Raw genomic sequence first — 72,089 nt, 5'->3', positions numbered from 1 at the left:
GTGTTACATTAACATGAGTGTCTCTTGTTCTTTGTAACAAGTGTTACATTAACATGAGTGTCTCTTGTTCTTTGTAACAAGTGTTACATTAACATGAGTGTCTCTTGTTCTTTGTAACAAGTGTTACATTAACATGAGTGTCTCTTGTTCTTTGTAACAAGTGTTATATTAACATGAGTGTCTCTCTTGTTCTTTGTAACAAGTGTTACATTAACATGAGTGTCTCTTGTTCTTTGTAACAAGTGTTACATTAACATGAGTGTCTCTTGTTCTTTGTAACAAGTGTTACATTAACATGAGTGTCTCTTTGTTCTTTGTAACAAGTGTTACATTAACATGAGTGTCTCTTGTTCTTTGTAACAAGTGTTACATTAACATGAGTGTCTCTTGTTCTTTGTAACAAGTGTTACATTAACATGAGTGTCTCTTGTTCTTTGTAACAAGTGTTACATTAACATGAGTGTCTCTTGTTCTTTGTAACAAGTGTTACATTAACATGAGTGTCTCTTGTTCTTTGTAACAAGTGTTACATTAACATGAGTGTCTCTTGTTCTTTGTAACAAGTGTTACATTAACATGATTGTCTCTTGTTCTTTGTAACAAGTGTTACATTAACATGAGTGTCTCTTGTTCTTTGTAACAAGTGTTACATTAACATGAGTGTCTCTTGTTCTTTGTAACAAGTGTTACATTAACATGAGTGTCTCTTGTTCTTTGTAACAAGTGTTACATTAACATGAGTGTCTCTTGTTCTTTGTAACAAGTGTTACATTAACATGAGTGTCTCTTGTTCTTTGTAACAAGTGTTACATTAACATGAGTGTCTCTTGTTCTTTGTAACAAGTGTTACATTAACATGAGTGTTTCTTGTTCTTTGTAACAAGTGTTACATTAACATGAGTGTCTCTTGTTCTTTGTAACAAGTGTTACATTAACATGAGTGTCTCTTGTTCTTTGTAACAAGTGTTACATTAACATGAGTGTTTCTTGTTCTTTGTAACAAGTGTTACATTAACATGAGTGTCTCTTGTTCTTTGTAACAAGTGTTACATTAACATGAGTGTCTCTTGTTCTTTGTAACAAGTGTTACATTAACATGAGTGTCTCTTTGTTCTTTGTAACAAGTGTTACATTAACATGAGTGTCTCTTGTTCTTTGTAACAAGTGTTACATTAACATGAGTGTCTCTTGTTCTTTGTAACAAGTGTTACATTAACATGAGTGTCTTCTTGTTCTTTGTAACAAGTGTTACATTAACATGAGTGTCTTCTTGTTCTTTGTAACAAGTGTTACATTAACATGAGTGTCTCTTGTTCTTTGTAACAAGTGTTACATTAACATGAGTGTCTCTTGTTCTTTGTAACAAGTGTTACATTAACATGAGTGTCTCTTGTTCTTTGTAACAAGTGTTACATTAACATGAGTGTCTCTTGTTCTTTGTAACAAGTGTTACATTAACATGAGTGTCTCTTGTTCTTTGTAACAAGTGTTACATTAACATGAGTGTCTCTTGTTCTTTGTAACAAGTGTTACATTAACATGAGTGTCTCTTGTTCTTTGTAACAAGTGTTACATTAACATGAGTGTCTCTTGTTCTTTGTAACAAGTGTTACATTAACATGAGTGTCTCTTGTTCTTTGTAACAAGTGTTACATTAACATGAGTGTCTCTTGTTCTTTGTAACAAGTGTTACATTAACATGAGTGTCTCTTGTTCTTTGTAACAAGTGTTACATTAACATGAGTGTCTCTTGTTCTTTGTAACAAGTGTTACATTAACATGAGTGTCTCTTGTTCTTTGTAACAAGTGTTACATTAACATGATTGTTTCTTGTTCTTTGTAACAAGTGTTACATTAACATGAGTGTCTCTTGTTCTTTGTAACAAGTGTTACATTAACATGAGTGTCTCTTGTTCTTTGTAACAAGTGTTACATTAACATGAGTGTCTCTTGTTCTTTGTAACAAGTGTTACATTAACATGAGTGTCTCTTGTTCTTTGTAACAAGTGTTACATTAACATGAGTGTCTCTTGTTCTTTGTAACAAGTGTTACATTAACATGAGTAACAAGTGTTACATTAACATGAGTGTCTCTTGTTCTTTGTAACAAGTGTTACATTAACATGAGTGTCTCTTGTTCTTTGTAACAAGTGTTACATTAACATGAGTGTCTCTTGTTCTTTGTAAGAAGTGTTACATTAACATGAGTGTCTCTTGTTCTTTGTAACAAGTGTTACATTAACATGAGTGTCTAGTTTCTTTGTAACAAGTGTTACATTAACATGATTGTTTCTTGTTCTTTTTGTAACAAGTGTTACATTAACATGATTGTTTCTTGTTCTTTGTAACAAGTGTTACATTAACATGAGTGTCTCTTGTTCTTTGTAACAAGTGTTACATTAACATGAACATGTTCTTTGTTCTTTGTTGTTACATTAACATGAGTGTAACAAGTGTTACATTAACATGAGTTGTCTCTTGTTCTTTGTAACAAGTGTTACATTAACATGATTGTTTCTTGTTCTTTGTAACAAGTGTTACATTAACATGAGTGTCTCTTGTTCTTTGTAAAAAGTGTTACATTAACATGAGTGTCTCTAGTTCTTTGTAATAAGTGTTACATTAACATGAGTGTCTTTTGTTCTTTGTAACAAGTGTTACATTAACATGAGTGTCTCTTGTTCTTTGTAACAAGTGTTACATTAACATGAGTTCTTTGTAACAAGTGTTACTTAACATGAGTGTCTTTTCTTTGTAACAAGTGTTACATTAACATGAGTGTCTCTTGTTCTTTGTAACAAGTGTTACATTAACATGAGTGTCTCTTGTTCTTTGTAACAAGTGTTAACAAGTGTTATTAACATGAGTGTCTCTTGTTCTTTGTAACAAGTGTTACATTAACATGAGTGTCTCTTGTTCTTTGTAACAAGTGTTACATTAACATGAGTGTCTCTTGTTCTTTGTAACAAGTGTTATATTAACATGAGTGTCTCTTGTTCTTTGTAACAAGTGTTACATTAACATGAGTGTCTCTTGTTCTTTGTAACAAGTGTTACATTAACATGAGTGTCTCTTGTTCTTTGTAACAAGTGTTACATTAACATGAGTGTCTCTTGTTCTTTGTAACAAGTGTTACATTAACATGAGTGTCTCTTGTTCTTTGTAACAAGTGTTACATTAACATGAGTGTCTCTTGTTCTTTGTAACAAGTGTTACATTAACATGAGTGTCTCTTGTTCTTTGTAACAAGTGTTACATTAACATGATTGTTTCTTGTTCTTTGTAACAAGTGTTACATTAACATGAGTGTCTCTTGTTCTTTGTAACAAGTGTTACATTAACATGAGTGTTCTTGTTCTTTGTAACAAGTGTTACATGAGTGTCTCTTGTTCTTTGTAACAAGTGTTACATTAACATTGTTCTTTGTAACAAGTGTTACATTAACATGAGTGTTTCTTGTTCTTTGTAACAAGTGTTACATTAACATGAGTGTCTCTTGTTCTTTGTAACAAGTGTTACATTAACATGAGTGTCTCTTGTTCTTTGTAACAAGTGTTACATTAACATGAGTGTCTCTTGTTCTTTGTAACAAGTGTTACATTAACATGAGTGTCTCTTGTTCTTTGTAACAAGTGTTACATTAACATGAGTGTCTCTTGTTCTTTGTAACAAGTGTTACATTAACATGAGTGTTACATTAACATGAGTGTCTCTTGTTCTTTGTAACAAGTGTTACATTAACATGAGTGTCTTCTTGTTCTTTGTAACAAGTGTTACATTAACATGAGTGTCTCTTGTTCTTTGTAACAAGTGTTACATTAACATGAGTGTCTCTTGTTCTTTGTAACAAGTGTTACATTAACATGAGTGTCTCTTGTTCTTTGTAACAAGTGTTACATTAACATGAGTGTCTTTTGTTCTTTGTAACAAGTGTTACATTAACATGAGTGTCTCTTGTTCTTTGTAACAAGTGTTACATTAACATGAGTGTCTCTTGTTCTTTGTAACAAGTGTTACATTAACATGAGTGTCTCTTGTTCTTTGTGTTAATTAACATGTGTTAACAAGTGTTATTTAACATGATTGTCTCTTGTTCTTTGTAACAAGTGTTACATTAACATGAGTGTCTCTTGTTCTTTGTAACAAGTGTTACATTAACATGAGTGTCTCTTGTTCTTTGTAACAAGTGTTACATTAACATGAGTGTCTTGTTCTTTGTTCTTTGTAACAAGTGTTACATTAACATGAGTGTCTCTTGTTCTTTGTAACAAGTGTTACATTAACATGAGTGTCTCTTGTTCTTTGTAACAAGTGTTACATTAACATGAGTGTCTCTTGTTCTTTGTAACAAGTGTTACATTAACATGAACAAGTGTTACTCTGAGTGTTCTTTCTTTGTAACAAGTGTTACATTAACATGAGTGTCTCTTGTTCTTTGTAACAAGTGTTACATTAACATGAGTGTCTCTTGTTCTTTGTAACAAGTGTTACATTAACATGAGTGTCTCTTGTTCTTTGTAACAAGTGTTACATTAACATGAGTGTCTCTTGTTCTTTGTAACAAGTGTTACATTAACATGAGTGTCTCTTGTTCTTTGTAACAAGTGTTACATTAACATGAGTGTCTCTTGTTCTTTGTAACAAGTGTTACATTAACATGAGTGTCTCTTGTTCTTTGTAACAAGTGTTACATTAACATGAGTGTCTCTTGTTCTTTGTAACAAGTGTTACATTAACATGAGTGTCTCTTGTTCTTTGTAACAAGTGTTACATTAACATGAGTGTCTCTTGTTCTTTGTAACAAGTGTTACATTAACATGATTGTTTCTTGTTCTTTGTAACAAGTGTTACATTAACATGAGTGTCTCTTGTTCTTTGTAACAAGTGTTACATTAACATGAGTGTCTCTTGTTCTTTGTAACAAGTGTTACATTAACATGAGTGTCTCTTGTTCTTTGTAACAAGTGTTACATTAACATGATTGTTTCTTGTTCTTTGTAACAAGTGTTACATTAACATGAGTGTCTCTTGTTCTTTGTAACAAGTGTTACATTAACATGAGTGTTACATTAACATGTTCTTTTTGTAACAAGTGTTATATTAACATGAGTGTCTCTTGTTCTTTGTAACAAGTGTTACATTAACATGAGTGTCTTGTTCTTTGTAACAAGTGTTACATTAACATGAGTGTCTCTTGTTCTTTGTAACAAGTGTTACATTAACATGAGTGTCTCTTGTTCTTTGTAACAAGTGTTACATTAACATGAGTGTCTCTTGTTCTTTGTAACAAGTGTTACATTAACATGAGTGTCTCTTGTTCTTTGTAACAAGTGTTACATTAACATGAACAAGTGTTACATTAACATGAGTGTTCTTGTTCTTTGTAACAAGTGTTACATTAACATGAGTGTCTCTTGTTCTTTGTAACAAGTGTTACATTAACATGAGTGTCTCTTGTTCTTTGTAACAAGTGTTACATTAACATGAGTGTCTCTTGTTCTTTGTAACAAGTGTTACATTAACATGACATGAGTGTCTCTTGTTCTTTGTAACAAGTGTTACATTAACATGAGTGTCTCTTCTTCTTTGTAACAAGTGTTACATTAACATGAGTGTCTTTTGTTCTTTGTAACAAGTGTTACATTAACATGAGTGTCTCTTGTTCTTTGTAACAAGTGTTACATTAACATGAGTGTCTCTTGTTCTTTGTAACAAGTGTTACATTAACATGAGTGTCTCTTGTTCTTTGTAACAAGTGTTACATTAACATGAGTGTCTCTTGTTCTTTGTAACAAGTGTTACATTAACACGAGTTCTCTTGTTCTTTGTAACAAGTGTTACATTAACATGAGTGTCTCTTGTTCTTTGTAACAAGTGTTACATTAACATGAGTGTCTCTTGTTCTTTGTAACAAGTGTTACATTGACATGATTGTTTCTTGTTCTTTGTAACAAGTGTTACATTAACATGAGTGTCTCTTGTTCTTTGTAACAAGTGTTACATTAACATGAGTGTCTCTTGTTCTTTGTAACAAGTGTTACATTAACATGAGTGTCTCTTGTTCTTTGTAACAAGTGTTACATTAACATGAGTGTCTCTTGTTCTTTGTAACAAGTGTTACATTAACATGAGTGTCTCTTGTTCTTTGTAACAAGTGTTACATTAACATGAGTGTCTCTTGTTCTTTGTAACAAGTGTTACATTGACATGATTGTTTCTTGTTCTTTGTAACAAGTGTTACATTAACATGATTGTCTCTTGTTCTTTGTAACAAGTGTTACATTAACATGAGTGTCTCTTGTTCTTTGTAACAAGTGTTACATTAACATGAGTGTTAACAAGTGTTATTTAACATGAGTGTCTCTTGTTCTTTGTAACAAGTGTTACATTAACATGAGTGTCTCTTGTTCTTTGTAACAAGTGTTACATTAACATGAGTGTCTCTTGTTCTTTGTAACAAGTGTTACATTAACATGAGTGTCTCTTGTTCTTTGTAACAAGTGTTACATTAACATGAGTGTCTCTTGTTCTTTGTAACAAGTGTTATATTAACATGAGTGTCTCTTGTTCTTTGTAACAAGTGTTACATTAACATGAGTGTCTCTTGTTCTTTGTAACAAGTGTTACATTAACATGAGTGTCTCTTGTTCTTTGTAACAAGTGTTACATTAACATGAGTGTCTCTTGTTCTTTGTAACAAGTGTTACATTAACATGAGTGTCTCTTGTTCTTTGTAACAAGTGTTACATTAACATGAGTGTCTCTTGTTCTTTGTAACAAGTGTTACATTAACATGAGTTGTCTCTTGTTCTTTGTAACAAGTGTTACATTAACATGAGTGTCTCTTGTTCTTTGTAACAAGTGTTACATTAACATGTTAACAAGTGTTATTTAACATGAGTGTCTCTTGTTCTTTGTAACAAGTGTTACATTAACATGAGTGTCTCTTGTTCTTTGCAACAAGTGTAACAAGTGTTACATTAACATGAGTGTCTCTTGTTCTTTGTAACAAGTGTTACATTAACATGAGTGTCTCTTGTTCTTTGTAACAAGTGTTACATTAACATGAGTGTCTTTTTGTTCTTTGTAACAAGTGTTACATTAACATGAGTGTTAACAAGTGTTACATTAACATGAGTGTCTCTTGTTCTTTGTAACAAGTGTTACATTAACATGAGTGTCTCTTGTTCTTTGTAACAAGTGTTACATTAACATGAGTGTCTCTTGTTCTTTGTAACAAGTGTTACATTAACATGAGTGTCTCTTGTTCTTTGTAACAAGTGTTACATTAACATGAGTGTCTCTTGTTCTTTGTAACAAGTGTTACATTAACATGAGTGTCTCTTTGTTCTTTGTAACAAGTGTTACATTAACATGATTGTTTCTTGTTCTTTGTAACAAGTGTTACATTAACATGAGTGTCTCTTGTTCTTTGTAACAAGTGTTACATTAACATGAGTGTCTCTTGTTCTTTGTAACAAGTGTTACATTAACATGAGTAACAAGTGTTATCATTGTTCTTTTTAACAAGTGTTACATTAACATGAGTGTCTCTTGTTCTTTGTAACAAGTGTTACATTAACATGAGTGTCTCTTGTTCTTTGTAACAAGTGTTACATTAACATGAGTGTCTCTTGTTCTTTGTAACAAGTGTTACATTAACATGAGTGTCTCTTGTTCTTTGTAACAAGTGTTACATTAACATGAGTGTCTCTTGTTCTTTGTAACAAGTGTTACATTAACATGAGTGTCTCTTGTTCTTTGTAACAAGTGTTACATTAACATGAGTGTCTCTTGTTCTTTGTAACAAGTGTTACATTAACATGAGTGTCTCTTGTTCTTTGTAACAAGTGTTACATTAACATGAGTGTCTCTTGTTCTTTGTAACAAGTGTTACATTAACATGAGTGTCTCTTGTTCTTTGTAACAAGTGTTACATTAACATGAGTGTCTCTTGTTCTTTGTAACAAGTGTTACATTAACATGAGTGTCTCTTGTTCTTTGTAACAAGTGTTACATTAACATGAGTGTCTCTTGTTCTTTGTAACAAGTGTTACATTAACATGAGTTGTCTTGTTCTTTGTAACAAGTGTTACATTAACATGAACAAGTGTCTTAACTTGTTGTTCTTTGTAACAAGTGTTACATTAACATGAGTGTCTCTTGTTCTTTGTAACAAGTGTTACATTAACATGAGTGTCTCTTGTTCTTTGTAACAAGTGTTACATTAACATGAGTGTCTCTTGTTCTTTGTAACAAGTGTTACATTAACATGAGTGTCTCTTGTTCTTTGTAACAAGTGTTACATTAACATGATTGTTTCTTGTTCTTTGTAACAAGTGTTACATTAACATGAGTGTCTCTTGTTCTTTGTAACAAGTGTTACATTAACATGAGTGTCTCTTGTTCTTTGTAACAAGTGTTACATTAACATGAGTGTCTCTTGTTCTTTGTAACAAGTGTTACATTAACATGAGTGTCTCTTGTTCTTTTCTTTGTAACAAGTGTTACATTAACATGAGTGTCTCTTGTTCTTTGTAACAAGTGTTACATTAACATGAGTGTCTCTTGTTCTTTGTAACAAGTGTTACATTAACATGAGTGTCTCTTGTTCTTTGTAACAAGTGTTACATTAACATGAGTGTCTCTTGTTCTTTGTAACAAGTGTTACATTAACATGAGTGTCTCTTGTTCTTTGTAACAAGTGTTACATTAACATGAGTGTCTCTTGTTCTTTGTAACAAGTGTTACATTAACATGAGTGTCTCTTGTTCTTTGTAACAAGTGTTACATTAACATGAGTGTCTCTTGTTCTTTGTAACAAGTGTTACATTAACATGAGTGTCTCTTTGTTCTTTGTAACAAGTGTTACATTAACATGAGTGTCTCTTGTTCTTTGTAACAAGTGTTACATTAACATGAGTGTCTCTTGTTCTTTGTAACAAGTGTTACATTAACATGAGTGTCTCTTGTTCTTTGTAACAAGTGTTACATTAACATGAGTGTCTCTTGTTCTTTGTAACAAGTGTTACATTAACATGAGTGTCTCTTGTTCTTTGTAACAAGTGTTACATTAACATGAGTGTTGTCTTGTTCTTTGTAACAAGTGTTACATTAACATGAGTGTCTCTTTGTTCTTTGTAACAAGTGTTACATTAACATGAGTGTCTCTTGTTCTTTGTAACAAGTGTTACATTAACATGAGTGTCTCTTGTTCTTTGTAACAAGTGTTACATTAACATGAGTGTCTCTTGTTCTTTGTAACAAGTGTTATATTAACATGAGTGTCTCTTGTTCTTTGTAACAAGTGTTACATTAACATGAGTGTCTCTTGTTCTTTGTAACAAGTGTTACATTAACATGAGTGTCTCTTGTTCTTTGTAACAAGTGTTACATTAACATGAGTGTCTCTTGTTCTTTGTAACAAGTGTTACATTAACATGAGTGTCTCTTGTTCTTTGTAACAAGTGTTACATTAACATGAGTGTCTCTTGTTCTTTGTAACAAGTGTTACATTAACATGAGTGTCTCTTGTTCTTTGTAACAAGTGTTACATTAACATGAGTGTCTCTTGTTCTTTGTAACAAGTGTTACATTAACATGAGTGTCTCTTGTTCTTTGTAACAAGTGTTACATTAACATGAGTGTCTCTTGTTCTTTGTAACAAGTGTTACATTAACATGAGTGTCTCTTGTTCTTTGTAACAAGTGTTACATTAACATGAGTGTCTCTTGTTCTTTGTAACAAGTGTTACATTAACATGAGTGTCTCTTGTTCTTTGTAACAAGTGTTACATTAACATGAGTGTCTCTTGTTCTTTGTAACAAGTGTTACATTAACATGAGTGTCTCTTGTTCTTTGTAACAAGTGTTACATTAACATGAGTGTCTCTTGTTCTTTGTAACAAGTGTTACATTAACATGAGTGTCTTGTTCTTGTTCTTTGTAACAAGTGTTACATTAACATGATTGTTTCTTGTTCTTTGTAACAAGTGTTACATTAACATGAGTGTCTCTTGTTCTTTGTAACAAGTGTTACATTAACATGAGTGTCTCTTGTTCTTTGTAACAAGTGTTACATTAACATGAGTGTCTCTTGTTCTTTGTAACAAGTGTTACATTAACATGACATGTGTTCTTGTTCTTTGTAACAAGTGTTACATTAACATGAGTTGTCTCTTGTTCTTTGTAACAAGTGTTACATTAACATGAGTTCTTGTTCTTTGTAACAAGTGTTACATTAACATGAGTGTCTCTTGTTCTTTGTAACAAGTGTTACATTAACATGAGTGTCTCTTGTTCTTTGTAACAAGTGTTACATTAACATGAGTGTCTCTTGTTCTTTGTAACAAGTGTTACATTAACATGAGTGTCTCTTGTTCTTTGTAACAAGTGTTACATTAACATGAGTGTCTCTTGTTCTTTGTAACAAGTGTTACATTAACATGAGTGTCTCTTGTTCTTTGTAACAAGTGTTACATTAACATGAGTGTCTCTTGTTCTTTGTAACAAGTGTTACATTAACATGAGTGTCTCTTGTTCTTTGTAACAAGTGTTACATTAACATGAGTGTCTTTGTTCTTTGTAACAAGTGTTACATTAACATGAGTGTCTCTTGTTCTTTGTAACAACAAGTGTTACATTAACATGAGTGTCTCTTGTTCTTTGTAACAAGTGTTACATTAACATGAGTGTCTCTTGTTCTTTGTAACAAGTGTTACATTAACATGAGTGTCTCTTGTTCTTTGTAACAAGTGTTACATTAACATGAGTGTCTCTTGTTCTTTGTAACAAGTGTTACATTAACATGATTGTTTCTTGTTCTTTGTAACAAGTGTTACATTAACATGAGTGTCTCTTGTTCTTTGTAACAAGTGTTACATTAACATGAGTGTCTCTTGTTCTTTGTAACAAGTGTTACATTAACATGAGTGTCTCTTGTTCTTTGTAACAAGTGTTACATTAACATGAGTGTCTCTTGTTCTTTGTAACAAGTGTTACATTAACATGAGTGTCTCTTGTTCTTTGTAACAAGTGTTACATTAACATGAGTGTCTCTTGTTCTTTGTAACAAGTGTTACATTAACATGAGTGTCTCTTGTTCTTTGTAACAAGTGTTACATTAACATGAGTGTCTCTTGTTCTTTGTAACAAGTGTTACATTAACATGAGTGTCTCTTGTTCTTTGTAACAAGTGTTACATTAACATGAGTGTTACATTAACTTGTTCTTTGTAACAAGTGTTACATTAACATGAGTTGTCTCTTGTTCTTTGTAACAAGTGTTACATTAACATGAGTGTCTCTTGTTCTTTGTAACAAGTGTTACATTAACATGAGTGTCTCTTGTTCTTTGTAACAAGTGTTACATTAACATGAGTGTCTCTTGTTCTTTGTAACAAGTGTTACATTAACATGAGTGTCTCTTGTTCTTTGTAACAAGTGTTACATTAACATGAGTGTCTCTTGTTCTTTGTAACAAGTGTTACATTAACATGAGTGTCTCTTGTTCTTTGTAACAAGTGTTACATTAACATGAGTGTCTCTTGTTCTTTGTAACAAGTGTTACATTAACATGAGTGTCTTCTTGTTCTTTGTAACAAGTGTTACATTAACATGAGTGTCTCTTGTTCTTTGTAACAAGTGTTACATTAACATGAGTGTCTCTTGTTCTTTGTAACAAGTGTTACATTAACATGAGTGTCTCTTGTTCTTTGTAACAAGTGTTACATTAACATGAGTGTCTTTGTTCTTTGTAACAAGTGTTACATTAACATGAGTGTCTCTTGTTCTTTGTAACAAGTGTTACATTAACATGAGTGTCTCTTGTTCTTTGTAACAAGTGTTACATTAACATGAGTGTCTCTTGTTCTTTGTAACAAGTGTTAACATTAACATGTTCTTTGTAACAAGTGTTACATTAACATGAGTTCTTTGTTCTTTGTAACAAGTGTTACATTAACATGAGTGTCTCTTGTTCTTTGTAACAAGTGTTACATTAACATGAGTGTCTCTTGTTCTTTGTAACAAGTGTTACATTAACATGATGTCTCTTGTTCTTTGTAACAAGTGTTACATTAACATGATTGTTTCTTGTTCTTTGTAACAAGTGTTACATTAACATGAGTGTCTCTTGTTCTTTGTAACAAGTGTTACATTAACATGAGTGTCTCTTGTTCTTTGTAACAAGTGTTACATTAACATGAGTGTCTCTTGTTCTTTGTAACAAGTGTTACATTAACATGAGTGTTCTTTGTTCTTTGTAACAAGTGTTACATTAACATGAGTGTCTCTTGTTCTTTGTAACAAGTGTTACATTAACATGAGTGTCTCTTGTTCTTTGTAACAAGTGTTACATTAACATGAGTGTCTCTTGTTCTTTGTAACAAGTGTTACATTAACATGAGTGTCTCTTGTTCTTTGTAACAAGTGTTACATTAACATGAGTGTCTCTTGTTCTTTGTAACAAGTGTTACATTAACATGAGTGTCTCTTGTTCTTTGTAACAAGTGTTACATTAACATGAGTGTCTCTTGTTCTTTGTAACAAGTGTTACATTAACATGAGTGTCTCTTGTTCTTTGTAACAAGTGTTACATTAACATGAGTGTTCTCTTGTTCTTTGTAACAAGTGTTACATTAACATGAGTGTCTCTTGTTCTTTGTAACAAGTGTTACATTAACATGAGTGTCTCTTGTTCTTTGTAACAAGTGTTACATTAACATGAGTGTCTCTTGTTCTTTGTAACAAGTGTTACATTAACATGAGTGTCTCTTGTTCTTTGTAACAAGTGTTACATTAACATGAGTGTCTCTTGTTCTTTGTAACAAGTGTTACATTAACATGAGTGTCTCTTGTTCTTTGTAACAAGTGTTACATTAACATGAGTGTCTCTTGTTCTTTGTAACAAGTGTTACATTAACATGAGTGTCTCTTGTTCTTTGTAACAAGTGTTACATTAACATGAGTGTCTCTTGTTCTTTGTAACAAGTGTTACATTAACATGAGTGTCTCTTGTTCTTTGTAACAAGTGTTACATTAACATGATTGTCTCTTGTTCTTTGTAACAAGTGTTACATTAACATGAGTGTCTCTTGTTCTTTAACAAGTGTTACATTAACATGAGTGTTAACAAGTGTTATTTAACATGAGTGTCTCTTGTTCTTTGTAACAAGTGTTACATTAACATGATTGTTTCTTGTTCTTTGTAACAAGTGTTACATTAACATGAGTGTCTCTTGTTCTTTGTAACAAGTGTTACTTAACATGAGTTGTTCTTTGTAACAAGTGTTACATTAACATGAGTGTCTCTTGTTCTTTGTAACAAGTGTTACATTAACATGAGTGTCTCTTGTTCTTTGTAACAAGTGTTACATTAACATGAGTGTCTCTTGTTCTTTGTAACAAGTGTTACATTAACATGAGTGTCTCTTGTTCTTTGTAACAAGTGTTACATTAACATGAGTGTCTCTTGTTCTTTGTAACAAGTGTTACATTAACATGAGTGTCTCTTGTTCTTTGTAACAAGTGTTACATTAACATGAGTGTCTCTTGTTCTTTGTAACAAGTGTTACATTAACATGAGTGTCTTGATTGTTCTTTCTTTGTAACAAGTGTTACATTAACATGAGTGTCTCTTGTTCTTTGTAACAAGTGTTACATTAACATGAGTGTCTCTTGTTCTTTGTAACAAGTGTTACATTAACATGAGTGTCTCTTGTTCTTTGTAACAAGTGTTACATTAACATGAGTGTCTCTTGTTCTTTGTAACAAGTGTTACATTAACATGAGTGTCTCTTGTTCTTTGTAACAAGTGTTACATTAACATGAGTGTCTCTTGTTCTTTGTAACAAGTGTTACATTAACATGAGTGTCTCTTGTTCTTTGTAACAAGTGTTACATTAACATGAGTGTCTCTTGTTCTTTGTAACAAGTGTTACATTAACATGAGTGTCTTTTGTTCTTTGTAACAAGTGTTACATTAACATGAGTGTCTCTTGTTCTTTGTAACAAGTGTTACATTAACATGAGTGTCTCTTGTTCTTTGTAACAAGTGTTACATTAACATGAGTGTCTCTTGTTCTTTGTAACAAGTGTTACATTAACATGAGTGTCTCTTTGTTCTTTGTAACAAGTGTTACATTAACATGAGTGTCTCTTGTTCTTTGTAACAAGTGTTACATTAACATGAGTGTCTCTTGTTCTTTGTAACAAGTGTTACATTAACATGAGTGTCTCTTGTTCTTTGTAACAAGTGTTACATTAACATGAGTGTCTCTTGTTCTTTGTAACAAGTGTTACATTAACATGAGTGTCTCTTGTTCTTTGTAACAAGTGTTACATTAACATGAGTGTCTCTTGTTCTTTGTAACAAGTGTTACATTAACATGAGTGTCTCTTGTTCTTTGTAACAAGTGTTACATTAACATGAGTGTCTCTTGTTCTTTGTAACAAGTGTTACATTAACATGAGTGTCTCTTGTTCTTTGTAACAAGTGTTACATTAACATGAGTGTCTCTTGTTCTTTGTAACAAGTGTTACATTAACATGAGTGTCTTCTTGTTCTTTGTAACAAGTGTTACATTAACATGAGTTACATTAACTTGTTCTTCTTTGTAACAAGTGTTACATTAACATGAGTGTCTCTTGTTCTTTGTAACAAGTGTTACATTAACATGAGTGTCTCTTTGTTCTTTGTAACAAGTGTTACATTAACATGAGTGTCTCTTGTTCTTTGTAACAAGTGTTACATTAACATGAGTGTCTCTTGTTCTTTGTAACAAGTGTTACATTAACATGAGTGTCTCTTGTTCTTTGTAACAAGTGTTACATTAACATGAGTGTCTCTTGTTCTTTGTAACAAGTGTTACATTAACATGAGTGTCTCTTGTTCTTTGTAACAAGTGTTACATTAACATGAGTGTCTCTTGTTCTTTGTAACAAGTGTTACATTAACATGAGTGTCTCTTGTTCTTTGTAACAAGTGTTACATTAACATGAGTGTCTCTTGTTCTTTGTAACAAGTGTTACATTAACATGAGTGTCTCTTGTTCTTTGTAACAAGTGTTACATTAACATGAGTGTCTCTTGTTCTTTGTAACAAGTGTTACATTAACATGAGTGTCTCTTGTTCTTTGTAACAAGTGTTACATTAACATGAGTGTCTCTTGTTCTTTGTAACAAGTGTTACATTAACATGAGTGTCTCTTGTTCTTTGTAACAAGTGTTACATTAACATGAGTGTCTCTTGTTCTTTGTAACAAGTGTTACATTAACATGAGTGTCTCTTGTTCTTTGTAACAAGTGTTACATTAACATGAGTGTCTCTTGTTCTTTGTAACAAGTGTTACATTAACATGAGTGTTTCTTTGTAACTGTTACATTAACATTGTTCTTTGTAACAAGTGTTACATTAACATGAGTGTCTCTTGTTCTTTGTAACAAGTGTTACATTAACATGAGTGTCTCTTGTTCTTTGTAACAAGTGTTACATTAACATGAGTGTCTCTTGTTCTTTGTAACAAGTGTTACATTAACATGAGTGTCTCTTGTTCTTTGTAACAAGTGTTACATTAACATGAGTGTCTCTTGTTCTTTGTAACAAGTGTTACATTAACATGAGTGTCTCTTGTTCTTTGTAACAAGTGTTACATTAACATGAGTGTCTCTTGTTCTTTGTAACAAGTGTTACATTAACATGAGTGTCTCTTGTTCTTTGTAACAAGTGTTACATTAACATGAGTGTTCTCTTGTTCTTTGTAACAAGTGTTACATTAACATGAGTGTCTCTTGTTCTTTGTAACAAGTGTTACATTAACATGAGTGTCTCTTGTTCTTTGTAACAAGTGTTACATTAACATGAGTGTCTCTTGTTCTTTGTAACAAGTGTTACATTAACATGAGTGTCTCTTGTTCTTTGTAACAAGTGTTACATTAACATGAGTGTCTCTTGTTCTTTGTAACAAGTGTTACATTAACATGAGTGTCTCTTGTTCTTTGTAACAAGTGTTACATTAACATGAGTGTCTCTTGTTCTTTGTAACAAGTGTTACATTAACATGAGTGTCTCTTGTTCTTTGTAACAAGTGTTACATTAACATGAGTGTCTCTTGTTCTTTGTAACAAGTGTTACATTAACATGAGTGTCTCTTGTTCTTTGTAACAAGTGTTACATTAACATGAGTGTCTCTTGTTCTTTGTAACAAGTGTTACATTAACATGAGTGTCTCTTGTTCTTTGTAACAAGTGTTACATTAACATGAGTGTCTCTTGTTCTTTGTAACAAGTGTTACATTAACATGAGTGTCTCTTGTTCTTTGTAACAAGTGTTACATTAACATGAGTGTCTCTTGTTCTTTGTAACAAGTGTTACATTAACATGAGTGTCTCTTGTTCTTTGTAACAAGTGTTACATTAACATGATTGTCTCTTGTTCTTTGTAACAAGTGTTACATTAACATGAGTGTCTCTTGTTCTTTGTAACAAGTGTTACATTAACATGAGTGTCTCTTGTTCTTTGTAACAAGTGTTACATTAACATGAGTGTCTCTTGTTCTTTGTAACAAGTGTTACATTAACATGAGTGTCTCTTGTTCTTTGTAACAAGTGTTACATTAACATGAGTGTCTCTTGTTCTTTGTAACAAGTGTTACATTAACATGAGTGTCTCTTGTTCTTTGTAACAAGTGTTACATTAACATGAGTGTCTCTTGTTCTTTGTAACAAGTGTTACATTAACATGAGTGTCTCTTGTTCTTTGTAACAAGTGTTACATTAACATGAGTGTCTCTTGTTCTTTGTAACAAGTGTTACATTAACATGAGTGTCTCTTGTTCTTTGTAACAAGTGTTACATTAACATGAGTGTCTCTTGTTCTTTGTAACAAGTGTTACATTAACATGAGTGTCTTGTTGTTCTTTGTAACAAGTGTTACATTAACATGAGTGTCTCTTGTTCTTTGTAACAAGTGTTACATTAACATGAGTGTCTTCTTGTTCTTTGTAACAAGTGTTACATTAACATGAGTGTCTCTTGTTCTTTGTAACAAGTGTTACATTAACATGAGTGTCTCTTGTTCTTTGTAACAAGTGTTACATTAACATGAGTGTCTCTTGTTCTTTGTAACAAGTGTTACATTAACATGAGTGTCTCTTGTTCTTTGTAACAAGTGTTACATTAACATGAGTGTCTCTTGTTCTTTTAACAAGTTTACAACAAGTGTTAACATTAACATGAGTGTCTTCTTGTTCTTTGTAACAAGTGTTACATTAACATGAGTGTCTCTTGTTCTTTGTAACAAGTGTTATATTAACATGAGTGTCTCTTGTTCTTTGTAACAAGTGTTACATTAACATGAGTGTCTCTTGTTCTTTGTAACAAGTGTTACATTAACATGAGTGTCTCTTGTTCTTTGTAACAAGTGTTACATTAACATGAGTGTCTCTTGTTCTTTGTAACAAGTGTTACATTAACATGAGTGTCTCTTGTTCTTTGTAACAAGTGTTACATTAACATGAGTGTCTCTTGTTCTTTGTAACAAGTGTTACTTAACATGAGTGTCTTGTTTTGTAACAAGTGTTACATTAACATGAGTGTCTCTTGTTCTTTGTAACAAGTGTTACATTAACATGAGTGTCTCTTGTTCTTTGTAACAAGTGTTACATTAACATGAGTGTCTCTTGTTCTTTGTAACAAGTGTTACATTAACATGAGTGTCTCTTGTTCTTTGTAACAAGTGTTACATTAACATGAGTGTCTCTTGTTCTTTGTAACAAGTGTTACATTAACATGAGTGTCTCTTGTTCTTTGTAACAAGTGTTACATTAACATGAGTGTCTCTTGTTCTTTGTAACAAGTGTTACATTAACATGATTGTCTCTTGTTCTTTGTAACAAGTGTTACATTAACATGAGTGTCTCTTGTTCTTTGTAACAAGTGTTACATTAACATGAGTGTCTCTTGTTCTTTGTAACAAGTGTTACATTAACATGAGTGTCTCTTGTTCTTTGTAACAAGTGTTACATTAACATGATTGTTTCTTGTTCTTTGTAACAAGTGTTACATTAACATGAGTGTCTCTTGTTCTTTGTAACAAGTGTTACATTAACATGAGTGTCTCTTGTTCTTTGTAACAAGTGTTACATTAACATGAGTGTCTTCTTGTTCTTTTCTTTGTAACAAGTGTTACATTAACATGAGTGTCTTTGTTCTTTGTAACAAGTGTTACATTAACATGAGTGTCTCTTGTTCTTTGTAACAAGTGTTACATTAACATGAGTGTCTCTTGTTCTTTGTAACAAGTGTTACATTAACATGAGTGTCTCTTGTTCTTTGTAACAAGTGTTAACAAGTGTTATTAACATGAGTGTCTCTTGTTCTTTGTAACAAGTGTTACATTAACATGAGTGTCTCTTGTTCTTTGTAACAAGTGTTACATTAACATGATGTCTCTTGTTCTTCTTGTAACAAGTGTTACATTAACATGAGTGTCTCTTGTTCTTTGTAACAAGTGTTACATTAACATGAGTGTCTCTTGTTCTTTGTAACAAGTGTTACATTAACATGAGTGTCTCTTGTTCTTTGTAACAAGTGTTACATTAACATGAGTGTCTCTTGTTCTTTGTAACAAGTGTTACATTAACATGAGTGTCTCTTGTTCTTTGTAACAAGTGTTACATTAACATGAGTGTCTTTGTTCTTTGTAACAAGTGTTACATTAACATGAGTGTCTCTTGTTCTTTGTAACAAGTGTTACATTAACATGAGTGTCTCTTGTTCTTTGTAACAAGTGTTACATTAACATGAGTGTCTCTTGTTCTTTGTAACAAGTGTTACATTAACATGATTGTTCTCTTGTTCTTTGTAACAAGTGTTACATTAACATGAGTGTCTCTTGTTCTTTGTAACAAGTGTTACATTAACATGAGTGTCTCTTGTTCTTTGTAACAAGTGTTACATTAACATGAGTGTCTCTTGTTCTTTGTAACAAGTGTTACATTAACATGAGTGTCTCTTGTTCTTTGTAACAAGTGTTACATTAACATGAGTGTCTCTTGTTCTTTGTAACAAGTGTTACATTAACATGAGTGTCTCTTGTTCTTTGTAACAAGTGTTACATTAACATGAGTGTCTCTTGTTCTTTGTAACAAGTGTTACATTAACATGAGTGTCTCTTGTTCTTTGTAACAAGTGTTACATTAACATGAGTGTCTCTTGTTCTTTGTAACAAGTGTTACATTAACATGAGTGTCTTCTTGTTCTTTGTAACAAGTGTTACATTAACATGAGTGTCTCTTGTTCTTTGTAACAAGTGTTACATTAACATGAGTGTCTCTTGTTCTTTGTAACAAGTGTTACATTAACATGAGTGTCTCTTGTTCTTTGTAACAAGTGTTACATTAACATGAGTGTCTCTTGTTCTTTGTAACAAGTGTTACATTAACATGAGTGTCTCTTGTTCTTTGTAACAAGTGTTACATTAACATGAGTGTCTCTTGTTCTTTGTAACAAGTGTTACATTAACATGAGTGTCTCTTGTTCTTTGTAACAAGTGTTACATTAACATGAGTGTTCTCTTGTTCTTTGTAACAAGTGTTACATTAACATGAGTGTCTCTTGTTCTTTGTAACAAGTGTTACATTAACATGAGTGTCTCTTGTTCTTTGTAACAAGTGTTACATTAACATGAGTGTCTCTTGTTCTTTGTAACAAGTGTTACATTAACATGAGTGTCTCTTGTTCTTTGTAACAAGTGTTACATTAACATGAGTGTCTCTTGTTCTTTGTAACAAGTGTTACATTAACATGAGTGTCTCTTGTTCTTTGTAACAAGTGTTACATTAACATGAGTGTCTCTTGTTCTTTGTAACAAGTGTTACATTAACATGAGTGTCTCTTGTTCTTTGTAACAAGTGTTACATTAACATGAGTGTCTCTTGTTCTTTGTAACAAGTGTTACATTAACATGAGTGTCTCTTGTTCTTTGTAACAAGTGTTACATTAACATGAGTGTCTCTTGTTGTTACTTAACATGAGTGTAACAAGTGTTACATTAACATGAGTGTCTCTTGTTCTTTGTAACAAGTGTTACATTAACATGAGTGTCTCTTGTTCTTTGTAACAAGTGTTACATTAACATGAGTGTTTTTGTTCTTTGTAACAAGTGTTACATTAACATGAGTGTCTCTTGTTCTTTGTAACAAGTGTTACATTAACATGAGTGTCTCTTGTTCTTTGTAACAAGTGTTACATTAACATGAGTGTCTTCTTGTTCTTTGTAACAAGTGTTACATTAACATGAGTGTCTCTTGTTCTTTGTAACAAGTGTTACATTAACATGAGTGTCTCTTGTTCTTTGTAACAAGTGTTACATTAACATGAGTGTCTCTTGTTCTTTGTAACAAGTGTTACATTAACATGAGTGTCTCTTGTTCTTTGTAACAAGTGTTACATTAACATGATTGTTTCTTGTTCTTTGTAACAAGTGTTACATTAACATGAGTGTCTCTTGTTCTTTGTAACAAGTGTTACATTAACATGAGTGTCTCTTGTTCTTTGTAACAAGTGTTACATTAACATGAGTGTCTCTTGTTCTTTGTAACAAGTGTTACATTAACATGAGTGTCTTGTTCTTTGTAACAAGTGTTACATTAACATGAGTTTGTAACAAGTGTTACATTAACATGAGTGTCTCTTGTTCTTTGTAACAAGTGTTACATTAACATGAGTGTCTCTTGTTCTTTGTAACAAGTGTTACATTAACATGAGTGTCTCTTGTTCTTTGTAACAAGTGTTACATTAACATGAGTGTCTCTTGTTCTTTGTAACAAGTGTTACATTAACATGAGTGTCTCTTTGTTCTTTGTAACAAGTGTTACATTAACATGAGTTGTCTCTTGTTCTTTGTAACAAGTGTTACATTAACATGAGTGTCTCTTGTTCTTTGTAACAAGTGTTACATTAACATGAGTGTCTCTTGTTCTTTGTAACAAGTGTTACATTAACATGAGTGTCTTTTGTTCTTTGTAACAAGTGTTACATTAACATGAGTGTCTCTTGTTCTTTGTAACAAGTGTTACATTAACATGAGTGTCTCTTGTTCTTTGTAACAAGTGTTACATTAACATGAGTGTCTCTTGTTCTTTGTAACAAGTGTTACATTAACATGAGTGTCTCTTGTTCTTTGTAACAAGTGTTACATTAACATGAGTGTCTCTTGTTCTTTGTAACAAGTGTTACATTAACATGAGTGTCTCTTGTTCTTTGTAACAAGTGTTACATTAACATGAGTGTCTCTTGTTCTTTGTAACAAGTGTTACATTAACATGAGTGTCTCTTGTTCTTTGTAACAAGTGTTACATTAACATGAGTGTCTCTTGTTCTTTGTAACAAGTGTTACATTAACATGAGTGTTACATTAACATGAGTGTCTTTGTTCTTTGTAACAAGTGTTACATTAACATGAGTGTCTCTTGTTCTTTGTAACAAGTGTTACATTAACATGAGTGTCTCTTGTTGTTCTTTGTAACAAGTGTTACATTAACATGAGTGTCTCTTGTTCTTTGTAACAAGTGTTACATTAACATGAGTGTCTCTTGTTCTTTGTAACAAGTGTTACATTAACATGAGTGTCTCTTGTTCTTTGTAACAAGTGTTACATTAACATGAGTGTCTCTTGTTCTTTGTAACAAGTGTTACATTAACATGAGTGTCTCTTGTTCTTTGTAACAAGTGTTACATTAACATGAGTGTCTCTTGTTCTTTGTAACAAGTGTTACATTAACATGAGTGTCTCTTGTTCTTTGTAACAAGTGTTACATTAACATGAGTGTCTCTTGTTCTTTGTAACAAGTGTTACATTAACATGAGTGTCTCTTGTTCTTTGTAACAAGTGTTACATTAACATGAGTGTCTCTTGTTCTTTGTAACAAGTGTTACATTAACATGATTGTCTCTTGTTCTTTGTAACAAGTGTTACATTAACATGAGTGTCTTTTTTCTTTGTAACAAGTGTTACATTAACATGAGTGTCTCTTGTTCTTTGTAACAAGTGTTACATTAACATGAGTTTCTTGTAACAAGTGTTACATTAACATGAGTTCTTTTCTTTGTAACAAGTGTTACATTAACATGAGTGTCTCTTGTTCTTTGTAACAAGTGTTACATTAACATGAGTGTCTCTTGTTCTTTGTAACAAGTGTTACATTAACATGAGTGTCTCTTGTTCTTTGTAACAAGTGTTACATTAACATGAGTGTCTCTTGTTCTTTGTAACAAGTGTTACATTAACATGAGTGTCTCTTGTTCTTTGTAACAAGTGTTACATTAACATGAGTGTCTCTTGTTCTTTGTAACAAGTGTTACATTAACATGAGTGTCTCTTGTTCTTTGTAACAAGTGTTACATTAACATGATTGTCTCTTGTTCTTTGTAACAAGTGTTACATTAACATGAGTGTCTCTTGTTCTTTGTAACAAGTGTTACATTAACATGAGTGTCTCTTGTTCTTTGTAACAAGTGTTACATTAACATGAGTGTCTCTTGTTCTTTGTAACAAGTGTTACATTAACATGAGTGTCTCTTGTTCTTTGTAACAAGTGTTACATTAACATGAGTGTCTCTTGTTCTTTGTAACAAGTGTTATATTAACATGAGTGTCTTGTTCTTTGTAACAAGTGTTACATTAACATGAGTGTCTCTTGTTCTTTGTAACAAGTGTTACATTAACATGAGTGTCTCTTGTTCTTTGTAACAAGTGTTACATTAACATGAGTGTCTCTTGTTCTTTGTAACAAGTGTTACATTAACATGAGTGTCTCTTGTTCTTTGTAACAAGTGTTACATTAACATGAGTGTCTCTTGTTCTTTGTAACAAGTGTTACATTAACATGAGTGTCTCTTGTTCTTTGTAACAAGTGTTACATTAACATGAGTGTCTCTTGTTCTTTGTAACAAGTGTTACATTAACATGATTGTTTTTGTTCTTTGTAACAAGTGTTACATTAACATGAGTGTCTCTTGTTCTTTGTAACAAGTGTTACATTAACATGAGTGTCTCTTGTTCTTTGTAACAAGTGTTACATTAACATGAGTGTCTCTTGTTCTTTGTAACAAGTGTTACATTAACATGAGTGTCTCTTGTTCTTTGTAACAAGTGTTACATTAACATGAGTGTCTCTTGTTCTTTGTAACAAGTGTTACATTAACATGAGTGTCTCTTGTTCTTTGTAACAAGTGTTACATTAACATGAGTGTCTCTTGTTCTTTGTAACAAGTGTTACATTAACATGAGTGTCTTTGTTCTTTGTAACAAGTGTTACATTAACATGAGTGTCTCTTGTTCTTTGTAACAAGTGTTACATTAACATGAGTGTCTCTTGTTCTTTGTAACAAGTGTTACATTAACATGAGTGTCTCTTTGTTCTTTGTAACAAGTGTTACATTAACATGAGTGTCTCTTGTTCTTTGTAACAAGTGTTACATTAACATGAGTGTCTCTTGTTCTTTGTAACAAGTGTTACATTAACATGAGTGTCTCTTGTTCTTTGTAACAAGTGTTACATTAACATGAGTGTCTCTTGTTCTTTGTAACAAGTGTTACATTAACATGAGTGTCTCTTGTTCTTTGTAACAAGTGTTACATTAACATGAGTGTCTCTTGTTCTTTGTAACAAGTGTTATGATTTCTTTGTAACATGAGTTACATTAACATGATTGTTTGTTCTTTGTAACAAGTGTTACATTAACATGAGTGTCTCTTGTTCTTTGTAACAAGTGTTACATTAACATGAGTGTCTCTTGTTCTTTGTAACAAGTGTTACATTAACATGAGTGTCTCTTGTTCTTTGTAACAAGTGTTACATTAACATGAGTGTCTCTTGTTCTTTGTAACAAGTGTTACATTAACATGAGTGTCTCTTGTTCTTTGTAACAAGTGTTACATTAACATGAGTGTGTTCTTTGTAACTGTTACATTAACATGAGTGTCTTTGTTCTTTGTAACAAGTGTTACATTAACATGAGTGTCTTTTGTTCTTTGTAACAAGTGTTACATTAACATGAGTGTCTCTTGTTCTTTGTAACAAGTGTTACATTAACATGAGTGTCTCTTGTTCTTTACATAACAAGTGTTACATTAACATGAGTGTCTTTTTCTTTTGTAACAAGTGTTACATTAACATGAGTGTCTCTTGTTCTTTGTAACAAGTGTTACATTAACATGAGTGTCTCTTGTTCTTTGTAACAAGTGTTACATTAACATGAGTGTCTCTTGTTCTTTGTAACAAGTGTTACATTAACATGAGTGTCTCTTGTTCTTTGTAACAAGTGTTACATTAACATGAGTGTCTCTTTGTTCTTTGTAACAAGTGTTACATTAACATGAGTGTCTCTTGTTCTTTGTAACAAGTGTTACATTAACATGAGTGTCTCTTGTTCTTTGTAACAAGTGTTACATTAACATGAGTGTCTCTTGTTCTTTGTAACAAGTGTTACATTAACATGAGTGTCTCTTGTTCTTTGTAACAAGTGTTACATTAACATGAGTGTCTCTTGTTCTTTGTAACAAGTGTTACATTAACATGAGTTGTGTCTCTTGTTCTTTGTAACAAGTGTTACATTAACATGAGTGTCTCTTGTTCTTTGTAACAAGTGTTACATTAACATGAGTGTCTCTTGTTCTTTGTAACAAGTGTTACATTAACATGAGTGTCTCTTGTTCTTTGTAACAAGTGTTACATTAACATGAGTGTCTCTTGTTCTTTGTAACAAGTGTTACATTAACATGAGTGTCTCTTGTTCTTTGTAACAAGTGTTACATTAACATGAGTGTCTCTTGTTCTTTGTAACAAGTGTTACATTAACATGAGTGTTACATTAACATTGTTCTTTTCTTTGTAACAAGTGTTACATTAACATGAGTGTCTCTTGTTCTTTGTAACAAGTGTTACATTAACATGAGTTTCTTTAACAACAAGTGTTACATTAACATGAGTGTCTTTGTTCTTTGTAACAAGTGTTACATTAACATGAGTGTCTCTTGTTCTTTGTAACAAGTGTTACATTAACATGAGTGTCTCTTGTTCTTTGTAACAAGTGTTACATTAACATGAGTGTCTCTTGTTCTTTGTAACAAGTGTTACATTAACATGAGTGTCTCTTGTTCTTTGTAACAAGTGTTACATTAACATGAGTGTCTCTTGTTCTTTGTAACAAGTGTTACATTAACATGAGTGTCTCTTGTTCTTTGTAACAAGTGTTACATTAACATGAGTGTCTCTTGTTCTTTGTAACAAGTGTTACATTAACATGAGTGTCTCTTGTTCTTTGTAACAAGTGTTACATTAACATGAGTGTCTCTTGTTCTTTGTAACAAGTGTTACATTAACATGAGTGTCTCTTGTTCTTTGTAACAAGTGTTACATTAACATGAGTGTCTCTTGTTCTTTGTAACAAGTGTTACATTAACATGAGTGTTCTTGTTCTTTGTAACAAGTGTTACATTAACATGAGTGTCTCTTGTTCTTTGTAACAAGTGTTACATTAACATGAGTGTCTCTTGTTCTTTGTAACAAGTGTTACATTAACATGAGTGTCTCTTGTTCTTTGTAACAAGTGTTACATTAACATGAGTGTCTCTTGTTCTTTGTAACAAGTGTTACATTAACATGAGTGTCTCTTTGTTCTTTGTAACAAGTGTTATATTAACATGAGTGTCTCTTGTTCTTTTTGTAACAAGTGTTACATTAACATGAGTGTCTCTTGTTCTTTGTAACAAGTGTTACATTAACATGAGTGTCTCTTGTTCTTTGTAACAAGTGTTACATTAACATGAGTGTCTCTTGTTCTTTGTAACAAGTGTTACATTAACATGAGTGTCTCTTGTTCTTTGTAACAAGTGTTACATTAACATGAGTGTCTCTTGTTCTTTGTAACAAGTGTTACATTAACATGAGTGTCTCTTGTTCTTTGTAACAAGTGTTACATTAACATGAGTGTCTCTTGTTCTTTGTAACAAGTGTTACATTAACATGAGTGTCTCTTGTTCTTTGTAACAAGTGTTACATTAACATGAGTGTCTTTGTTCTTTGTAACAAGTGTTATATTAACATGAGTGTCTCTTGTTCTTTGTAACAAGTGTTACATTAACATGAGTGTCTCTTGTTCTTTGTAACAAGTGTTACATTAACATGAGTGTCTCTTGTTCTTTGTAACAAGTGTTACATTAACATGAGTGTCTCTTGTTCTTTGTAACAAGTGTTACATTAACATGAGTGTCTCTTGTTCTTTGTAACAAGTGTTACATTAACATGAGTGTCTCTTGTTCTTTGTAACAAGTGTTACATTAACATGAGTGTCTCTTGTTCTTTGTAACAAGTGTTACATTAACATGAGTGTCTCTTGTTCTTTGTAACAAGTGTTACATTAACATGAGTGTCTCTTGTTCTTTGTAACAAGTGTTACATTAACATGAGTGTCTCTTGTTCTTTGTAACAAGTGTTACATTAACATGAGTGTCTCTTGTTCTTTGTAACAAGTGTTACATTAACATGAGTGTCTCTTGTTCTTTGTAACAAGTGTTACATTAACATGAGTGTCTCTTGTTCTTTGTAACAAGTGTTACATTAACATGAGTGTCTTTTGTTCTTTGTAACAAGTGTTACATTAACATGAGTGTCTCTTGTTCTTTGTAACAAGTGTTACATTAACATGAGTGTCTCTTGTTCTTTGTAACAAGTGTTACATTAACATGAGTGTCTCTTGTTCTTTGTAACAAGTGTTACATTAACATGAGTGTCTCTTGTTCTTTGTAACAAGTGTTACATTAACATGAGTGAACAAGTGTTACATTAACATGAGTGTCTCTTGTTCTTTCTTTGTAACAAGTGTTACATTAACATGAGTGTCTCTTGTTCTTTGTAACAAGTGTTACATTAACATGAGTGTCTCTTGTTCTTTGTAACAAGTGTTACATTAACATGAGTGTCTCTTGTTCTTTGTAACAAGTGTTACATTAACATGAGTGTCTCTTGTTCTTTAACAAGTGTTACATTAACATGAGTGTCTTTTGTTCTTTGTAACAAGTGTTACATTAACATGAGTGTCTCTTGTTCTTTGTAACAAGTGTTACATTAACATGAGTGTCTCTTGTTCTTTGTAACAAGTGTTACATTAACATGAGTGTCTCTTGTTCTTTGTAACAAGTGTTACATTAACATGAGTGTCTCTTGTTCTTTGTAACAAGTGTTACATTAACATGAGTGTCTCTTGTTCTTTGTAACAAGTGTTACATTAACATGAGTGTCTCTTGTTCTTTGTAACAAGTGTTACATTAACATGAGTGTCTCTTGTTCTTTGTAACAAGTGTTACATTAACATGAGTGTCTCTTGTTCTTTGTAACAAGTGTTACATTAACATGAGTGTCTCTTGTTCTTTGTAACAAGTGTTACATTAACATGAGTGTCTCTTGTTCTTTGTAACAAGTGTTACATTAACATGAGTGTCTCTTGTTCTTTGTAACAAGTGTTACATTAACATGAGTGTTACTTAACATTGTTCTTGTTTTTGTAACAAGTGTTACATTAACATGAGTGTCTCTTGTTCTTTGTAACAAGTGTTACATTAACATGAGTGTCTTCTTGTTCTTTGTAACAAGTGTTACATTAACATGAGTGTCTCTTGTTCTTTGTAACAAGTGTTACATTAACATCAGTGTCTCTTGTTCTTTGTAATAAGTGTTACATTAACATGAGTGTCTCTTGTTCTTTGTAACAAGTTACATTAACATCAGTGTCTCTTGTTCTTTGTAACAAGTGTTACATTAACATGAGTGTCTCTTGTTCTTTGTAACAAGTGTTACATTAACATGAGTGTCTTTTGTTCTTTGTAACAAGTGTTACATTAACATGAGTGTCTCTTGTTCTTTGTAACAAGTGTTACATTAACATGAGTTGTCTTTGTTCTTTGTAACAAGTGTTACATTAACATGAACATGAGTGTCTTGTTCTTTTGTAACAAGTGTTACATTAACATGAGTGTCTCTTGTTCTTTGTAACAAGTGTTACATTAACATGAGTGTCTCTTGTTCTTTGTAACAAGTGTTACATTAACATGAGTGTCTCTAGTTCTTTGTAACAAGTGCTATATTAACATGAGTAATTTTGTTCTTTGTAACAAGTGTTACATTAACATGATTGTCTCTTGTTCTTTGTAAAAAGTGTTACATTAACATGAGTGTCTCTTGTTCTTTGTAACAAGTGTTACATTAACATGAGTGTCTCTTGTTCTTTGTAACAAGTGTTATATTAACATGAGTGTTTCTTGTTCTTTGTAACAAGTGTTACATTAACATGAGTGTCTCTTGTTCTTTGTAACAAGTGTTACATTAACATGAGTGTCTCTTGTTCTTTGTAACAAGTGTTATATTAACACGACTTCTCGTTCTTTGTAATAAGTGTTACATTAACATGAGTGTCTTTTGTTCTTTGTAACAAGTGTTACATTAACATGAGTGTCTCTTGTTCTTTGTAACAAGTGTTATATTAACATGAGTTGTCTCTTGTTCTTTGTAACAAGTGTTACATTAACATGAGTGTCTCTTGTTCTTTGTAACAAGTGTTACATTAACATGAGTGTCTCTTGTTCTTTGTAACAAGTGTTACATTGACATGATTGTTTCTTGTTCTTTGTAACAAGTGTTACATTAACATGAGTGTCTCTTGTTCTTTGTAACAAGTGTTACATTAACATGAGTTGTCTCTTGTTCTTTGTAACAAGTGTTATATTAACATGATTGTTTCTTAAACAAGTGTTACATTAACATGATTGTCTCTTGTTCTTTGTAACAAGTGTTATATTAACATGAGTGTCTCTTGTTCTTTGTAACAAGTGTTACATTAACATGAGTGTCTCTTGTTCTTTGTAACAAGTGTTACATTAACATGAGTGTCTCTTGTTCTTTTTGTAACAAGTGTTACATTAACATGAGTGTCTCTTGTTCTTTGTAACAAGTGTTAGAGTGTCTCTTGTTCTTTGTAACAAGTGTTACATTAACATGAGTGTCTCTTGTTCTTTGTAACAAGTGTTACATTAACATGAGTGTCTCTTGTTCTTTGTAACAAGTGTTACATTAACATGAGTGTCTCTTGTTCTTTGTAACAAGTGTTACATTAACATGAGTGTCTCTTGTTCTTTGTAACAAGTGTTACATTAACATGATTGTCTCTTGTTCTTTGTAACAAGTGTTACATTAACATGAGTGTCTCTTTGTTCTTTGTAACAAGTGTTACATTAACATGAGTGTCTCTTGTTCTTTGTAACAAGTGTTACATTAACATGAGTGTCTCTTGTTCTTTGTAACAAGTGTTACATTAACATGAGTGTCTCTTGTTCTTTGTAACAAGTGTTACATTAACATGAGTGTCTCTTGTTCTTTGTAACAAGTGTTACATTAACATGAGTGTCTTAACTTGTTCTTTGTAACAAGTGTTACATTAACATGAGTGTCTCTTGTTCTTTGTAACAAGTGTTACATTAACATGAGTGTTCTTTGTCTTGTTCTTTGTAACAAGTGTTACATTAACATGAGTGTCTCTTGTTCTTTGTAACAAGTGTTACATTAACATGAGTGTCTCTTGTTCTTTGTAACAAGTGTTACATTAACATGAGTGTCTCTTGTTCTTTGTAACAAGTGTTACATTAACATGAGTGTCTCTTGTTCTTTGTAACAAGTGTTACATTAACATGAGTGTCTCTTGTTCTTTGTAACAAGTGTTACATTAACATGAGTGTCTCTTGTTCTTTGTAACAAGTGTTACATTAACATGAGTGTCTCTTGTTCTTTGTAACAAGTGTTATATTAACATGTTACATTAACATGAGTGTCTCTTGTTCTTTGTAACAAGTGTTACATTAACATGAGTGTCTCTTGTTCTTTGTAACAAGTGTTACATTAACATGAGTGTCTTTTGTTCTTTGTAACAAGTGTTACATTAACATGAGTGTTTTTGTTCTTTGTAACAAGTGTTACATTAACATGAGTGTCTCTTGTTCTTTGTAACAAGTGTTACATTAACATGAGTGTCTCTTGTTCTTTGTAACAAGTGTTACATTAACATGAGTGTCTTTGTTCTTTGTAACAAGTGTTACATTGACATGATTGTTTCTTGTTCTTTGTAACAAGTGTTACATTAACATGAGTGTCTCTTGTTCTTTGTAACAAGTGTTACATTAACATGAGTGTCTCTTGTTCTTTGTAACAAGTGTTATATTAACATGAGTGTCTCTTGTTCTTTGTAACAAGTGTTACATTAACATGAGTGTCTTTGTAACAAGTGTTCTTTGTAACAAGTGTTACATTAACATGAGTGTCTCTTGTTCTTTAACAAGTAACAAGTGTTACATTAACACGAGTGTCTCTTGTTCTTTGTAACAAGTGTTATATTAACATGAGTGTCTTTTTCTTTCTAACAAATTTTACATTAACATGAGTGTCTCTAGTTCTTTGTAACAAGTGTTACATTAACATGAGTGTCTCTTGTTCTTTGTAACAAGTGTTTGTTTTTGTTCTTTGTAACAAGTGTTACATTAACATGAGTGTCTCTTGTTCTTTGTAACAAGTGTTACATTAACATGAGTGATTTTAGTTCTTTGTAACAAGTGCTATATTAACGTGAGTGTTTGTTGTAACGTGTTATATTACATGATTGTCTCTTTTTCTTTGTAACAAGTGTTATATTAACATGACTGTTTCTTGTTCTTCGTAAGAAGTGTTACATTAACATGAATGTTCCTTGTTTTTTGTAACAAGTGTTATATTAACACGATTTCTCTCGTTCTTTGTAATAAGTGTTACATTAACATGAGTGTCTTTTGTTCTTTGTAACAAGTGTTACATTAACACGAGTGTCTCTTGTTCTTTGTAACAAGTGTTATATTAACACGAGTTCTCTTGTTCTTTGTAACAAGTGTTACATTGACATGATTGTTTCTTGTTCTTTGTAACAAGTGTTACAAGCATACTTCAGTTATCAATACACATTAAAAGCAACTGTAACTGCAACATGTACAGAAGTGTAAAAATAAAACTTTATTAGTTTCTCTTAAAACCAACTTATAGTTTGATGTAGTTGAAACTACAAGTTCTTTTCTTTTTTAAAACTATTTCAGTTTGTTATCCACATGCAGAGATGGGAAAAATGATGCACTGTTTATGATTATGGGATGTTTTCAAAACAATGATACTAATATTTCTGTACATTAATTTCATCCATGTATATTACATATATATAAACCTGAATGAAAGAGATAAAGCTAACTCTATAAGTATTGAATGGCAAATTTAGTCCAACCTTTATTGTTACAAGAACAAGCCATTTTTGAAATGGGCTATTTACTTCACAAAACCTTGTAGCCATCATGGTAAATAACTTGCAACCATAAAAGTATGCATAGTATGCATACACTGACAGTAATTAATGTATGTTCATAAAGTTTGCCAAGATCTCAGTAAACACTAAAAGACCGAAAAATATGAATTTTTACTAAATAATTAACCATAAATACAAGGAGTCAGTGCTGACTGCCTTTAGTGTAAGGTGGAGTGGTTTTCAAGTTACATTAAAAAAAACTTTTCAACATCCAATATTTTCAATGTCATTTGCATAATCTCAAAAACCTGCCAAATTAATATCAAAAGTATTTTACTGAGAAAGAGTTTTATATTTTATCTTATTTTTTCTACAATAACTAAATATAAGGTTGATTGGCTTGACATACCTCATAACTGCCATAAAAAATCAGGAATAAATCCAAATTACTGAGCAATATATTACCACAACAGCATCATTTGCTCATTCAAATATATTATTAAAACAGGATGAGCCACGATATTCTAATCCATTCCAGGATTTGCCTGGGATAATCCGGTAACCTCCTCATTTCAGAAAATATTTGTACAAGTTTATTCAAGCAAATCGTTTCTTTTTGTATTTTGTATTACTTGCCCAAATGTATTTATATGTTATGCATTACAATCAGTGTTCACTAAAGCATTAGAAATGCTGTTTTTGCTGATCTTGATTTGATTTATTCTTAATAACATAACCAGTACTCTAGTTACTAATATATATTGTCAAGTGGTAAAAGAGTAACTATTTTTTGCTTGTAACCTGTGAAACATGTTGAAATCCACACTGACTGGGATGAAATTAAAAAGAGCTTTTATGGAAATGAAACTATCATCTTAGAACACAGTTTAGAACGTGAAAATTATAATACAACCCCTTATTATGATCTTGGGTACAATATAAAGTAGACATTACTAAACAATGTATCCCAATCTCCACGTACTTTACAATTTTATGGTGCTTCTTCACTGAATGTTAATATCAACCTTAATAGTAGCATTCTGCACATTTACAAAATCTTTTCTGATGATGAATTTGAGGATATAACAGAAACAAGGTACTACACAGCTCAGAAATATAACAGATCATAAAAGAATTTTTGTTTCAATAACATATGACTATCAGCTATCTAAAACTGAAATAAATGACTGCCATTTTTCTAACTCAATTTCCAAAAATCTTGACACTAGAGGAGTTAATTTGTTTATCTGGACAAAATGAAAAAAGCTCAAACTCTTCCAAATTAATATTAAGTTGATAGGTTCACCTAACTAATCAAAGTTTTCAAACAAATAAAACTGAAAAATCTATTATCCAAATAGTTGTACTGTTCATTAACTACTTCAGAAACAAGTAGTCAAGTCTTATTTATAAGTGACAATGTAAGTAAAATAATTTGTGTAGCAAAATGATTCTTCAACTGCATTTCATACAGAGCAGAACTGTCAACTTTCTGGTTAAACCTACTTGTTAAATTGGCATAAAACCTGACAAACTCAATCTTTGTTTTCAAAAGAGTTTTATTTAAAGATTATTATACTGAAGGAAGCTGGTGTTAAATTTTAAACATGTTAACTCAATGATTAAGAGATATGCCCTTTTGGGCTCAATAGAACCACAAAAGTAAACATGAGATTAGCCACACTACAGCTTTTGACATCTGACAGACTATTAAATACACATTTCGAGGGCTTTTGTTCACAAAAAAATTCAAATTTTCAATTAAAGATTTGTTAGTGAATTTACTTAAGACTTTTTGCTCTCAGAATACAGACTATCCAAACAAAACAGTTGATTTTGTTTTTAAGATTAAAAACACTTTTTCCATCTTACAGTTTTCAAATATAATTTGCATCACCTTTTGAACCTCTGGAATGAATAATAAAAGAGTTGTTTCTATATGTAAATATTTATATTTTATTTTTCATTTTCTCTATCACAGTACTAATTGCAGCAATTAGAGCCAACGTTTAGTGAAGTGTTTAAAATTAAGAAACAGGAAAATGTATATACCTTTCAATTTTTCACTGAATAATCTTATACCATCTTTTATTAATTATATTTTTAATTGTACATCTTTACGTTTTAAAAAACAGTTTATTTTTAATGTTTCATTTCTCTTTTCTCTACCTTAGAATTTATTATTCAACCACACTTCAATGAGCACCCATGGGCAATATTATGGTGTCAAAGTGTTCTTGCATTCACATATAACCAGAAGGATCTCAAACCAAAGCAAAATTTGGTTTATACTTTTAAAAAGGTATTAAACCTTTCCCATATGAATTTCAAAACGTAAGTAACACATAAGTAATTAACTCATACAAACATAAATACAATTTAACTTTCTATCTGATTAATAAGTATCCATTTAATAAACAACCGTAAGTGCTACCAATAACAAAACATTTAAAAAAATGCTCTCAGTAATCAGATGCACTCAAAAATGAATATTGTACATCCATTTAACAATAACCATCAGGAAGTTCTTGCTTAAAATGAGCTATTTCTTTTTGTATAAAAATGGACATCAGCTATGTGCATTTATCTTGTAAATCTCAAGTACAGAAGAGAGGCATGGCTTCTGTTAGGTGTTCCCAAAATTAATTTATTATTTCTGGGAATTTTTAAGAAGTATGTATAAATAATACAATTACCTTAGTTTCTAACTAGACATACACATATGTTGTACATCAGTGGTTCCCAACCAGGGGTGCGAGATAGCGTTCCAGGGGGTGTGAGATAACATTAATTTGGCCATCTTCACCTTTATTCTTAAAAAAATAATTACTGTGAGGGGTGCAAGAACATATCAAAATTTTTTAGGGGTGCAGGGCATAAAAAAGGTTGGGAACCACTGTTGCACATGAATGATTACTTAAGTTATAGAGACCAAAAGTTAAGATTTGTGAATTCGCATTCATAAAAGGACAACAAAACTAAAGTTGTTTTTTGTTTTAAAAGTTTATTTTGAAATAAAAAAATTATAATTCAGATAATACATAACACACATCATAATGGTGATTATAATACTAAATTTATTTAATACATAGAGAGAAAAGTTGCTTAATTAAATTTTGAATGCAACTCAGTAAAACCTTAAAACATATACAGAAAAACAAAAGTATCCATGAGCTTAGAATTAACTTAAACTGTATTCTTTTCCAAATAAACATTAAAAAAGCTTATTCTCAGAAACAATATTCATAGATTGTTTAAAATTATGCAAATATTCTCAGAACAGCTGTACTATGTAAAATGATAAAAGCCACACATAAAAAATACTCACCTCATCCCCTGGCTTTACCATTCGTAGAGCAATTTCTGCAGCAAAGTGTGCAGCACATATAACATCAGCCCTTTTTCTTGTCACCTTATTTTCCTGTATAAATTGGTGGAAAAAACATGTACTAGGTATAATAAAAGGATTTTCTTTGATTATATATTAGAATATAAAATTAATCTGTATTACTTCAATCAATGATAGATGAAAAGAACTTTTAACAAATTACTTCTCTCTTGATAAATAACATGGTGCATGTTGTATATCAATTACAAAACACTTACAGCTTTTTTTAATTTGTTAGCAAAACAGTGGACACAAAGCTACCTTTAAACCAGTGGTTCTTAACCTTTTTCAGTGTTTGCACCCCTTTCAAATCAGTAATCATTTCTCGCACCCCCTGGAGAAATGTAAAGCATACTCTTATGTAAAAATATAGATTTGCTTTAATTATTCATGGGCATCCTCGCACCCCTTGGGAATCATCTTCGCACCCCTTAGGGGTGCGGGCACCCCTGGTTAAGAACCCCCTGCTTTAAACTTAAAATAACCAGTACTCTTTTATCCTTAAAATATTATTAAAAAGAAGTTTATTTGAATATTCTCTTTATACTTTGAGGTAATTAACTGCATTTTTAAACATATCTTTGTGATCAAATTCTCCTGTACCATTTGTATGTATGTTTATAATAATTCAAGTTTATGTGCATCACACAAAATTGCTGACATACATCCAACCAACAATGATTCAAGTCGTTGTAAAAAACAAGTTTTATTTCATGGAATAAAGTCACAACTAAGAAGTATTAACAAACAAAAATATTACTTGGTCTTGGAGGGTGCATTTTAGACAAATTAAATAGCTACATAGCAAATGGCAAAACAGAGTGCTACTACATTGTGGAAGTTTGTACACTTGGGTAGAAGTGTATGAATCTAGCAGTAAGTACTCAATATTCTCCACATGTAGTATGAGAAATGTCTTGATTCTGGTTCTAGGACATTTTATCCATTAGAATTTATGTGGTTATAAATGTTACAGAAGGAATGCTCTTTACACAAGAAAACAATATGTATCATAAAAAGTATTTTGATGCCTCAAAAACATTTCCTGAAGAACTATATTCACAACAACCCTTTATTAATTACGACTGTTTGTTTCTTTGTTTTTTTGAAATTCGTGCAAAGATTCAAACCTGCGACCCTCAGATTACGAGTTGAATGCCTTAACCCGCCTGGCCATGCCGAGCCTATTAATCATGACTACTTCTTTACAGCCATGAATGTGGGATCATGAATGTCTTGTATTCCTCTACTCTATTATAATACTTTTACACATTATTTAACAAGCACATATTTACACTATTTGACACAGTGGTGGGAAAATGTTGAAATAGATACAGTATGAATATATGTAGGATAAGATCGATGGAATATAAACATCATACAACAGTTTTGCTAATTTTAACTCACATAGAAAAGAGCATAACAGCATTTTTTCATGTTAAATTACATCATTTTGAAGCTACTTCTCAGACACCAAATTAAAAAATAATGTTACAAGTGGAAGAAAAAGAAATGTAGAAACTATAATGTTGAAAGGGTAAATTGTACCTTTGTACAAGAGTTGTTTGTGGAATAGTAACTCACAAAGAGATATGGATACACAATTTGTCAGGTTTGACCTTTACGTGCAAGTCTTAAATAAAAAACAACCTTTTGGTTGTATCATAAGTATTTTAAAAATATATCACACAAACTGATGCCAGTTTTGTAAACACAACTTTAAATCTGTTATGCAATAAGAAAAAGAAAAAATTGTTTAATTGAATATCTTAAATTCAGTTTGTTTTTTCATTAATGTCTGATTTGTATGAACTCAAAGTTATTACTTCTGCACCTGAGAAATGAAAAAAAAACATAGGAAAATAATAATACAACTTCACATCATTTACAGCTTTTAAGGAAACAATAAACAACTGTAAGCTCAAATATCAGAAAGCATTTTTACAATGACATGCAAAACATGATACATCACACTATAATGGAACTCTTGTTTATATGGTAAGGGAAAAACTTTATGTGATGTGGAACCACTAACTTTGTGAAATTTGTATTCTGTGTGCATGTAGATATGCAATGGGACTCACAATTTTCCCATTTCACTTCCATTTCCAATCACGGAGAATTTTATTTTTTTCTTCCATACTCAGGGTGCAAATATGATGTCATGAATATGTCACATGTGGATTTAATGCATTGATGCCATCTATGTAAATATAACAGTATTGTCTGTTGTATGTCCATACAAATACTTTGCAGGGTGTTGGTGGATCTTTGCCAAAATTAGTATGAAGGTTCATTAGTTCCATGGGGAAATGCACACAAATTTTCAATTTTGCAGTTTTTATAAGTTTTTTTGTGTGTATTTTTCTTACCACTACTTCATCCCCGTTGGTGAATCTTACAATTTGGCATGAGAGTTTGTTCGGTCCATGAGGAGGTACATGCAAATTTACAGTTTCACTGTTTGTATGACCATTTTGGGTCTTATAAAAACTATAGATAAAGGAAACAACTTTTCATGTCTGAAGATAACCTTTCATTAATCCTTAGATGGTGGCCATCATCAATCGATTGATGCTTCTACCTATAACATTCTCACTGTTTAAGGGTTAATCATGAATTTACATAACTTCTGTCCAGGGCATGGGTACCACAGCTAGTATTCTTAAACATAAGCAGAAGATGAAAACACAAAACAAAATAATGGTTATAATTTTTTCTTTTCCACACAAATAATGAAAAATTATTTGACTTGTTCATGATCTTGTACTTTCAGAAAGAGATCTGAATGTGTATATATTTAAAATGTAAGTCATACAAAAAATGTTGCATTGTGAGAATGATGTTTTGTAATTGCTTAATTCAGAAATTTACCAGCAAGTAACAACACTATTTTAATGCAATGGTGTTTAGGATCCATATCAAGCCTCAACAAATACTGGACACTGAGTTGCCATGGTGACTAAACATTTCATGTGGCACCTATTATTTTCTCCCATTTTATTCGTATATAGAGTTGTGCTAAATAGAACTCAAATCTAGAACAGTTCTGGATTCTTGGAAGTCCAGAACTATTTTCATGTTCTTTGAGTTCTAAAATGAGCTTTGTTTCGAGGAATTTGTTTGTTTTAGAATTAAACACAACACTACATAATGGGCTGTCTGTGCTCTGCCCACCACAGGTATCAAAACCCGGGTTTTTAGCAGTGTGGGTCTGCAGACATACCGCTGTGCAATGGGGGGACTTATAGGAAGTTAACAGTGGAATCAGCACTTAATGGTTTTTCAGGAATGAAATGCTGCAGTTACACAACACATTAGTAATTTTGCTCCACTGTTATTGTTGCTTTTTATTATTATTATTAGCTCAACCAATCAGTAGATATGTTTAGATTCTAATGATACCAAAGGTAGGTAGTTCAGGCAATACTATTAAATGATTGTTGATATCATGAGATCATGAACGTTCACTTGTTGTCCTGAAAACAAGTAAATACACATTGCTGACTTAATTATCCCACTAGTCCATGGAAGACAAAAACAAAACATAGGATAATTGAAGCACTTTTATATTTCAGTAGTTAGCCCATTGTTTAATCTAAGTACAATTTTTCAATATTTTGTATTCTTATCTCAACAGCTAAAAATAAAAGAAGCAAAGCTATGTTTGAACCAGCTAATTTATGATTTGAACAAATGCCAGATTCAACATAAATAAACCCTAGATATTGTCCAACACCTAAAACTTTTGCAACAACAATTTCTGAGTGACGATTCTCCAAAATATGTAATTTATTGTCTAGAATTGTAATAGCACAATTATTTAAAAAAATATGGGAAAATAAACAATAACAGATAATCGAAGATTGTAGATAACAGAGGTGCTGGTAACTGATGCACTAATGTAGCCCCCATTTCCATGTACAAATAATAGTGAAGTAATGTTAAGCATATCAGATTCCTCTATTTTTGGGCTGGTTCCTGCATCCGAAAATATTTACCACGTCTGATCTAAATGAACTTTTTTCACATTTCTTTCCTTACAGCTACCAACTACTAAGGTGTGGGCCACAACAGCAATAAAACTATCAATATGAGCTCCAAGGTCTCCGAAATGTACAAAAAACACACAACGTATGTAGTTGAAAAACATAAAGTTAATCTTTTTGTTCATGAATAAATTAACTAAAAAATCAAATACAATAAATATAACCTTACATGTTTTGTACAAATGGAGATTTATATGAATGAAGTGACATCCACCACAGATAGAAGTCACAGAGCTATGTTTAGTTTCTTTATTTAATTCATGGTAAATTCCCAACCACTCAATATCACTAGGATAGGTTTATGTCTACAAGAACATACCACAGCTCTTTCAAAAAATAGACTTACACATGGTGAGATTGTCAACCATATAGATTCAAATAACATTTTAAAGAAAGAAGGCTTCATTGTTTTCCAATGGATGTGAAAAAACTCACAACAGTAAGTATTTAAGACTGCAATGTAATCCAAAAATTACATTACAATCTACAAAAATACCCTAATCTTCAAAATCAAGGCCATAATTACAAAGAACGACCCCACACCTGAAATGTCACTACAACAAAAAATGGACCTACTTCTTGGTGCAATTAACGAAAATACAAACAAGTACTAAAACTGACAAAGGTTTTTAAGCCAAAAGCTTCCAGTTACATCTCAAAACCAGAGACTGTTTCCCATAAGAAATATGACCACAGAAACTGAAACCACAATAGTCTCATTCAAACGTAACTGTAAAGTTTCTAACATATCCCAATGGACTTCTGAGCCTCTGGTCTGCTTAAGTGCAGACCAGGAAGTTGCATCTATGCACAACAGAGTCATCACTAAGACTGTAATAATGTGCAGTTTACAATTAATCTTTCTTTCTTCTACAAACTTTTCATAAAAGAAATTTCAGAAAATAATGGATAATCATAGCAAACAGAATAAGTGTGATAAATAATAGATTATTTTACAAAATACATAGTGTGAAAATTATTTTGAATTAAACTACAAAAAACTAAATATGGGTCTTATAACTAAAAGAAAAATAACTTTTGAAATTGTGTATTTTTTATTCAAAAAAATCAGCAAACCCACTGAACATGGATAACGTTGAAAATTCAGTCCTAAATTAATTTTACTTGATTGCAAAAAGTTGTCTTTGTATACAAAACTTATTTTTTGGAGTTTTATTATACAATACTGCTGAGGTACAGTTCTCATACACTCAAACTTTAAGTATAAACAATTTGTTTTTGTTTCTACAAGTTAAAAGGCTATCACACTAAGTTAAGATCTTACTAACTTTAATTTTTACATGTAAATAAACCTTAAGTAAAGTATAAGATTAGTGACCAAGGCAAAGTGTAATAGGGGGTTTATTTTGTATAAGCTGCAATGGTAGCCACAAAAACGTGTTTGGATCTAACATAGAAAACACACTGACAAACTAGGATATGAAAAGGCACTGAAAGGTTTAGAAAAAACCATTAAATATATCCACAGTAGATATCCACTGCTGCAAAACCAATGTGGAAAAGACAGATTCAAATGCTTTACAGACTAGAAAATGACTTCAAAACTGAAAAGTAAATAGCGTTGCTATTTGGAACATTACCAGACTTAACAACAAACAAATTACAAATAAATATCATTTCCAAGTCCCAAATGGAAAATGCTTTCCATTTCAAAATCATTGATAAAATAATTAGACTTACCATCAAACTAAATTAGTGAAGTACAGATGGGCTTCATCTGATACACAAGCTGCAGTGATACAATTTGCATGCTTTGAGAAATAAAAACACTAAAACAACCAGAACTGAACAACAGATTTTATCAACAAAGCAAAGGCATTCAAAAGAGTTAAAATAAACTAAGTGTGAGATATTCTCTTTAAATCAAGTTGTTTTCACTCACTTGATCTACATAGTGAGATCTTTTACATAGGTTAACAAAGAAGAAAATACGAGCCCCAACCCTAAGTTGATTGGGTACAAAGAGTTGTAATCATCAGGATGACAGACAAAGGCAAACCATCCAAGAGAGAGAGTAGTGAGAGAAGACAAAGAAGAAAGAAATGTAAAACATAAAAAACAAGGTGCAGTCAAGGAATGTGTAAGAATATGCAGGAATAGACACGACGGGTGAGCTAAGAAGTGAAAATAAATTGATAAACACTTTCTGCTTGAGTCACCAAGGTGAGAGCAATGCCTTAGATACCTCATGGCAAATGAGAGAGAAGAAAGATGCAAGTCACGTACGAAGGATTGAAGGAGATGAACAAGAAGAAAAAGGGTGTCATATCTGAATAGATGCCAACTACACAGAAACTGTATGAAGAGAGAGAAAGCCAAAGATGAGATCCTGATCTGAGTAGGGACAAGGAATAACCACAGACATCCCAGGAAAACTATCCAGAACCTGGTGAAGGGGTCAAATAGGAAATAAGAAGAAAACAATTGTGAAGAGATGAGAGTGAAGAGAAGGTAAAGACAAGAGAATAAAGCTCCAGTAATGAATATGAGATATAAAAACAATCAAAGAATGCAAAAGGAAAATGACCAATGTGTTTAATATTTAATGTATGATAAGAAAATTTGAATTATATTCTACAGCTTGATACCAACAGCTTAAGGATATATGTTCATAAAATAGTAGTTGAATAAAATTTTGAATGTAAGTCAACAAATGCAATAACAGGTTCTTTAACCCATGACCTAAGGTTAATTAGCTTTAAACTTGTAACAGTATACATCTTTTTATATTTGATGTTTGCTGTTTTATTACCCTTTAAAATGACTTGTTTGGCATAATGTTTGGAAATCACTATAAAACGTACAGTTTGTGTTACTCTATAGAATTACATAACACAAAAGCTACTCAGAAGCATACCTCATGAAAATATCTTATTTTTCTTTATTTTACCTAATCTTGACTAACCTAAAAATTTGTAATTTTTGCATTTTAGTTACTTTTATTATAATAACCAAAAAATACACAGGAAGGACAAAAACATCAAGTACTTAACTCAGTCTTTTCTGTTGTTGTTGTTTTTGACTGTAGATGATACTTTACTGCGGTGTTTTTATATTACTGGAATTACTGCCCTAAATAATGTTTCGTTTAATTAAATAATCACATACAAAATGCTGACAATGTCCCATAATTACCCCAACTTTTCCAGTTTCATCACTATGTGACAAGAGCTTGTTGATTTGTTTCCTGGGGAAATAAAGTTTTCACTCAAAAGGAAATATATAAATTTCTCTACAGAAAAAAAAAGTAAAATACTGTCATCTGATAGATTAAAACCTTGGCTTTCTGTTGAGGATAAATAATATAATTTTAGCACTAGCCCCATGCATATTTTTCTGTACATGTCACAACATTCTTTAATAAACATTAAAAAATCTAGTTAGATAAAAGCAATAGTGTTATACATACAGTTTTACAACATCTCCATCTTTCAATATGACATCAGGATCACTTCTCAGAGGTGAGAAATGGCAGATGCAGTTGTTCACAGAAACACATGTTGGAAAAGCAATACCTGGAAGAAAGGATACTGCTATACAATTTATGGAATTAAACTAAGATAGTACAAGCTACCCAAGAAAACTTAAAATTCAGTTTATAGTTGGAATGTATTAAGCTTGGGCTATTAGACATGTATAACTTAAATACGTTATTTTTTATACTTTGTGACATTTAAACAGCTTTATTATCAACGTATGTTAATAAACTTGGCATCAAAACAGTTTATAATTTAAAGTTTATGTTCTTAATTTCAGGAGGATATACTGAAATTGATTCTCAATATTCACTTTTGTGTCACATGACAAATTTCCTCTTTGAAGTTTCATTTTTAAATTTTCTCTTACATTACAACTTACAAGAATATCCAACCAATTAAAAACACAAAGTACAGATACTTACAAACCAGAATATTGAAGTTAATATTTCCTTTGACTAAAAATGTATTTCCATTAACACTTACCACCATTGACAACATAATTATTCTCAGACATTGGCTTTTCTTATGTTAGAATTGGTCTCGTATGGCTCCAACCATTTATCCCCACTTAAAAGCTCTGAACAATATCCAATTTACAGATTACCCCTTCCTTGATCAATGTATCCTCCATTTTGGTACTGCATTTTAGTACCTCACTTAGATAATATAATCACTTTTTTTTCAAGACTTGCACCAGCTCTTAGTGGGGAGGTAGGGCAGGAGATTGTGCAGCTAGAATCCCACACCAAGAAAGTGGAGGGGCTTTTGAGAGCATAATCCATACAGAAAATAAAATAAAAGTAGCACACGAGCAGGGAAACCACACTTCATCCAGAACAGGTATGCTATGCCCTTCACCTGCAGCCTAGTTCCTGTATCAAGGGTGGAATACTACATGAGTAATCATCATTATAGGCCAACCCTTACCAGATAACAAAAGTTCTACAACTTGGGGATGGAATTAAGTGGTCTTGATTCCTGTACCCAATGTTGGTGATTAGGGCAATTGAACTTTTGATTGGATCGTACCTGTACCCCTATAGTGATGTGTTTCATGCCACCAGAATCAAATGAGAAAGTATGCAACACTGAAGTAAGCAAACTTTCTCCTCTACCTGAAAAAAGTCCAAAAAAGCAACATTCCAGGCTTAGAACAATGAGATCACACATGCTGTACTCAACCAAAACAACAGAACTTATCCAGTCTGGAATTATGAACATTCATCCTCACTCCTCATCCAAGTGAGCAAGATGTATTCCATTTACCCCTGGAACTAAGGAGAGGACATGGAACTTGTGCTCAACTAAAGACTTGGGATAAGACCATTTCATTTTCAGAATTACAAGAAGATAATGGACTTTCTTCCACGAATAACATACAAAAGCACCAATGATTAAAGAGAAGGGCCATGCAGATCTCAATTTGTTTGCCTGGTGTCAAATCTGAACAAGAATTATGAGTAGGCTTCCTGACGTCCAGGGATCCAAGTCTCCAACTTTCCCCTCTTCTTAAAAAGTGGAGGAGCACACTAACACTCTGGAGGAAAAACTTTTGTCCACAACCCAAGTGACTGAAAATTTGGTTTGGTTAGGACTCCCTAACTACACTACTAGAATCTGTGGGTTACAGCAATTCAGGGAGACCTGAAGAACAGTGTTCTGAAAACAGTGCAATAAGTGAAACAAGTTCCCTAAATCTTTAAAAGCAAACTAACCACATTTTATTCAACCTAAATATCAGTGGGAACAGACAGGATCCCCTTTAGCTTTACTCATGATTGTCCATGAGTGGCAATCTATACCACAATAATACCATTTTGAAGGTGTCTAGATGGTCTTGTGGAACATCTCATTTCTAGAAGTCATGTTGCAACCAGCAGTAAGAATAAGAAAACTGGTGCTAGTATGAAACTGGAATGAGAGAAGCACACCTGTCTGAGCAACATTCACCACAAAGTTGGATCCAGTAAAAGCAAGATATAATGGACCTTGGGAAATAGACAAAATAATATAAAATAACTTCCTACTCCTTGTAATCTAGCAGATGTTGTTAAAAAATGGCCAAAAGGTAGGGAAATAATTCCAGAAATAGCTTCCCAAGCATATAAAGAACATAAGAGAAAAGCAGTTGGATTAGTCTGACAACCAAAATACAAGCCCATAAAATGTCTCCCACTGGTTAAATGATAGACAGCAAATGGCAAATGTGTTGAATCTGATGAGATTTAACTCGGCAGATACCTCACCTGTAGAGACCAAAATATGCAAATGGATATTTGGTAATCCACCTATCAGAAAATGAGAAAAATCAAGGGAAGCTGAAGGATCCCAATTAATATACAGTCAAGACAATCACCACTAGAGAAGATAAAGTGGTTCACATAACACTTCCAGGCCTGATAAATCAAAACAAATTATCAGTTTACAATCGATTGCTGAGGAGAAACAGATGGCAAGAGAAGTAAAGAGATGAATGTATCTCCTTCATTGACTGCAAGAAACTTAGAAAGGACCTATAAGTATATGGCAGGACTTAAGGGGAGAGAAAAAGTCCTACAAACATGCTAACCACTCCACTTATGACATCAACATATCAGCAGCCAAGAAGGATACTTTTCCAGGAGATGGAAAATCAAGGCAAGGAAACACATGTAAAAAGACTATCTATCCCATAAAACAATATACATCCCAGCCTTAACCAGAAACTTAGGAAGGGGAAAAACTAATTAATCTCCTCCTCACCTCTAATAACAAAGTAAAAGTACACTCTAAGGGAACAAAAAAAAACAACCCAAAATCTCACAAATCCAAATGGCTAACTGAAGAAAAATATAGGATCCAAATTAGACTTCCAAGAATCTTAGAAAAGAGAATCCAAATACTCCCTAGTATCAACAAGAAAGGCAACTTCAGAAGCCTAGGAAAAAAAGACCCCAGAACAAATGAATGCCTCCATCTCTCAACAGATAAAAATATGGACAGCCCCAACAAAATGTAATCCTTCCTTGACTTAGAGAGATACTAGATAACAAAGGAGTAGGGAAGCTTAAATTAACCATCTTGCTGTCAAGAGTATCATGGAAATTAACACCTGCAAATATCATGTCTACTTTGATGATTTTTTTAAAATTATAATTACAGTGAAAAAGCATGAAATAGCACATAAATCATAATCTATAATGGGATGATGCATAACTCTTTGACAGAAAAAACTGTGTACAATTCTTGGTTGAAAAAAAGTGATTACATTATCTAAGTGAGGTGCTTATATACAATACCAGAATGGAGGGTGCACTGGAGAGGGTGGAGTAACTTACAAATTAGATGTTGTGAAGAGCATTTATGCAAAGTACATAAGAATTAAAAATGAAACACCAATGATTAGATAAGCAAAACCAATGTAAGTGAAAAGTTATATTGTCAATGGCTGGTAAGTATGTTTCGGAATTTGAGGCTCCTATATTCTTCATTTGCTGAGATAAAAATACATTTTTCAAAGCTATCAGGGATATTTTTCTCATCTTATCACTTTTTTAATTTAATTTATCTGAACTAGATATTCTGATTTGTGGACATGTTTGTAAAAATACAGAAAGAATTTTCTTATCTATCTTTCTGAGAGTCAAAGTTACTAACTGTTCTTTGTTTCACAGACAAACTGGGGAAGGTTAAGCCTGAGAATCAAAGTATCTTAGAAAAGAAGTGATGTGGACAAAAATGAGAAGACTGTGAACATGGTGAGAAAATATCACAATGACTCATCTGAATACGTAAAAAACCCAACTGATGCTAAAGGGAAAAACTTGAAAATCATATATACCTTATCCTGGTAAACATATCTATGAAAATGGCAGGAGAATGAGGCAACTGGAATTGTCCAGGGAAAAAAAAACCAACTGAGTGGAAGAAATATCTCCATCTTGAACTAAGGAACCACAAGACAGTAGTTGCAAAAAAGGTTGATAACTGACGATGGGTCACTAGTATTCAATCTCTTCAAGGGAAACAAAAAAAATGAGAATAAAACCCTGGAGAGGAGCACAGCATCCTTACTTTTTGTAGTTTATTTTGTTTCGAAGTTAAGCACATAGCTTAATGACTCTCCTGTTCAAAAGATCTGATACCACAACTTTGAAACACAGAAGACACTTAAGCTTGGAAAATAGAGGAAAAATAGAGATGAGAAACAAAATGATTTGGGTAAGTAATTGAATAACAGTAACTGTTTGGCTTCAAATGGAGTCATCCAGGGGTTTGCAAATCAAAACAGAAATTCACTCCCCAAAAGGCCTGAGCTGAGTAGGCACAAAGTAGTAAGCTGTCTATGGAATGTGTGACAGCTAACTTGAAGAGAGGGAAGGCAATGAAAAGAAGCAAAGAGATAACAAAACAAGGAGGAAAAAAAGGACTGGTGATGGATAGCCTCAGCTCAAGTCTCCAGATGATTGACTAAACCTTGGCCAAGTAATTGAAAAGTACCAACTGTAAATCCCTAGAAAACGTTTCAAGATCAAAGTTTAAGGCTTCATAGAAGAGAAAAAGAGAAGATGAGCAAGGAAAAAGATGGGCAGGTAAAAAGGTGAGAATGGAAAAATTGAGCATTAGAGAAAATTACTGGAGACAGGGGATCAGCTCCACAAGTGAGTAAAAGTAATTCTATGGCATACACAAATGGAACAGAAGAACAGCCAAGAGTTATAGCAAAGGAATCCTGGACTCAAGAAGCACAAGTTGTCTGTGTGGGTGTGCACGTACACAAAATACTGTTTCAGAAAATGGTCAGTATGGATACACATATTTGAAAAATGAGGAAAAGCCACATAACCTTTGGCACAAGAGCAGGTTACTAAGAAACAAGAAGAATAAAAAGGCATAGGTGAAAGTGAAAGTAAACAAACCTGAGAAATAAGATCTAGAAAGTGACATGGAAGAGTAAAAGTATCCTCAACACGTAAAGAGGAGCTTATTGCAAATCTAGGAGGTATAAAGGACTATCACAATTACTATCCCCGTGATTGGGTTCAGAAATGGTGGAAGGCAATTTCAACACAAGAAGAAAGAGATGAAGCAGGAAAAGAACTAACAAATCCATGATGCACTGAACAATGGTAGTAACATCCTTCACAATCAATGAGCCTCCAGTGGCCACAAACAAAGTGGAAGCAGTGTTGGCAACATCACAAGAATCTTAGGAGGAAGTAACAGTCACATTCACTAAACAATTTACTTGTTAAAGAATTGCTCCAAATCAAGTTTTATAATTCAGTAATCAAAAGACAGTGTAGTTTGAAATTGAACTTGAAACCATATGAAGTGAAATGAATGAAAATTAATACTGGAATAAAGGCTGTGCAAATCTTGCTTATTTGAAAAAAAAACTGAACAATGATAAACATGTCCATTCATTACAGTAGCAAGTTAAAGGATAAAATTATTCCTGAGCTAAACTGCTTTATGGGATAGACTGCATACAAGGTATGTGTCACCCTCCTGCTGGTGGAGAGCTATTGTTGCACAATGATTATATCACAGATTAGTGTAGTTCATGTTAAGATGTTTCTTTGAAAAATAGCTACAATGTGATGAGAGATAAATGGATTGTTTCAAGGTATTGAATACTTTTTCTGTACACAAAAAAAAGACTTTCTTTTGTTACAAGTTTCTCTAAAAAGTAAAACAGATTCTACTGTTCTAGATAGTTCTAATTTAACAGTATAAGTTTGTAAATCTACAGATTTTAATAAGCATTTTCATGCCCCTTATAAACATAAGTAGATAATTTCTGAAAAATGCTCAAGTATGATTATTATTTGTGAAAATATTATGCTAATATGTCTGTATAATGGCTTCCTGAGCTCAAAAATGCTTTTTTAAAATCTTTAGTTCTTGCAGACACCAGTTTGCTGGTTTTACTCAAAAGTCAATAAATAACCTGGTAGCAGAAATGTTATGAATTTTTAAGACCTCAATCAAATTACTAAAACTGATATTAAAAAGAAGAACAATAAACATTATTTTAAACAATATTTTGGTCTTATCTGTGAAGCATAATTTAAAAATAAAACAAAGATTTTTAGACAGATAAAAATAGAAGCACTGAAATTACCTTTTTTTAATTCCTTTTCTTTTTTAAAGACTTTTCCAGTTTCTTCTAATAGCAGACTGTCACCAAGTTCACATATGCTTAGTACATTTTCTCCATCTTTACACTTTTCTATCAGTCTCTTTAAAACACCTTTATACATACAAGAGAAAAATTTTCATTTTCAACACATTCTATTATAAAAATACCAAGATTTCATGCTATTAATAAACTGTTCCTTTAAGTAGCAACAGAAAACAGGTTGGTATGGGTATTAACACTCTTACTGATAAGGAGAAAACAATGTTTCAACAAAGGTTAACCTGAAGATGCTAGGAAAGTCAAAACGTTGTTCTCTCCTTATCAATAAGTGTTAATACCCATACCAGCTGTTCTGAGATACATTTTTATTTCAAGTGGGTTTCTCGTCACCATGAGGAAACTAGTTTTATGGTAGTTGCTTTTCTGTCTGGAATTCAAAGAAGCTGATTCACCATTCTTTAAACAAGTGTATATGGCCTGGCACAAAGTAACTATAAATGATGTTTGGACAATATGTATTGGTTCTTCCATAACGTTATTAATAAAAAGAAGTAATCTTCTATGGTGATGCATAAACTGACTTAAATTACTTCAACAAAGAAATCTTCACTTACTGCTAGCTGTAATCTATTTATGTGCAAGGATTCTTTTTATTATAACCAAATATAATATTTGGTTTGCATATTTTGTGTATTATATGCACGAAAGATTGGAAATGTAGTTAACAATTGTTATTTTGCAACATTACAACTTCTATGTTGAAAGTGATCTACAAATCAAGTCAAGGCTGAACATTATATAAACACATACATGTTATTACCCTAATTTGGATGTGTTGTGACAAATATAAAATTAATAAAAAGAATTACACTTCTCAAATAATCCAGTTAACACTGTGAAAGTTGGTGTTCATCAATTTGATAATACTAATAACATCTCAACCAGTGTCTGTCATATCCTGCTGGCCTTTCATGAAAGGCCGTACTGACATTAGATCAGTAAAGACAAAAGTATAATAATTTGTTAACCGAGCTAAATGATCACACATTATTCTTTACTTTCACTTTAAAGTTTTTATGAATAGTTACCAATGTAGTAGTCTCCCATTGATGCTGTGTTTGCTTAACCAACTTTAGAATCAAGAAAGACTAATTTGTTGTTTCACCAATTCTTCTGAATAAAGAGCAAGTCAATAATGCAAGGAAATAACAATATATGATGATAAGTTAACAAACCAATAGCAGTCTTAAGAAATCCTTACACTGAACCTGATGTGTTATGATATGAATAAATTACATGAAATTACACTTAACAAACTCAGCCTACTTTCCACAGAGTTGTTGTTAAGTGGTTTACTAATATAAATAGAATCTAAGCCATTACTACATCTTTCATATTCCACCCAGCCTCAAGATTACTAATATTAGGTAAAAGGCCTAGTCAACACAGTATAAAGCACATACAATATGATTGACAAATTATATACTCTTCTTAATTTTAATTCAGAAGTTTTATTAATAAATTCAAGTTAATCAAAAATTTCATTTCTGTTTCAGTAATTCTAATATAGAATATTTCAAAAACTTAAAAAGAGGGAACGTAAGCAAAAATATAAATGTTTAATGTCATCATTACACTAGTATAATGTAAACTGGTTTGGTTTGCCACCTATCAAAATATTCAATAGGTAGACATGAGGTTTAAATTATCTCAAAATTAGGTGTGACTGAAGTATATGATAAATAACTTGGTTAAAGGTTTTAGCTAAAATGACTTTTAACATCACTCTTATGTAATAATTTAAATGCTGGTATAGGAAAACAGTTACCCTTCAAAGACTAAATACACTGTAACTGGACTAACACAATTGGGATTCATAATTTCTGAAATTTTAGAATCAAAATAAATTTCATGCAGATACTTATTTGCTTGTTGAGTTTACTCTCATGTTGTCAACAATCGTGACTTTAGGTTTTGAGTGCTCTAACACAACATACAGCATGGATCAACACCCCCAGAATTCTCCACCCTCACGACTTCTTGAGTGTGCATCAGAAGAATGTACACAAGCTCCAATTCTTCACAACAATCCAGATTTCTTAGTTACAGTTATGATAGGAACCACAAAACTCATGGATGTGTAGAGGTAAAAAGATATAGGTACGTTTTTAAATTCATTTTATTTCTTAAAATAGACAGTTCGAATCAGTTGAGGCTTTCCTCTGAAATGTTAAATGTCAGAATACTTGCACTAACATATCTGATTTGAACTTTACAGGTTGGGCTCTTTAGCAGAAAGGTAAATCAAAATCACATAAAATGAAAGATATATCAAGCAAAGTTTGAGTAGAATACAGAAGCAGAATAAAAGCTGGTTCTGTTTGATGAAGTTTTGTCTAGAACAACTGTTGACATTCAAGTAACATATCTTGACTAGACGAATACATTCAAACATGAAATTACCTAGTAAAGACTTCCATGTACACAACAGGCATGGTTCCAAGTGGTAATTATACAGGTAACAGAGAATGATTCACCTGCTAAAGACTCCATTTGGCTTAATGAATCACAACTAGAACAAATAAAATTTCAAACCTGAAGACACATCAATGTGATATAATTAAAATCTGATTAAGTTTTCAGATTCTTCAATATATTAGCTTGCAGAATATTTAAAGGATCCTGCAATTGTAAAATAGTAATACATGACATAAATTTCACATTAAAGGTGTTCAGGAACAGCATGGTAAACAGATGGGACTTGATGTACACTTTTCTAATTTAGCAGGAACAAGACTGAGAAGCATAATTCATCATAAAGTTTAAGTAGCCTTTTGCAAAATTCCCTGATAGATTCAGTGCAAGTTTACATTTTCTTATTCTAAACAAGTATTTAAGACAATACTTACCTCCTTTCACACTTTAGCTTTATCCTAACAAAACTTTCTCTTCTTTTCCCATCTATGAATTGATATGAATTATATCTCACTTGCTCCAGTGTTTACACCACACTGTATTGCTGCAAGTGATTTATAAACTTGTACATCTCTCTCCACGTACGCCAGTAGTGCAGAAAAACGTTCGAATCTCTGTCGGTGTTTGGGTAAGAAAAGTTCATACCGTGGAGGGTCAGGTTCTCTGTGATCTTATGTTCTTGTACTTATGTTCTTGTCGGATTGGTATTTATAATTACAGAACTGAATATTATTTTGATACTTTTCAGGGCAATTTCCATGTATTGTGGCTCATATATAGTGATTATTTTATTCTGTCAGCAGAATGTCAAGTTTGTTGGCGGCATTTTTTAAAATTGTTTAATATATATATATATGTATATTTTATTATTTTTATATATATATTTATTTATTTTTATATATATATTTATATATGTATATTTTTATTGTTTTATATATATATTTATTTATTTTTATATTTAAAATATAAATTAACTGGGGAGAGATATTTAGGACTAGCTTCATCATGTATGATGTACCTGTCCAGTTCGCATAGTATTTCGTTTATCATCCAATTCTTATTAAAGTACATTATTGTACTATGTAGGAGTCTATCTGGTATGGTTGGTATGTTCGAATATTTGTAAATGAACTGAGATGATATAGTTCTTGGAACTCTGTATGCAGTTGTGAGGAGTGTGTTTTGGATTGTTTGTAGTTTGGTTTTAATTATTTTATTGCTTACAGTCATCCATGCTGGAGCTGCATAATTTATTACAGGTCTAATATATGTTTTATAGATTTTTAGTATGTTATATGTAGATGCTCCACTGTTTTTACCAGTTAGACTCTAGCATAGTTAGTTCTTCGCCAGACTTTATTTTTACTTTCGTTCACATGATTGATCCAAATTAGTTTTGAATCATAGGCCAGACCTAAAACTTTTACCGATGGGGCAGTCTGGAGTAGTGTGCCATTCATATATAATTCTGGCTGTTGTTTTTTTGTGTTTTGTCAATTTCGTAAAGACTACGAGTTGTGTTTTTGCTGTGTTTATTTTTATTCTATATTTTTGACAGTATTCACTTATTCTATTTAGTTGCGGTTGTATGTTAGTGGCTGCTATCGTGGGTGTTGCGGCACTTTTCCAGACTGCCACATCATCTGCGAACTGTGAGGAGAATCCATGATTCGGATCCTTCAGTGGCATATTGTTTACATACATGATAAAGAGTATAGGGCTAACTACCCCTCCCTGAGGGACACCAGCTTCAGGAGTAAAGTATTCAGAAAATGTTCCCTCAACATTTACTCTACACTTTCTGTTTTCCAAAAAGTTAGATAACCAGCGAATAATTCCTCGCGGTAGTTCCATTTCATTCATTCGGAACCTTAGACCATCGTGCCATACAGTGTCTAATGCTTTCTCGATATCAAGGAAGCAAGCGACAGTACATTCTTTTTTATTGAAGCTATCTATTATGGTTTCGGTTAATCTGATTAGGTGGTCTGTCGTTTGTCTAAATTTCCTGAATCCATTTTGTTCTTTTGGTAATTTTGATGTTAGCTCCAAGAATGTGGAGAGTCTATTACTGATTATTCTTTCAAGAATTTTTCCTACACAGCTGGTCAGGCTGATTGGTCGGTAGCTATTAGGTTTATTTGCTGCCTTTCCTTCCTTATGGAACATTAATACATTTGCAAGCTTCCAAGAAACTGGGATGTATCCTGAGGATAGAGATAGGTTAAAAAGTGAATTTAGGTGGTCAAACAATTTCGGAGTGCCTTTTTTAGAAGGGTAGCTTGTATTTCATCTTCATCTGGTGCTTTGTTTTTTGTGTTTTTATTGCTTCGAGTAGTTCTTGAAGGGATATTTCATTTGTTAGTAACGTGCTTGTATAATCTGTGTTGGAACTTCTATTTGTATCAGTTATGCTTATTGGAAAAATTGGTTCAAATTGATGTTTATTGTTTAATATGTGATTAGTGACTTTATTGTAGAAATTTGTATCCATATCTGGATCAGTATGAGTTTTAAAAGTATTTTGAAGTTGATCTTTGAAAGCTTTGGCTATTTCTTTATTTGTGTGTGCTATAGTGTTATTATGTTCGAGTGCAGGATATTTCTTTGTGACTGTATTTTCATTGGTGAGTCTTTTAAGATGTGACCAGAATTTTTTCGGGTCAGTTTTATCATTTAGTTTTGAGCAGTAGTTGTCCCATTTATCTTGTTTTTGTTGTTTTATTTGTGTTCTGATGTGATTTCTAATGTTGTTTATTTGCGTTTTGGTTTCTCTGTCTCTTGTTATCATGTACTGTTTTCTTAATTGTCTTCGTTTTTTGATTAGATTGATTATTTCTGTGGTGGGTTTCCATGTGTTGTTTGTTGTTTTATGGTGTTGTTTTGGTATTGTTAACTTGGCTGCTTTCTGAAGGCACTCCGTAATTGTTTGACAGTAGTTATCCATTTCAATATGGGTTTTAACTTCTTTTATAACTTTATTAGGTAATAGGTTGTCTAATTCCTGTTTGTAATTTTGCCAATTTGCTTTTCTGTTATTAAATTTTTCTTTCCTAAGTGTTATATTTTTATGGGGGGCGAGATCGAAGACACAATATATTGGAAGGTGATCACTGTCAGCATCTTTTCCCACTTGAAATTTTATTATTTTTTGGCTCAGATTATATGTACACATGCACAGGTCTAGTATGTCACTGGAGTTAGTCACTGGCATACGCTGTATGTGTAGGGGTGGTATCATTTAATAAGACTATATCGTTATCATCTATGAATTGTAATAGACTTCTACCATTGTTGTTTGAGCTCCGGCATCCAAAGGTAACATTTTTACTATTTAAGTCACCCATAACTATGGAGTTTTGGTTGTGGGAAAAGATGTTGCTGAGTAATGCTATTTCTATTTGTTTATTAGGTGAGCAGTAAATTCCTGCTACAGTTACTTTTGTTTTATTTCTTTGCAGGATATCGACAGTAACATGTTCGTTGTTACTGCTCAGTTTAATTTCTATTACTGATAGCTCCATTTTGTAGAGCAGCATAATGCCTCTGTTTTCATTATTTTTATTTATTCTGTCTTTCCTTATTGTTGAATAATTTGGTATTTTAAATCTATTGTTATTGTATATCAGAGTTTCGCTTACTATTATAATGTGGGGGTTAGTTTCTTGTATTAGGTCTTCGATCTCATGTTTCTTGGAAGCTATTGCACCTTGGATGTTGATATATACTACTGTGAACATTATGCTGTGAGCATGTAACCAGTAAGTGTTGATATTATGTAGGGCATGTGTGGTGTGATGTGTTTTTTGGAGATATTAATCAGTAATTCGAAGCAGTTGGTTGTTTGGTTCGGTTTTGTGTATTCTGTTACAAATTCTGAAAATATGTTTTTGATTATGGTTGTGAAAAGGCTTGTTTTATCTGGTGTGTTAGTATTCGTTTCTTCGAAGGTGGTGCTGTTTTCTTGTGGCTTTTGTGTTTGTGTTGAGGTATTCTTTTCCTGAGTAATAATGTTCTGTTCTTGCTGTTTGTGGGGTTCTTTTCCTTTTAACATTTCTGCATATGTGGTTTTAGTTGTTTTATTAAATTCTGTTGATATGTCTCTTTTTGGTTGTCTGTTTGTATTTGGTTGATTCTGTTCTGATGATGGTGTTCTTATCTGATATATACGTTGTTTTATTTGTTTGTATTTATCACATCCTTTATAGTTGGCTGTGTGGGTTTGACCACAGTTACAACATTTGGGTGTTTCTTTATCTTTTTTTGCACTGGGAGATATGGTGTTCCCTGCCACAGCCGCAGCACCTCGGTGTTGCTAAGCAGGCTACAGAAACATGTCCATATCTTTGGCAATTGTAGCATTGTGTTACTACAATTGCCAGAGTTCTTAGTTGTTCTACTTGGTATTTTTTATACCAAAGCGTTATTCCATTATTTAGTAGTTTTAGAATGTTGTAACTGTCGTCTATGTCTATATGTATAAGATTAGTGGGTGCCTGTGTTTTCTTTGAGATTATTCGCTGTATATTATTATGTGGAATGCCTTGTTCTTTCTTTAGTGATTTCTTCAGGTGGCCGCTGCTGTACTAGTAGTCTTTGTAGTCAATCGCACTGGTAATGTGTTACATATTTTTTTCAGCTGTATTAGTTGGGGAAGTCTATCTATTCAATCTTTCCTTTTCAGCGTCGAGAGAACACGTCTGTAACTTTCTCACTGTCGCCAAAGAATCCCGTAAACGTTTGTTTGTTTGTTTTTGAATTTCGCGTTAAGCAACTCGAGGGCTATATGCGCTAGCCGTCCCTAATTTAGCAGAGTAAGACTAGAGGGAAGGCAGCTAGTCATCACCACCCACCGCCAACTCTTGGGCTACTCTTTTATCAACGAATAGTGTGATTGAACGCCCCCCACTGCTGAAAGGGCGAGCATGTTTGGCGCGACGGGGATGCGAACCCGTGATCCTCGGATTACGAGTCGATTGCTTTAACCACCTGGCTATATAATATGTGTGTGTTTTTCTTTTACCAAAGCCACATCGAGCTATCTGCCGAATCCACCGAGGGGAATCAAATCCCTGATTTTAGCGTTGTAAATCGGTCATGCACTGATGTCATAGAAACTTATTAGGTGACTTAAACAGTGTAGCTTACTGCTACTTAGAGTAGTCTGCTGTTAAATGAGAGTAAAAATATATTTGACTAAAATATACCAAACATTGCGACATTATGAAAACAGAAAGTTACTGTATTTTTTAACTATAACTTACGAGTTTGGTTTATATTTAATAAAGATTTAAGTATTATCGTACTAGCAAATCGACAGCCAGACACGAACGAACGTGATTGTGAATTATTTTAATAGGACAATCTACGAGAAGAGAAAACAACGCGATTCCCTATATAACAATGTATGTATGGAATAGCCACGCGTTTTAGTAATTATGCGTTCCAACAATAGTCTGTACGTCATGTTGCCTAGCAATTATGATTAACTTAATATTGTTGTTAAGAAAGACGCTGAGAGTATCGAATTAAAACTTGAGCTATGAAGTTTAACAAATCTTTGCTGTTTCCAACTGCAGATATTACGTTAATTAAAGAGGTTTGTTTTTCATTCTTTGTTTTCATTTTTTAAGTTTAAAATTGATGGACAAGTCAGAGTGAAGGTAACCTTTATAAACGTATCACATTCCATGAAAGAGCAAGTGTATAGATTATACTTTCATGTTAAAATGTGTTCAGTATACACCGTCATTGTTATCAACCTAATAATCTGCGCGAAGCCTAATACTTTCCCTTGTAAACATGGAGAGCTTTGGCCCCAAAGTGTGAAGACAAAATCTTTCTGTTAAGTGTTTTTTTTCTACTCTGATTACTGTCTACAGCTACTAAATGTTTTTCTCACGTAGCATTTCAGTATAAGTTTACAATGTTAGTAAATACTTCCTCTACAGTCATGCAGATAGTCTAGTTGTTTTGAGCCAAAGAACGCCAAATCAATCTCCATCAGTCTATCAGAGAAACGGCTGTATTATTATAAACCATATTTACAATATATTTATCGAAACTGAATGAAAAAGTACTTGTGCCCGATTCTCGTATTATCTCTGTCACTTCAGTGTGGTGCATGTTAAACCTTTGAGTAATATATCATTAATTGTTCCCGTACTTCTACATAAGTTTTAACACTTCCAACGCCTTGACAGTGTTTTCTTAAATAATTCATACATTTCATTTTATTTCTCTTATATATATCATTTTAGTATTAACAGAAAGTTTCTGTCTTTTCATTCTTCACACAGTATAACACTAATTCTTGTATTATGTCTACCACTTCAGTGTAGTGCGGGAGTTCGATTTCTTTGTGGCTTTGCTGAAAGAAAAACACTCACACACACACAACGCCATTATCCGCGATTCCTCAAGGTAGACATCGCAAACAGTCCATTGTGGTTTTACTATAAAACCACAAACAAACAAAATGATTAATTGACAAAATTTCAAACATTATAAATTGAATATGTCAATGATTTGGTTTACATAAGAAACGAACAATTAACGTATACAGCTCAGCCGCATATGAATATTACGGCCATACTGATCTTTATAGATTTATATCTTTATTTATTTTACTCAATATACCGACGTCGAAACAGTCAAATGTTGTTTTTCGTTTGTTTGAAGCTAAGAACATTGTTAAACCATGGTTTATCTGTGCTCTGCCCATCACGTGCATCGAAATCCGGTTTCTAGCTTTATCATAAGTCCAACATACCTCTGTGCCACTTAGGGGACATCAAATTTAATACTAATTATATATACCCATTCTTTCCAACTGAAATTAGGGTTCTAATATCGGCAGTGGGCAGAGCACAGAGGGATCATGATGAAACTTTGTTCTTAACAATAGACAAAGTTTTCCTTCTCTAATGTCCCCCTCCGGTATAGGGGTAAGTCTAAGATTTACAACGCTAAAATCAGGATTTTGATTCCCATTGGTGGACTCAGCAGATAGCCCGATGTGACTTTGCTTTAAGAAAAACACACAAATATGGAATAGCCGAGTGGTTAAGGCACTCGACTCGTAATCCGAGGGTCGCGGGTTCGAATCTCTGTCACACCAAACATGCTCGCACTTTCAGCAGTGGGGGGCGTTATAATGTGACGGTTAGTCATACTATTCGTTGGTAAAAGGGTAGCCCAAGAGTTATCTCTTGTTTTACAGTCCTAAATTACGGACGGTTAGCGAAGATAGCTCTCGTGTAGCTTTGCGCGAAATTAAATAATAAAGAAACCCTTAATACTGTAAAAGTTCAGTATTATTGTACTTGCAAATCGACAGACAGACATGCACGTGCATGATTTCGAATGTTTTGAATAAGACAATCTACGGAAAGAGAAAATAAAATTATTCCCAATATAACAATATATATATTGGAGAGCTAGCGCGTTTTAGTAACAATGCGTTCCAACAATAGTCTATACGTCATGTTGCCTAGAAATAATGATTAACCTTATATTGTTGTTAAGAAATAGGCTGAAAGTATCGAATTAAAACTTGAGCTATGAAGTTGATCAAATATTTGCTGTTTGCTACTACAGAGAGTCCATCAATTAAAGAGGTTTGTTTTTTATTATTTGTTTTTGTTTTTTAAGTTTAAAATTGTAGGACAAGTCAGAGTGAAGGTTACCTTTATAAACGTATCACATCCCATGAATGAGCAACAAAAGTGTATAGTTTTTCCTTTTATGTTAAAATCTGTTTACTAAATGCCAACGGGGCCCGGCATGGCCTAGCGCGTTAAGGCGTGCGCCTCGTAATTTGAGGGTCGCTGGTTCGAGCCCGAGTCGCGCCAAACATACTCGCCCTCCCAGCTGTGGGGGCGTTATAATGTGACGGTCAATCCCACTTTTCGTTGGTAAAAGAGTAGCCCAAGAGTTGGCGGTGGGTGGTGATGACTAGCTGCCTTCCCTCTAGTCTTACACTACTAAATTAGGGACAGCTAGCACAGATAGCCCTCGAGTAGCTTTGTGCGAAATTCAAAAAACAAACTAAATGCCGACATAGTTATCAACCTAATAATCCGCGCGAAACCTAATACTTTAGTTAGCAAACATACGAGGACAGCTTTGAGTAATATATTATTAATTGTTCCCTTATTTATACACAAGTTTTAACACTTCCAACACCTTGTCAGTGTTTTCTTAAATAATCGATACGTTTCATTTTCTCTCCGTTATATATATCATTTTAATGTTTTACATTAGGTTTAATCTTAGTTTAAACAAGTCTTTTGACAAACATTTAGTTTTCTCTTACACGTATGGGGTGGCACGAAGTAACGTGTTTTTGGCTTCTTTATCTCATGGTCCCAATGGATATGAATCCTTGGGGTGGCTATCCTTAAATATATAGCACTATTCGCTGATACTTTTATAACACACCACAACATAAAACGCAGATCGTGTTTGTCAGCATCATATCTCGAACTCGAGATCCTCGATTCCCTAATCTGCTATGGTAACGACAATGCCACACTCAGGCCACTTTACGTTAGTGTAATGTATTTAGTGATCTATTAAACACTGTGCTAGCGACCACCAGCTTCTACAACGTGCTACATTATACACTCAAGTCTTAAAGGTTCGTGTTATATTATAAGAAACAAAAACTCGAATATTATTGTCGTATTACACTCCACTCATCATTGTCCTTTTATTAAATCTTTTATTACTATTATGAAAAGAAAGGTGATTATCATCACTAATATTTATCTATTTGTTCACTTTATTTTCAGAATTACAAACCCATGTTTTGGCAACGTATTCTTAGATTTGCTTGCCTGGTTTTGGTTGCCACAGTGGTGGAAGGACAGAAGATATATGACAATCTTTATCCTGACAAGTCTTCTTCCACTGATAAAAACGAACTACCGAAAATACCAAATCAAGGGTACAATAAGCAGAATGACATCCCTGCAGTAACGCATAAAAATAAACTAATGTATCAATATTTAGGCAATTGGATAATGAATACTTCAAAAAAATATCTTGATTTCGTTGGATCTGATCGTAATAATCCTGAACAGTATAACCACGATTACAGACTAGATCAGCGGCCATCCTACGGAAGTAGTTCTGAATTAAAGAAAATTGATATACCCATGAAAGATCAAAGTATATACAAATTTCTAAACAAAACTCATAATAAACATTACAAAAAGTTTAATTACGGAGACGCCGACAAAGAAGAGCACACTAAAAACAATTTCAGTTATAATGGGACAATCCAGAAACTTTTTTGGGATAAAATCGAACTACTGAAAAGAGCAAATCAAGGGTACAATAAACAGAATGGCATCCCTCCAGTAACGCATAAAAATAAACAAATGTATCAATATTTAGCCAATTGGATAATGAATGCTTCAAAAAAATATCGTGATTTAGTTGGATCTAATCGTAATAATCCTGAAAAGTATAACCACGATTACAGACTAGACCAGCGGCCTTCGTACGGAAGTAGTTCTGAATTAAAGAAAATTGATATACCCGTGAACAAAGACGCCAACAAAGAAGAGCACACTAAAAACAATTCACAATTTTCCTTTCGCTCAAGAAAGAAATTTATGCATGATATTGTACTGAAAGAAACTCTTAATTATATTATGAAAGGTTTAATTAATGAAATGGCTAAAGAGCGAAGCGTTACTGGTATCAATCATACAAGAAGCACAGAAGAGCACACTAAAAACAATTCACAATTTTCCTTTCGCTCAAGAAAGAAATTTATGCATGATATTGTACTGAAAGAAACTCTTAATTATATTATGAAAGGTTTAATTAATGAAATGGCTAAAGAGCGAAGCGTTACTGGTATCAAACACACAAGAAGCACATCAACCGAGATTCCTACTACTGTTATACCATTGAAGTAAGTATGATTTTCTGCCCAATGTACGTGTATGTTAAATATTTAGCTGCATGACAAGTTTAAAACTTTAAACAGGTACTTTATAGACGTATCATATATACTATGTTTAGATAATTAGTTGTGAGCACAAAGAAAATTCTTTGGTTTAGGTTTACGATTGCAGACTAGGTAGACTAATTGTGTTTTTTTTAAACCTAACGTTTAAAAGAATAGAAAAATCAATAACCCAGACGCTTTTGGAAAGTGGACTTTCTTTCATCGGGAGTATTTATTTTATTACTGTTTATTTTACTGCCCGTAGATTTTCATCTGTTATAAAACACCTCATTTTGCTTACAACGGCTTGTATGCGATTTGTTGAAGGTTTCTACAGTAGGCTAACATTTCAACATCTAAATCATAGCTTCAACATTATGATCATTAAATATACGAGGGGTCCGTATGGCCCCAGGTGTAAGGTGGATATTTTAACGTGCACTAACAAATGTTAAAACTAATAAATTTAATTTATCTGATTTAGCATTGATATTTGACATTTTTCATCTTTAACAAACAAATGATTTAATTAGGGATACCTGTTCCACAAAGCTTCATTAAATGCCTATGGTAAACTCAGTCCTTTTTCTTTTCTTAAAATAGTTTGCCTTTTAACACAGTCTTAGTCCTATTCTTTGTTTTCATGTGTAAGAAGTTTCCCACTAATCTAAAGTACTGTAGAATCACATACAATATTCCTCTTTTTTTATTTTTCCTTGTAGGTAATGTAGTATTAACAATTTGTTTACTGTCAAGGTTTTTTATTTATCATGTCTTCATGGACTGTTCCTGTGTTAGATATTTAAAATATCAATTCTTTGTAATAATTTTCATCGATGTAGGTATTTTGTAAAAAAAAAAAATACATTTTTGGCATTTTTGTTTATTTATTACTTAGGTGGAAAAGGGCGAATTTCAATGAAGACTTACTAAACCAGCCGAGGAAGCAAGGATAGCCAACCTATCATGAATGGTCATCACATGCAGAAAAAAAAAGTGTACATTACTTGATCTTATCCTTGCTGTACCCTGTGACATGATGTTGCCTTTGTTCTTTGTATTTTGACACTGATTTTCTCAAATTAATGTTTATATTTGTTGATCTTGGTTAATATTGACACAATATGAGAATATTTTTTCTTCATCTTATTAGTGTTTATTATTATTATTATTATAATACTTCTTTCTGCAATTTTTTTATTTGAAGTAGAAAATTTCAAAAGATGTCTTGGTTTGAGAAACATTTAATGAAAGTAAGTTATTTCAGTCTTTTGGTTATGGGAAAGAAATAACAGGTTCTATTTGTGTTTAGTAGTATTTTTTGGAAGCCTAAGTTATGAAGGTAATTGTTTAGATGTCTAAATCTGCAGATGTTCATTCTGTTTTGTAAATAATATGAACATTCAGTGGAGGATATTTTTTGTGTGCATATAATTTAAAACATTTTCTGTCGGTGTGTTATGGTTGTGGTTATCTTTCAAAATTTATTTTATCAGTAAAAATGACTAAGTGTGTAGTTTGAATGATACTTTTGTCTTTACAAAATTAAACGCCCTTTTGGAAAAAATGAATGGCATTATAAGTTATTTCAAGGATACCATGCACTGAAATTATGTCAGACCAACCATTTTTCTTGTCATAATTACTTTGATATCAGCTGTGGTAACTTTACAAAGAAACACATTCTGATTTGTTTACATTGTTCAGGTAACCAAGAGTAATGTGCAGTGGTGTAATTAAAGAAGAATGCTAACATTCAAGGATATTTTATTTTTAAATTGTACTTTTAAATTAAATCCTTCTTTTACATCATTGACAGGTCAAGACTACATTAATTTTTTGGGGTAAAATCTCTGGATAAGCAAAAAAAAAAAAAACATAAATGAAGTCGTTTAATTTTGAAGCATCATTTAACAAGGGAATGAAATTTGAAAGCCTTCTGTACACATTTTGAATTTTTAAAAGTACAAGTATTATTGCAAAAGAATAAATATATGAAAACTGACTCATTTTTACCAAACCAAACAACGAACTGGCATATGGCTCTACAAGGTGTCTTAATAACAACAAGATCAAAGCATAGTTCCATAATCATCATTATTGTTATTTGTATATTCTGTGGCACCTTAAATTGTTATTTTTTCATGCTACACTTTACTTGTCGATGTGTAAAACGTCAGAGATAATATTCTTCTAAAAATGTATATACATTTTACCTGTAACGTTCTGATGTACATTAATATTCTAACACGTATAAAATGAGAAAAAGACGTAAACAGATGGCCAGTAGAAGACTTAGAAATAGGAGGTACTAACGTCGACACGATGGACGAAAATTGCGATAGTTTCAAAAGTAAAGAATATAAAGAAACTTAAAAATAATGAATGTTAAAAAAAGAAATAATTTGAATATATGAGGCCCTGAATCTTTAAACTCAATACTTCAAAACCTTTATTTACATATACACCTTCAACGTATGTAAATTATTCTTTATTCAGACCGAGCCTCTCAGTGGCTCAGCAGTAAACTGAGGGATTTTAACACTATAAGTTTGTTGCTCTTTCCCTGTGGATGGTAGGGTCAGTGCAGATTTCTGGATATGTGAGTTTCCATCTAAAATTAGTGTTATAGGAAATTTTAAAGGCTGTCAATGTTTGAGAAACAGCGTGAGGTTTAATTTCTGTGTCACATTCTTGTTAAAATGTTCAAGTATCTGCGGTCATGTGGCTGCAAGTATACAATGTCCTTATATGTAAAAATATAGGGCACAGTGACCTTAGTTAAAGTCGTCGCGAGAACGAGACAGCGATTTGATAATTAATCAAGACAAATTATCTACATTCATTCTACCCCTATGTATGGCCATTACTTAAGTAATTAAATAAACACAAAAGTAACTTTATCAAACCTCACTCATTTTAACTGTAATACAGAATTGTGCATTTGTGTCTTTTAAGAGGAAAATAACTTGGATAACTCCATCAATATGGGTATTAATAGGAGCTAAATAGGTATCAATTATAGTTAACAATGAACTCCATACTATATACATATTGCTGTGTATATAAACAAACCTATTCCATATAATTTGAAGTTGCCTCTTTTCATTACATTCTGATTTCAAAACATATGTACGGTATTTAAGACGTAAAATAGGATAAAATACAAACATAGAAAAATGTTACTGCTTATGTAGGTGAGGGTAATGGTAATGTAGTTTTGGTATGTTTGAGTTTCTCGAAAGCATTTAACAATGTTATACATAGAAGGCTTGTGAAAAAAAGTCTCGAAAGATGTGGGAAATAAGTTAGCAAATTGGGAAGAAGAGTGGCTGGATAAAAAAGGCATAGGGTTGTTACAAATGGAGTTCAGTCAAACTAGACTAATGTCACAAGTGGGGTACTTCAGGGCTCACTCTTAGGACCTTTGATCTTTTTGATCTACATCAATGATATAGGTGAAGGAATAGTCAATAAATATTTAAATTTGCAGATGATATTAATGTCTTGGTTGTTGCTGATTGCAAAAAGGATGCTGCTGCTTTACAAAAGGATTTATATCATTTATTGAGTTGGGCTAATAAATGGTAGGTGTTTTTATATATTAAATACATGATTATAATTCGCAATTTGAATTATAAGTAATCCATGTATCTTTGTTTTCCAATGTAGATTTTAAATCATTATTCTGAGCGTGTTTATAAATTGAGTGTCCGAATAATTTGCCTCTAAAACGTTTATTACATGTTCCTTTCAAAAAGTAACAACATCTCGTAAGCACCATGCGACGCACCTTAAACCAAAATGTACTTATGATACATCCCTTTCTACTGCTACCCATAATGTAGCAAGAAGAGAATCGTTTTCCATTCTTTACTATTGTATTTAAAGCCTTGTCTACAGACAATGTGACAAAAGGAGATTTTCGACTTAAACCATCTGTAGCATTGAAAAGAATTTTGACTAATGATGCAGAAAAAATTTCCAGTTTTCAGAGTAGTGACGCCACTTTTCTCCCCTGTATTCTTAAATACATGATCACCATCAGTATAGGGGTGTCGGGTAAATGCTGCTATATTATCTGTAGATGTTTTTTTATCGACTGGATGTGACGTAATCTGTTTCGTTTCTCCTGGAGAAATGGAAGTTTCACAAGGAATATTCATATGAAGTCTTATTACAATTTTCCAAACACACCACGGGTACTGAAACTGCTTTGAAACTTTAAGCTCTTTACTGCTGAGCTACGTGGGGGAAGGTGGGGTGAAAAAACTTTAAAATATATCAAATTTTGGGAGGCAACAATGCCATACTTCTGAAGTTTGAAAGGTATATAGTTTTTTGCAATCTAAAAATTAAATATAAAGATGAAAGATATTAAATAATTAAATTGTGGTAAAAAGGTTATATGTGTGTAAACACAATGAAAATACACGTGAGCGCATGCGTCTCAATATCTACCAGCTCTGGAATATTTATATTCACACACATGCGTTATAGAAAAGCAAATCTTTCAATCCTTTCAGCCCGGCATGGCCAGGTGGTTAAGACACTCGACTCGTAATCTGAGAGTCGTGATTCGAATCTCCATCTCACCGAACATGCTTGCCCTTTCAGCCTTGGGGGCGTTTTAATGTGACTATTCTAAAATAGTTAACAATGTGGTCTTTGTGGTCTATCTTGATCAGAAATTCAAATCATATGAATGTATTCACGCAAAATTATTGTGATACCATTCAACCTATTTCTCTAATTGAGTGTCCACAATATATTTATCTAACAAACTGATGCAATAAATAATGCGTTTTAATGCAGAGGTAAACCAGTGCTTGTATCTTAGTAATGCTGTTGTGTAAAAATATACAATTAATTTCTTCTGGTGTCTTCAATCATGCATGATAAAATATATCTCATAGTTTTTCTTGTTGATATCAAGTGAATGTTTTATTCTTAACTTTCTTCAATGTTTTGAGGTATCTCATTTTTAAATATTTTTTTAATTTTGATGCACTTTGTTTTAACTGCCATAAAATGGTTGATTTATTTCTCTTTTATCTATCTGTATCTCTTACCATTTCTTTGTATCTATCAGTAACCAACACATATTGTTTGTAACTTTTCAAAACCTAAGCTTCGTGAAAAAATCAGTAAAATGAGAAGAAAACAATATCATAAATGGATAAGTACATCATGTAGATATTAACAAAATACTACTTTAGCGTTGTAGATAGTTAAAAATACTACATTTTAGCGTTGCTATTCATGCATGTACACTATACTTTATCAAATTTTAGTAGGGTTTTGCTTTAAAAATACATTTTTAAAGTGTTTTATAATATTCTGTTTTTTGTTGTTGTTCTTTTTTGAATAACATAGTATTTATGTTTGGGAGTTTGAAAACTACATGCAAAAATATAAGAGGTAAACATTTTTGAAACTGTTTTGCTGTTATATTGTAGACACATTTGTGGAATACTGAAGGTTAAGTACTATACATTAAAATTATTTTGAATATGCATATCAATAAATCACGAGACAAAAACAGCAAGACAAAATTAAGTCGATTTGTTTTTTATCCATTCTAGTTACCAGCGAAAGTCAACATTCCCATTATTTTATAAAGGTCGAATAATCAACAGGCACACTTTTGAGCTGAAGTGTAATAACCATTCAATGTGCATCATCCAATCAAAAATAGGTATCGATTTATTCCCTCAAGAAATTGTGCACAAGTGTACTTAGATTATCAAAATTAAAGAATAACCTCACACTTGATATTTATGTGACAAAATTGTAATTTCCATTAGAAATAATTTACCTATGTGTTTGTTGTTCGTAATAAAAAAACAAAAAATTGCTATTACTTTGAAAAATGGTCTTAAATTTTACAACTTAAAACATTTTGTAAGGTTGAAATTTCACAGTAATAAAAGAAATTATAAAATATCTGATTTTAGTTTATGCGTGTTTTTATTTAAAATAACAATGGTCATTTTAATTTATTGCCACTAGATGACAAACTTTAGCGCATGGTCGAAATGTTATTTTAATCTATGAGTTGTTTATGAATCTTCAGCTATCAAAAACAAGGATAACTTTCATTTAAAAATATTTAATTTGCACCACCAATCAGTTTTTCTTTCTACGCACCGCTATTTCTATAGTCAGTTAACTATTTTATATAAAATAAACATTTCTATGACTGAAGCAGTTTAAGGCTAAAGAAATGCTTTTCGTAACTTGAAGTTTATAAAACAACACATCTAGAATTCTCACGCTTGAATTTTCTTCCGCTCATTTAGAGATTAGATAGAATATTTATCGCGAATGATATTTTAAGTAACATAAATAATAGCTAATTACGTTGAATATGATTTGCTTATGCACAAAAAAAAATACTGTTTTAATATTCTATTAGTTTTAAAATAATATGTGAATATTTGTATGGGAATAATGATTAAAATATCAATAATTTTTAGAAGGTCTAATGTGAGAAATGAAGTTGCACTTAAAAAATAAAAGAAAATTATAAATGACATTTATCGGTGCCTTCATTTAAAGCAGTTGCATTTATTTTATTTTTTTATCACGAGGCAAAATAATAAATTATAAAATGAAAAAAATAAAACCTGGAGCCCTAACATCAACATCGTGTCGATCATGATGGCAGGCTAAGAATGATAAACGGATAATGTAAACTTTGAAACTGTGCAACAACATTGTATTCAGAAATCTTAGCTGTGAAGATGATAAAACAATACAGTTACGTGGTATTTTATATTAAGTACCTAATTCGTAGAGCATAGTTATCCAAGAAGAAACAAAATATATCTCTTACGTCGAATAAGATATTAAACTGTTCTAGAAGCATTTTAGTCTAGTGTTGTTAATGATTTTGCAAAATCACACTCGAATTTAACATTTTATAAATGACTTGGACAACAGTGGATTTTACTAGTGATGTTGCGAGATATTGTACGGTGAAGCCGTAATACGACTACGTTGACACATCGTCCGAAACGACTCATGAATCTTCACGGACTTGGCTAGCTTTCAATAAACATTATTAGTCTTATCTACATAAAAGATCACAATTTCTAATAAAGTATTTGTACTAAAAAATTAATGTTTTAATATATGGAGTCCAAGTAGTCACTACTCCTAGTGTAAAGTGATTTCAATCTGATATTTAAAATACTTTTCTCCATTTGAAAATTAACAAATTTATTTTTTACGTAATCCGAAATAAATTTCCAACTTTTTTTCGAGAAAGCTTCAAATATTATCTGCTACATTAACTTTCCTAATTTTATGTGAAATCGTAACCACCATACAAAATAAATCAAAATTATCCGTCTCCTTTCTTTCTATGGTAACTTTAAAATGTAGCAAGAAAACCATAGTTGCTTAAACGAAATAATATAAAGTTCTTAACGTTATACACCTGTTTTTTAATTACATTTAATTGTCACGTGTAAGATACCAACTTCTACAGCTTCATTTCCTTTGTCCAGTGTCAGATAATGACTTGTACAGCTTTCTTTTATTTATCACATGTGAGATACTGACCTATACAGATACTAGATTGTACAGCTTTCTTTCCTTTGTCACGTGTCACATACCAACTTATAAAGCTTAATTTCCTTTGTAACGTATCAGATACTGAAATATACAGCTGTTTTGATTTGTCACGTGTCAGCTACTGGCGTATATAGTTTCCTTTAATTTATCACATGCAAAAGTTTTGAAAGCCAGCACAGTCCTCGGGGTAAACATTCTTCTCTTGCTCCCTTTCTCTCTCTTTTTTAACATTTTAAGAGCTTATTAAAGAGAAGATCCTAAATTAGAACAGTAACAAGTTCATAAACAAGTCAAAATGATAGACGCAGCCGTTTTAGTTCAGAGTATAAGCTTGAAACATCAATAAAGTAACAACAGATATTTATTAAATGTATAAAGTAAAAAGTATTTGTTAGTTATTACTCAAGTTATAATATCAGTTATTTTTTAATCAAGAGTGTATATGGAAAGAAAAGCCAAAACTATGCTTTTATGATTAAATGAAGATATAGCTAAAAGATGCTTTGTGGGTTTTACTGTATAACCAAATTTCTTTCCTCCAGGTCCACGGGCAGCTGCCTCCATTGCTTCCATGTCAGCGCGTCTACTGACATGCTATTATAATCGCGGAATAAAACTTTGCATCAGAAAGTCCTCGACAACTTTAAATAACCAATCTGTTAACTAAAGTCATTTCAAAACAATGTGTTTTGAGTTCTACTGTTTTATAGTTCTGATAGAAGAAATTATTAGCACCACAATGGCTCAGGGTATGTCAGCGGACTTACAATGCTAAACAACGGGTTTCAATACCGTGAGGGACAGAGTACATATTGTCTATTGCGTAACTTTGTGCTTAATTAAAAAACAAGGAAATATTAATTTTTTCTTTCTGAGGCATCGCTAGGTACATAGAATCCTCGAATAATTATTTTAATAAACAGGAAGTAATGAAGTATAATAAAATATGTTTATGAAGTAGTGACCACTACAAGAACATAGCGAGAAAGTTGTCACTCTATGATCAAATGATATCTTGTTTAAAAGAACTGACATTATCATAAACAACAGACGAATGATTCAAAACAGAGATTCAGAGAAACCCGCTGATAATCTTCTGTTATGTGTTGAGACTGGAAGAAATAGATGCTGTCAAGATTAAAAGGTGGTATGAAACTTGGATGATGAACCTTGGATAATGGACCGACAGTACAGTATGGGCTGGTGCTTCCGGTGAATGATTAACTAACAAACTTAAAAGTTCGTAAACAGGAAAGAAACTTTGACCATTTGAAGATGTATTCTAACGAGCTTAGAAATTCATAAACAGGAAGCGAGCTGGCACTTTGAATTATGAATAGGGCGACAAATCACTTCTCCACTCGTGTAAAAGGTTCTATAACAGACGCCAGAATAGAGAAAAATATTGCAAGCACTCCGATCGTTCAAGGCGAAGGAGAAAAGATGTCTCTTACCGTTAGTAGAGTGCAGATAACTCTCGTGTAGTTTTGTGCCAAATTGAAAAGCAAAACCGTTAGTAGAAACGCCAATTCTGGCGTAAGCTCTTTGTAAGTATTAAAATGCTATTATTTCTTAAATATCAGTCATCATGTTCAAAAGATAAATTGTGTAGATATTAAATGATTGTTGCCTTAAATAAACGTGTTATTGGAACTCTTAGTCTCGAGTCTCTTTGTTTCAACTGTAAAGCCTCGAGTTAGTACCTGCGTGCTCCATTAGCCCACTGCATCCTTACTTTAAATAAATATTTCATGTTACAGCAGGCAATATTAGTCGAAACTCCAACGGCTAGGCCGAAACATCACACTCTGCATGTCTTGAAGTCAGCTCACGACCACGTTACATTTCTTTCTGAAGCCGAACTGAATTTGTGGTATCTTTATGTGGATGTATATTTGATCACTTTTGCTTTTTTTACCGTCCCAAAATCCTGGCTTCAGTAAAAATTCCACTTAACACTAAACGTCGGGACTTTGAATCAAGGGTACAAATGTTCGGAAAGTCTTTTGTTTGTTTGTTTTGGAATTTCGCACAAAGCTACTCGAGGGCTATCTGTGCTAGGCGTCCCTAATTTAGCAGTGTAAGACTAGAGGGAAGTCAGCTAGTCATCACCACCCACCGCCAACTCTTGGGCTACTCTTTTACCAACGAATAGTGGGATTGACTGTAACATTATAACGCCCCTACGGCTGAAAGGGCGAGCATGTTTGGCGCGACGGGGATGCGAACCCGCGACCCTCAGATTACGAGTCACACGCCTTAACACGCTTGGCCATGCTGGGCCCTATAGTGCATAAGTCACTGTGCAGTTTTGTAATCATATTTTATTTAGTCTATTTCAAGCCAGCAACTGATAGCGGTGTTTAGAAACAAAATAAGAAGGATCCAGGCCTGTATTGATGTCAACGGGGGGTCACTTTCAACATTGTTTATGATTGTCACTCATATTTACTTCCTGTATTCTTTTTTGAAACATGTCTGTTAATAAATATTGTGCACAGTGACTTTCCGAACACCCTGTATAACTTTTTTTTAAAAATTAAGTGACTGATATCAATCATAAAAGAATAACTTTAAAAAATTGTTGCCTGCAAAATTTATGTACATGTCGGTTCATGTATGTTTTTTTTATCTCTGTGATTCACTAGAATAAGGCGTTGAAATTTATATAATTACTAAACAACCACTGTAAATTATTATTACTGTGTGAAAAAATAAACATTAGTGTACAAATACATCATTCATTCCTAAACTTTTGTTTCGGCCATTGGTCTACCAGACCTGACACAGCCGTTAATTTTTTACAAGGTAACAATGCCGTAAGCGTCCACTAACAATTATATGCAGTGACGAATTTTATTAACACTATTACACTTTGATTTGTGTTGGAATTACGAGAATGTATCAAACTTTATATCTGAAGCTGGGATTTTCAAAAATACGAAACAAACTTAATGAGACCTATCGTTATTGCTGTGTATATGTATAACTGAACGTCGGCTATATTTCATTACAAATATGACGTTTTTTGACTTCTAAAATATTGCGGGTTGTGCTCAGAACTACAAGTTACTGCAATCCATTTCTATTATTTAACCTGTATGTTTTCAAAGACCACGGAGTTGGTCAGGAATCAGGTGAGTGGATGTATAGATTGTTACTACTACCGTGAGTTTTCAAAATCAATCTCACCCTCACCATTGAACCTATAAACATGCGTGTAAATTATCCGTTCAATTTCCGAATGCCACGTCATTTTACACATAATTAGTGTCTTCCTGTGAATAGGAAATTTGGCAAATTGCAACCTTGTAAAATGAACGACAAAGTATTCTGGTTACATGAACGTTGTATGCAAATTACTCTATAATTACACCTGCAATTAAATGGCAGTCAGAAGACATTATATAAAACTTCTAAATTATAAAGCATGTTAAAGTAATTTGAAATCCCACTATGCGACGAATACAAGTTTTCAAAATGTTAAACGTGATACATAATAATTTAATTTCATTCATAAATACAATCTTTACAGAAAGAAGCATTGGTGTACTTGCTACATACAAAACTTAAGAATACATCTTTAAAACTAGAATACTACAGAAGTGAATGCTCATGACCTAAGCCCTTAAATCTAAGTATATT

General features: G+C 32.3%; 1 protein-coding gene and 2 long non-coding RNA genes across 3 annotated transcripts in view; 2 read left to right on the top strand and 1 right to left on the bottom strand.

The window, feature by feature from the left end:
* Positions 1-34,691: 34,691 nt before the first annotated feature.
* On the bottom strand, positions 34,692-51,698 carry LOC143243116 (uncharacterized). Its single transcript, XR_013023913.1, has 4 exons — positions 51,334-51,698; positions 48,407-48,535; positions 42,231-42,336; positions 34,692-34,784 (listed from the first exon to the last, which is right to left on the bottom strand). It is a non-coding gene; the product is annotated as an uncharacterized LOC143243116 (long non-coding RNA).
* A 2,438-nt stretch (positions 51,699-54,136) lies between these two features.
* LOC143242266 (uncharacterized) lies at positions 54,137-60,831 on the top strand. Its single transcript, XM_076485633.1, has 2 exons — positions 54,137-54,217; positions 59,695-60,831. Exons 1-2 carry the CDS (start codon positions 54,167-54,169, stop codon positions 60,829-60,831), a joined length of 1,188 nt encoding a protein of 395 aa, XP_076341748.1. The 5' UTR covers positions 54,137-54,166.
* Positions 60,832-69,529: 8,698 nt separating this feature from the next.
* The window catches only part of LOC143242491 (uncharacterized), an 8,554-nt gene continuing 5,994 nt past the window's right edge, over positions 69,530-72,089 (top strand). The window contains exon 1 of the long non-coding RNA XR_013022811.1: positions 69,530-69,991. This is a non-coding gene — a long non-coding RNA (uncharacterized LOC143242491). The remainder of the gene's footprint in view (positions 69,992-72,089) is intronic.

This window comes from Tachypleus tridentatus, unplaced genomic scaffold, assembly GCF_004210375.1.
Source record: "Tachypleus tridentatus isolate NWPU-2018 unplaced genomic scaffold, ASM421037v1 Hic_cluster_2, whole genome shotgun sequence".
Taxonomy (NCBI): Eukaryota; Metazoa; Arthropoda; class Merostomata; order Xiphosura; family Limulidae; genus Tachypleus; species Tachypleus tridentatus.
The sequence above is the reverse complement of the archived record's forward strand: the minus strand, read 5'-3'. Positions and strand labels throughout refer to the sequence as shown.

Coding starts and splice junctions, on each gene's coding strand:
- LOC143242266 (XM_076485633.1), top strand. CDS start 54,167: ATGAATTGTAATAGACTTCTACCATTGTTGTTTGAGCTCCGGCATCCA. Junction 54,218..59,694: donor TTGAGCTCCGGCATCCAAAG/GTAACATTTTTA, acceptor CTTTATTTTCAG/AATTACAAACCCATGTTTTG.